At 36.7% G+C, this 72,089-nt stretch overlaps 4 protein-coding genes across 5 annotated transcripts in view; all 4 read right to left on the bottom strand.

Moving 5' to 3' along the window:
• ttc28 (tetratricopeptide repeat domain 28) overlaps window positions 1-13,121 on the bottom strand; it is a 329,726-nt gene extending 316,605 nt beyond the window's left edge. The window contains exons 1-2 of the mRNA XM_067397333.1: window positions 12,936-13,121; window positions 3,940-4,227 (exon numbers count right to left, since the gene is read on the bottom strand). Of these exons, the coding sequence (XP_067253434.1) occupies window positions 3,940-4,227; window positions 12,936-12,965 (318 nt within the window). The 5' untranslated portion in view covers window positions 12,966-13,121. The remainder of the gene's footprint in view (window positions 1-3,939; window positions 4,228-12,935) is intronic.
• Window positions 13,122-13,714: 593 nt separating this feature from the next.
• On the bottom strand, window positions 13,715-19,926 carry pla2g3 (phospholipase A2 group III). Its single transcript, XM_067398953.1, has 7 exons — window positions 19,264-19,926; window positions 18,036-18,168; window positions 17,709-17,843; window positions 15,824-16,158; window positions 15,591-15,720; window positions 14,845-14,970; window positions 13,715-14,627 (listed from the first exon to the last, which is right to left on the bottom strand). Exons 1-7 carry the CDS (start codon window positions 19,802-19,804, stop codon window positions 14,414-14,416), a joined length of 1,614 nt encoding a protein of 537 aa, XP_067255054.1. The 5' UTR covers window positions 19,805-19,926; the 3' UTR covers window positions 13,715-14,413.
• An 8,954-nt stretch (window positions 19,927-28,880) lies between these two features.
• rph3aa (rabphilin 3A homolog (mouse), a) lies at window positions 28,881-44,896 on the bottom strand. The gene is made up of 16 exons (XM_067398952.1): window positions 44,772-44,896; window positions 41,972-42,101; window positions 41,491-41,574; window positions 37,551-37,719; window positions 37,335-37,373; window positions 37,035-37,238; window positions 35,317-35,469; window positions 35,025-35,104; window positions 34,821-34,895; window positions 33,295-33,404; window positions 32,893-33,019; window positions 32,741-32,797; window positions 32,264-32,415; window positions 31,986-32,067; window positions 31,677-31,773; window positions 28,881-29,317 (listed from the first exon to the last, which is right to left on the bottom strand). The coding sequence occupies exons 1-16, from the start codon at window positions 44,894-44,896 to the stop codon at window positions 29,184-29,186; spliced, it is 1,818 nt and encodes a 605-aa protein (XP_067255053.1). The 3' UTR covers window positions 28,881-29,183.
• Window positions 44,897-61,954: 17,058 nt separating this feature from the next.
• ptpn11a (protein tyrosine phosphatase non-receptor type 11a) overlaps window positions 61,955-72,089 on the bottom strand; it is an 11,484-nt gene continuing 1,349 nt past the window's right edge. The window contains exons 3-16 of one of the 2 annotated variants that reach the window (XM_067397337.1): window positions 70,594-70,788; window positions 70,264-70,456; window positions 68,714-68,833; window positions 67,873-67,986; window positions 67,664-67,760; window positions 67,483-67,562; window positions 67,245-67,403; window positions 65,956-66,087; window positions 65,720-65,874; window positions 65,509-65,576; window positions 63,519-63,670; window positions 63,333-63,445; window positions 63,077-63,177; window positions 61,955-62,192 (exon numbers count right to left, since the gene is read on the bottom strand). In XM_067397337.1, coding sequence (XP_067253438.1) covers window positions 63,108-63,177; window positions 63,333-63,445; window positions 63,519-63,670; window positions 65,509-65,576; window positions 65,720-65,874; window positions 65,956-66,087; window positions 67,245-67,403; window positions 67,483-67,562; window positions 67,664-67,760; window positions 67,873-67,986; window positions 68,714-68,833; window positions 70,264-70,456; window positions 70,594-70,788 — 1,648 coding nt within the window. In that variant the 3' untranslated portion in view covers window positions 61,955-62,192; window positions 63,077-63,107. Of the gene's footprint in view, window positions 62,215-63,076; window positions 63,178-63,332; window positions 63,446-63,518; window positions 63,671-65,508; window positions 65,577-65,719; window positions 65,875-65,955; window positions 66,088-67,244; window positions 67,404-67,482; window positions 67,563-67,663; window positions 67,761-67,872; window positions 67,987-68,713; window positions 68,834-70,263; window positions 70,457-70,593; window positions 70,789-72,089 lie in introns of both variants that reach the window. The other variant, XM_067397336.1, reaches the window with a different exon arrangement.

A 72,089-nucleotide genomic window follows, 5' to 3' on the forward strand; every position in this document is an offset into this window, starting at 1 on the left:
TTTTCCTTACAGATATGAGAGATTGAGAGCTGTAAACACAAGTCCAGATAACAGATTACAGAAACAAACACTTGAAATGTCGGAATGTCCTTCATTAGATCAAGTGTCTGTATCTGTGCACAAACACGGCAAGATCTTTTATTACCGTCCTCATTTTTTTCTAAATGACTTAATCAATTGCAGCCGCAATACATTTTACATGTATTCGAACACTGAAAAAAAAGTTTAAATTCTCTTTAAAGGTGCCCTAGAGATGCCTTTTTAAAAGATGTAATATAAGTCTAAGGTGTGCCCTGAATGTTTCAGCTCAAAATACCCCATAGATTTTTAGCTGCCTATTTTGAGCCATTATTACATATGCACCGATTAAGCGTGCGGCCCCTTTAAATCTCCCGCTCCCCGCCCCCGCGAGCTCTCGACAGCCTTAAACAGCAAAGTTCACACAGCTAATATAACCCTCAAAATGGATCTTTACAAAGTGTTCGTCATGCATGCATCGATTCCTCTAAACAACGATTAGTTTAAACAAATGAGATTTATATAAGAAGGAGGAAACAATGGAGTTTGAGACTCACTGTATGTCATTTCCATGTACTGAACTCTTGTTATTCAACTATGCCGACGTAAATTCAATTTTTTAATCTAGGGCACCTTTAATATCTATATTGTTTAACCTAGACAGCAATGGGATTAAATAGAGTGCAAATGATGATTTCTCTTCTCTAGTGTTTCAACAGGGTCTCAAACTGTTCTCAGATTTACAAATATGCCAAATTCTGCTATCAAAAGTCAGAGATCTCAATTTTACCAATAAAACATTTCTATATTACAGAGACAAGGTCTTATAATCCACACTGCACCATTTATGCAACATCAGTCATTGCCTAAATCTTGTGTCTGGTTGAGGAGAGATGTGCCGTTATGTTTTCATCATGTTATCAGACTTTGGTTTTTGCATGGAATATACAACAAACTGACTATAAAATTGCATGCACTAATGTTTGAGCTTTAAATGTTTTTAAAAGAATTCTCTTCTGCTCATCAAGGCTTCAATTATTTGTCCAAAATTACAGTAAAAGCAGTAATATTGTGAAATATTATAGCAATTTAAAATAACTCTCTTTCTATGGAAGCTTGTTTCCACCATGAAATAAAAAATAAAAAAAATCTCAGAATTGCAAGATATAAAATAGCAATTCTGACTTTTTCCTAACATTTCTGACATTTCTTCTTCTTCTTCTGATGAATTGTGAGAAAAAAATTCACAATTGCTTTTTTTACTTTTTTATTTATTGGCGGAAACAAGCTTTCATAGTGTTCTATTTGTATAGATGTTAATATGTAACTTATTCCTGTGATCAAAGCTGAATTTTCAGCATCGTTACTCCAGTCTTCAATGTCACATGATCCTTCAGAAATCATTCTAATATACTGATTTGATACGTAAAGAAACATTTCTGATTATTAATATTAACATTGAAAACAGTTCATATTTTTGTGGAAACCTTGATACATTATTTATTAGGATTTTTTGATGAATAGAAAGTTCAAAAGAACAGCATTTATTTGAAATACAAATATTTTTATAGCCATATTTTTATATTTCAGTCAATTTTTATTTAGATTTTTTAAAGAAACATCTGAGACAAAGTTTATGCTCTAATAAGTCCCTGAACTATGAAACTACAAAAATTATTTATTTTTTCTTCTAGGAAAAGTCATAACTTCATATTTGGTGTGTTTATTTGTGTTTTTATGAGACTTTTTGGCAGAAGCGCTCCACATATGAGTAACAGGGCAAAACTGCAGCGTTTTCAAGCCTGTAAAGTCGACTGTTATTGTCTTCGCAGCACAAGTTTGCTGGAGAATTCGTTCAGGATTTCCACAACAAAACAGAAGCTCGGCCCCACACCCACTACTTCCTCCTATTCTGTTCCAAAAGGAAGCACGGCCTCTCCGACACTGTCTGCTCGTTCCCACAGAACTTCCTCGGGTAGATCTCGGAGCACGGCACTTGTGGCGCTGGTTAGTTCGAACGCTCACCCTTGTCTCTCAGAGGAACCCGCTGCTCATAAAGAAAACAATTTCACACATTTTGGTTCAGTAAAATGGAACCCATGTTTCTGCCCTTTTCTCGGTGCCAAATGAGAAAGTCCCGCCTTTCTGGCTCCGTGCAGCAAATTAAAAGTCATAGAGCAGAAGACAGGCAGCTGTGCATGCCGAGGTTAACGTTCCTCGCTGGGTTTGGGTTTTGCCACATGTGCTTTGGGCCGGGGAGGAGAGGATTTTGTGTGGTCAGAGCGAGACCAAACCGAAGTACCACTCAAGTCTGAGCAAAACGCTTTACTCTCAGAGCTTCCACGGTTTATGAATGAGAAAAGGATATTTTAATATCCTCAGTTTCTATTAAAGCCAACATGTTTGTGTGATTATACAAAATACTTATGACTAGAGCTGTTAAGATTGCACACATATGTGTGGGCCGCCCAGCTTAACAAAGTCATATAATACAAATACGCTGGCCGACAACTTAAGAACACAAAGTTCATCAGAAATGAGCAGACTGAGCTTATCGAACCTGCAACGTTTGTATTAGCAGCACAAAACCCTAACCATTGAGCAACAAACATCCAATACCTGTGTGAGACTGTATGCTTGTAGCTGTAAGAGCGCATATACATTAGCAGAAAAGCCTGTGAAATAGTGTTGTTTGTTAGCAAGTCCATCACAGCGAGCCCTTTAACCGTTGCCAAAGCAGACGAGCTCCTGCCGCAAGGCCACTACTGTGATCATTTTTCAGACGCTGACTTTGCCGTGATGTTCTGCTGTGAGGGCCAGTTAACATCACAGCTGAGAAATGTTAAGCAAAGAGGCGATCTGGCAAAATCTCAAGCTTTCCGCTTGCTGTACCTGCAATGAATGCTGAAGAAACAAACAAACAAACAAACAAAGCATGGACGATGGCGATGATCTCTGCTCCTTTGAGCTGAGGAATAAAACGGTTCAATGCAAAAATTAATTGTACTTAGTCTTGTTTTCCAGTACAAATATCTAAACGTTCTTAAATCAAGATGCATTTACATTAGAAGTCTAAAAAATGTACCGAAATTAAGGGAGTGACTTAAAATCAAAGGGAAAGCAAGATTATTTTTCTGACCCCATTGGCAGATATTTTGTCTTGTTTTAAGCAAAAGTTAAAGTCAAAATGAGAAAGCAAGACTTCATATCTTATTTAAGTTTGCTTCTTGATTTAAAGTCAGCATGAAACGGAAGTTGCAATAGCATTTTCTTCCCTATCATATCGGATATCTGAATGAAACGGCTTCTCAAACAAGAACAAATGTAGGGCGGGGCTTGATTCTGTGCATGGGGAATTGATTGGTTTGCTATTGGTGGATCTCATGTGAGTGACAGGTTGCCCCGCCCTCGTTTTCAGAGAACAGAAGAGATGATGCAAGCGGGAGGGGAAGTTATTTTGATTCAAGATTACGAAGCACATGATTAGAAAAAAATAATAATGTGCACAGATATCATTTATACGGAGCGGAAGTAAATCATACACATGATTTACTATTTCATTCCCTTGATTTAAAATCGTGCACACAACTTATTTCATTCCCTCAGTTTATATATCGTGCATGTGATTGAGCAAATCGAGAGGACGAATTAGTAAAACGTGTGCACGATTTAACCTACTATTTTTTTCATGCATGCACGTTTATAATAAATACTGCAGTATTCCATAAAACAAAAATTTGAATTTCATGGTGACTTAAAGAATGTTTAGACATCTATCTGTACTGGAAAACAGGACAAAAATTCTCAGTAAGAAAATAGAATAACAGTGTATAAAGCACATGAAGAACAACTGCGGAAGCCGAGGGATGTTTTCACCTATAGCCTGGAACAAATGATATGCAGCCCCGCCCACAAACTCACCTTCGGCCATTTAGGGTTAAGGAGGCGGGCTTTGACTGCGTCGTCCAGGGCGGTCTGGTACTGGCCCAATTTGAGGTGGGCAGCCGAGCGGTTGCTGTAAAGGATGCAGTTCTGTGGGTCGGCACGCAGAGCCTCGCCGTACAACTTCACGGCGGTCTGGAAGTCTCCCAGCTGGCAGGCCTCGTTGCTCTGCCGCACCTTCTCCATGAACTCTGCCTTGCTGAGGCCCGGGCCTTCGGCTGCAGCGTGAACGGCCCTGCCCAGCGCTCGCGGTCCAAACAGACCAAACTGACCAGGAGGAACACAAATGAGAGAGACGCATTAGCAGATATATTAGTGGATTTGTTTGTATTATATGCAGCAAGAAGGCTTTAAATGCCAATTTCAAATAAATAAAAAAAAAGTAGCATGTTTGTTTTCTATAATAACTGTTTTAAACATTGATAATAATTAATGTTTCTTCAAATCAGCATATTAGAATGATTTCTGAAGGATCATGTGATTGAAGACTGGAGTAATGATGCTGAAAATTCAGATTTGATCACAGAAATAAATTACAGTTTAACATATATTCACATGGAAAACAGTTATTTGAAACGGTAATAATATTTCACAATTTTTACTGTATTTATTGTATTTTTAAATCAAATAATAGTGGCATTTGTGAGCAAAACAGACTTAAAAAAAATAAAATAAAATACCACCACCAAAACTTTGAATGGTATTGTATCAAATACTCACAAAATACTGAAACTAAACTCCAAAAACGGATTCATAAATTGCCATGATGATGATGATGATGACGACATGACACACATTAACATATGATGCCCACATTTACCTATTCTGTATTCAGCAACTTGACCCACCCATGAACAACATTTAGCCAATCATAACAGGAGTTATTTGCATAAAGTCTTAATTTTTTGCTTAAAGTCCAAAAAAAAGGTTTGAGTAAGGGTGATAAACTGCTTTTGGTGCATCTTGATTGACATTATAAATGGGAAAAATTCAAAACATGACCCATTTATTAAAAATGATTCTGTTGTGTATAACATGTAGCAAAGCAGATTTGTACGGTTTTAGGATTATATTGGCAGGGTCAAACACAAAGAAATCGCAGAAGAAACCCTTCTTCTTAATCTCTTGGAAAGCTCAAAAGAACAACCCTTACAGAATGTCACAACAGCAAACACTATTACACAAATACTATAGATCAGAATATATTTATTCATTATATATTGCTAATAAGCTGATATGGTCGCCGTAATGGTGACGATTACATGTACAAGAGAGACACCTCTGTTAGGTGAGCACAGCAAACCACATTGATAAATGTCTAATTGAAATAACTGAAGAAGAAATTGACAGAAAATGGGTTAAAAATGGCTCATGACATTCATTTATTGAGCTAAAGCTATTTATTATTTCAAAATAATATCATATATTCGGTTATATTGTGTCTGCACATAACGCTAGCGTCAGGCCGCGCTCATTGTTTTGGCTGTGAGGTCGATTCCTCGGGGAGACACACACCAGTGGCTCCTGCTGACTTTGGAGAATGCAGGAATTTTATGACTAGCCACCTAAGAGCTTCACATCTGGAGAATTCCCAAGAGCGACAGGGAAAAACAGGGAGGGGTTGGAGATGGAGAGAGAAAGTAAAACGGCAGGCGAAGAAAGCCACTCCAGCCTGTAATCTCACACACAGGCCACACCCCTCCTCCCTTCTGCAGGAATTCTGGGATAGCACAGCGGGATAATTACTTCCAGAGAGGCCAAAAGGAAGAGCCGGAGCAGTAGAACGACAGCATGAGTGAAGGAGAGGAACGAAAATGGACAGGAAGACACACAGCACATCAGTGGGAAAGAAACCGAGTGCAAAAAGAAGCAGGGAGATGTGAGAGAAGCTGAATTTTGTACCAAGTTACAACATTAAGAAGCAAAACAGCTGAACGACAGAGAAAAAGTCACTACAAAAGGCAGTTATTCAATGTCACTGTTTCTGAACTCCCTGAAACGCCTCCATTGTAGTCTTGAGTTTCTTCCAGGAATGAACATGTTACAATATTCCTCATTTAAATAATAATTTATATGCAGAATAAAGGGTCAGGGCCTGGTTGAGTTAGTTACTAGTGTGTTGAAACTGGTGGTTATGGTAATGGGCGGGGCATTTCCCAAACACACTCAAAGTGCTCGACCAATCACAACACATTGCTCTAGCCGACCAATCAGAGCACATTGTGCTTTTCAGAAGGAGGGGCTTCATAGAGATAGGAACTAAACAGAGCGTTACTGACAGACTGTGAAGAGACGAGCTGCAACTATGGAGAATATGAGGAAAATAATCAACATTCAAGCATTAAAACCTGTTCTAGCAGAGCCCAAAAACAACATCAAGAAGACTTTGAAAAAGGGTATAATAGGTCCTCTTTAAAGGCATCATTTACATGCCTATGTAATAAGTAGGAAAACACATTATGATTCCTTTAAAATACCTTCTTTTAGCCAAATCTAAGGTAATATCAGTATCTATCCTTCAGACAATTTCAATCCCATAATACCCTGCTATTAAGTTAAATGAAAACATGAATCCAAGATGGCAAACACTGTTGACGTTGATTGCAAATTTAATTCAATACTGGAAAGTAATGATAAAATACCCAATATTTAAGCCAATATTGTGTGTGCCACGTATTTAAGTCTACTAGAATATCATGTTGTTAGTTTAGCACCAAACTGGAAACAATAGACTGTTTCATGTTCTGTGGGACACATTATGAAGCGATCTTCACCTGGTGGACACAAACAGATAGAAATAGTCTTACAATAAACCATAACACCTTAGAAACAGCCGTCTGCCGGATGCTAGTTATTTTAGTTTATAAAAGTTTTACATATGGATATTTTTCTTACAAAAACCAATCGCATTGCATTAGAAGGCCTTTATTAACCCAACACTATGACACCACAACCTAGAAAAACCTTTAACATTAAATTTTTTTTTTTACTGTGATTTTTATTTTTGAACATTTAGTTCCCTGGTGTGGTTTGAACATGTCCAATTGTTTTGAAGCTTCAGGAAAGTCTGGCGAAATCTACATCCACCCCATCCAGGGCTAGACACAGATAACAGTGTTAGGCGTATTTATGTTGGCCGCTGTCTATATGGGCAGATAATGACAGCCTTGGTGGAGGTAATTCTGAACAGACAAATCTGGCCGCACCAGCGCAGAGATGGAGCCGGTGGTCATCTTCATCTTCAGCTGAGACAACAGACCTCACAATGTTGATCAGCACGAGAACACGTAACATATGGAACACATGTACAACTCCAACTTCGTTCAACAGGCCAAAAATAACAACTGTAAACTGACCACACACATAATAATGGACATGCTGAATGTAGTCATGCTCCAGTCCTCAGTGATCTCTGGACACGGACTAATTCCATTAGTGTCTTGAGTGATTTGATTGATTATCTTCAAGTCGAAATGGACAGAGAACATCAAGACGATACCGAATCTGAGCTAACGCTGGTCACAACCCAAACCAGAAATGTCAAATAATGACCTTGAAGGTCCATTTCTCATGAATACTTCACTATTGAGTGAACTTTTTTTCAAATAAAAGAGTTAAACTGCAAAAATGCTTTATCTGACATAAAATGAAACCACATGACCTCCCATATTTTTACATCAATGATGCTTATTTTCCCAGATATTAAGTAAGAAGATGTTTAATAAAGTCTATGATTATTTACACTAGTATTCAAAACTTTGGGGTCAGTAAGATTTTTTTAGTGATTCTGAAAGAAGTCTCTTCTGTTCACCAAGGCTGATCAGCAATACAGAAAAAAAAACAATAATATTGTAAAATGTAATTTATTCCTGTGATCAAAGCTGATTTTTCAGCATCGTTACTCCAGTCTTCAGTGTCACATGATCCTTCAGAAATCATTCTAATATGATGATTTGCTGCTCAGGAAACATTTCTGATTATTATCAATGTTGAAAACAGTTCATATTTTTGTGGAAACTAAAACATTTTTTTCAGGATTCTTTGATGAATACAAAGTTCAAAAGAACAGCATTTATTTTGAGGTTCTAAACAGAACATTAAAGGATTCTGCAGGCACTTCATATATAGAACCTTTTAGGGGTTCTATCATGGGATTATTTTATGAATTTAGTTTTAATTAAAAAAAATGTAATAAAATCTTAATTTTATTAATTAAACAGCTCGTAAACATACTTTATCACTAAAGAAAATTTAAATAACCTGTTAAAGGAGACCTATAATGCTCCTTTTACCAGATGTAATATAAGTCTCTAATATACATGTCTGTGAAGTTTCAGCTCAAAATCCCCCACTGATCATTTATTATAGCTTGTCAAATTTGCCCCTATTTGGGTGTGAGCAAAAACACGCCGTTTTTGTGTGTGTCCCTTTAAATGCAAATGAGCTGCTGCTCCCGCCCCCTTTCCAGAAGAGGGCGGAGCTTTAACAGCTCAACAGCAACAAAGCTGGAGAATCTCACGCAGACAAAATGAGGAAAGTGTTCAGCCTTACATTGTTCAAACCGGAGTCGACACTGATGGAGAGACTCAGGAAGAAGTTACAACTTTTAGGACGTTTCTGAATGGTTAGTGGATAAATTGATGTAGTTGCTGTGGAGTTGATTCAACTCATCCACTAGCATGTGCCGTCATGTTCATCTTTTGTGTTGAATTGACCCTCGTTTGTGAAGCAGTCCGGCGTAAAATGACGGCATGAACAACAACACTCGACTACAACAACTCTTCCTCTTCTCTAAAGCAGCCCAACATGGCCCCGCCCCTTTGTTGCATGTTCTCAGGGGCGGGGTTTATGTAAATTTTAGGGTTAGTGATGTCCCCAACCCGGGAAGAAGCTCGTTGTAGTCCTTAAAAAGCGATTTCTGTAACAGAAAATATCTCCTTTGCATTGAACTTTGAGCCTCATAACTTTGCAGATGTTGTTTATGCTCAAACAGCAACATTACACACCAACTAAAGTTAAGAAAGTGAAATCATAATCAACCACCCCTTTAAACATGACAGTCTTTTTTGGCATAAAACGTTCTTTAAAATCAAATCAAGAACCCTAATAGAACCCCATTGAACCTTTCTTCTCCAGAGTGTAGTGTAAGGAGTCACGCACAAGCTGAGCAAATGCTTTAGAAATGACTAAAGCATAAGTGCTTTCTCCAGGTATTACAGACCTCTTTGAAATAATCTCTAGCAAAACAGAACAATAATGCAGCATCATTAACAATAATGTTCTGGCCCTAATGATCAATAATCTAAATCTGCCCACTGACTGTTTATGCACCATTGTAAACACAGGTGTAATGGACATGAGGGACAATGCTAGGCGATGCCATGCTGTGTGTTTGTTATTAAAAGCACAGGGTCAGCCAGAGGACACCGGATTGTCCAAGCATGGTGTAAAAATTGATTTGGGTAAAACACATAAAGGTTGTTTTCCCCTCCTGCCGTTTTCTTCCTATCTGATCACTGCTCACAGCTGAGATGCTTAAACACAAACTACTAGACTAACAACACTAGAGGCTAAAATAACAGCATGCAAACAAGGCCTTTTAACCTGACTAGAGGCAACATGTGTTTTTTTAAATTTTATTTATTCTTTTGATTTTGGAGTATAACATGACCTGTTGTGGTGAGATTGACCCAATAGTTTGACACACCAAACAAAGTTGATCCCTGTGTCTCGCTGCTTCCTCGTCTGTCTGCCCGCTCCTGATCCCACCCTCCGTCTTGAGCAGGTCAGGGGGCTGAGGCACATTCCTGGGAAAATGAAAACAAGCCTCTCCTCTGGCAGGCATCAGGCAGCCGGTGGAGAAGTTGATGCCCGCTCAGAAGGGCCCGCGGGGCGTCGACTCGACTTTACACTATCTGCCTGTCCAACAGCTGTCTCCAGCCTTCTCCTTTGCCCAAAACATTTCCAAACATCTGAACATCTCACGAACATCTGAAGACATTGGTTATACGGTCAAACACAGTAGTGCAGCATATGCTGTGCTGTATACACTGGCTTAACTAGCTTAACCAGACAGATTTCCTTGATCAACAGCAGCTACACCAACATACCAGCTAGAACAGCTTTAAACCTCATAGGTAGGTCTGTTCTGAGATGTCCATATAGTAAATGCAAATGATAAACCGCAACTAACAATACAAGCATGCATAGTAGGACAGCACATTAAATAAGCTTAATGACCGATCCAATTAAACTCTATAGTAGAGCTGTACGATTAATCATTAAAACATAGCGGTCTCGATTCAAACACCCATGCAATCTTATTTTTAAATGACAGCGATTTTGGCTCTGTCTATTAAACCTAAAAGTACAATCACAGCGAACATTCAGATCTGTTGTATGAAATAGCTTTACAAACAGTCTTTTCAACCACACAGTATCTTTATTTCTGTCTTACAATAGCCTAATTCAAATTATCTCAGAAGTACTGGGTAGAAGTTTATAGTTCGGATATAAACACTGGTGTCTATCTTTTGAAAGTAACTTGCCAAATAAAATAAAGATTTTATCAATTACGTTGTTACACTGGTAGGTGGCAATGAAGGGACTTGGGTATTTGTATTTATTGAATCATTCATTCAAGAGATTTGGTCAAAAATGCAGATTTATCCAATAATGAAACAACAAATGAAGTATTTATGAGTGAGTCATTGAATCATTCATTCAATCCGATTTTTTAAAAGAGAATTCATTCAAATATTTTTAAAAAAAGACTGCAGCAATTAACATTTTGTCAAAACTTTTAGTAAATTACATGTTATTTTGTTATGTTGTCTATTCATAATTGTGGGAGAATCACACAATCTCTATTTTAAACAAAAATCATGATTTTTCAGGCACTGTTAAATTTTGAGATTTTGGACTATTTTGCTTATGAAAATAGAAAGAAAATATTAAAAACACACATTTAACTGTTTATTTTATTACAAGTCATCTATTTCCATCTGTAATTTCAATTACAATACATACAATTATTTTTTTTCTCCTGCACTTAGTCAGAAATCTTTTCAGTAGCACATACACCAAACTTTACGGATTTATTCCTAAATATCTTCTGAAGGGTTTTACAAAGCGGACTGTTCATATATCATTCACATGGCTGTTTTATATAACATTTCTTTCATATTTTTTTCTGGCTGTTGATTTTCTCATTTCTGGAGTGATAAAATGAGAAAATGTCAATAAAACGAAAAAAAGAATTTTAATTTTGACTTAATCTACTCTTCAGATTTCTGTTCTGGGAATGTATGCAAATTAGACAATGCGTAACTTAAACATATTATTTTCTATTACAGCTTTTTGAAATGTTATCTAGATGAAATTTTTACCCTATTCACCTGTAGTGTCTTGCCTTGTTTATTTTTGTATGATAAGCTATATTAATATTGCATTGGCTCATGTAACTGAGTCCTGAAGAAAAAACAGTGGTCTTTCACCTCAGTTTGAACCAACTGATGCATATTCTCTAATGCATTATATTTTTGCAATCAAGATGCATATGCATCGCATTTATAATGCAAGGATGGAAATTCATTCTGAAAAAAAGCGATGACATGACTATATGACTGGAGGCATGGGAGAGAAGTGTATCTCGCTGCTGATGGTTGACAATTAATGCTACTATAAATATTTCATTCAAGATGATTTTTTACTCTGCCCAAAACACCAGAAGTCTTTGTGACCATCTGCTGTCCCCAGAATTTCTGAAACACCCCCTTGACTGATTCAGTTGGAAATTTTCTCTGCATTCTCCCAGTCTGGGTTCAAAGAAAACACAGGTGCACCCACCAACATCTGGCGAGTCTGAAAACACCACCAAACATGTCACGGTCTGCTGGGAACGACCACGGTGGAGGTTGCCTGGATGACAACGAGATGTAACTTTCATCAACTGCAATGGTTTGTGAAGTATGTGCAATATGTGCACAATAATTAGTTGCACAACCTTAAAGTAGTAAAACGCTGAGCTAAACATAACATAAAACAAATAACCAGTGAATGCAGCAGCAAAAGCGCAAATAAAGTCAGCAAATAGTAAATCAATAATCCTATAACAGAACTGCATAATTTACTCAAAATCCATTTGATTCACATTACAATGCATGCTGGGAGCTCACAAACCATTGTTTGCACTGTTGAGACGACATTTAAGAATATATTCTTCATCTAGCAGGTGTATTTAGACTCATATAAATTCATGTTCTTTAGTCCCTGAGACTCAATACGGGATAAAAAGTTATGTTTTTTGACAGGGAAGTGGTCACAGATGGGATGTTAGGACTTGATTGATTTGCCATTAATCTGACACTTTTATCCACAACAACTTACAGTAAACTACAGTAAATTCTCAATGATGACAGTTGAACGTGTGCAGGGCTTGAACCTACAACCTTTGGCTTACCAGCCCAGATATGTCACCATTCATCAGACTATGGCTTTTCCCAAAGTGCCTGATGCCTGGAATGATTATTGACTGACTGTAACTTATGATCTCCTGTAGTCTGAGATGAAATGTCAGAACACCGGCATCATGAAAGTGTTAAGTCTTCTTTGCAGTCGTGCCTAAGTTTAACTCAAAAATACACTGACAATTTAGTCCATTAAACCAATGCAAACGCACACTGTAACTCTATTAGCAGCAACAACAATGACATGTTACTCAATCACAATGTAAAGTTACATAATATCCCTCTAGAACTAAAAAGAGTGCTGGAAAGATTCTAAGACACTGATTCGCATGTCAAATTGACTGTTTTTAGCCTAAATGTGGTGGCTTTGCTACTGCACTCTGTGGCACGCCAACAGGAAAGCCTGTCTTAATGAAAATACACCGCAATAATAAATCCAGTTTTGCATCACATTGTTACACAACACAATCAACTCTCACGTTTCACACTAGTTGTGCGTTTATTTACCTTTTCGCGTCTTGTTCCTTGTTTCTCCATCCTGTCCTACTTTAGTATCCAACTGTTTCAAACTTTCATCCCATGATACTTCACACGACCCGAATCCATGAGAAAAAGCCTCGTTTCCACGACTAAACCGTTTTCAGATTCAGATTGTGTGTTGATGCACAAATCGGTTCATGCACAGCGCTTGCAGAAACGCTCATCAGCTCTTCAGAAAACAGTTATTCCAGAGGAAAGTTCGCCATGTTTTTCTTCTCTCTCTCCTCCCGGTAGAGGCGGTTCAGATGGTTTCAGTAGTTCAGGGCTTCAGTTACTATTTATGACATCAGACGGGAGTTGAGTTACCTACTGTGACTAGTCAGGCCAGAATCACTATGTGCACTTCACTGACTTGGGCATCTTTCATAAGTTTTGGTCTGTGTGACAAAATATTTTCAAACTAGAAACATTGACTTACCAATGCAATCTGTTTAGTACAGCGCATCTGTAGTTAAAAATGCCATTATTATAGATTGCGAATTATTATGTATTTTTATGTACACAAATTCCATGTTACCATAGTATCAAATGGCAGTACCTGACTAGCCTACCTTGGTACTGAATGAATAACACATAGCCTACATGTACTATGTACAGTAACAACCAACAAACAATACATACATAAATAAAATGAACATGATCAAAGTCCCTCTTGATTAAAAAAAACTCAGACTCATATAAAGATTTTTTTTATTAAATTTCATTTACATGTTATTTACAAATGTACATACATTGCAACACTCGCTTGTTGCATTAATTAACATATAGTGCAAATATTAGGTAAACATACCGTCAATTCTCAAGAGTGGTGAGACTGGTGACATTTCGGCGCATGCGCAATTGCATGTTGCTACCTGAGGAGAATAAGCGGGAATTTGCGCCTCAGGAGAAAAACATAACGGAAAACAGATTTTGAGGTATGGAAATGATTTTGGGATGTCCAATACTGCTGTATAAAGTTCGCATGGGTTTGAATTCAAACTTATATCTAGTTTATCTCTATTGTGGAGTAAAGATTGACTTGAATGAAATCTATGGCTAGCTCGTCGATCTTAGCATGAGGCCCTAAAAATAGTTATGAAAGAAAATTCTATTGCTTTTGAATTTTTAAGATGCATTAGCTAAAGTGTGTGGCTGAATATCCATTTCAGATTATTACAATGTATAAAGATTCCACAATTTTGCTTTAAATGCACATAATTCCTTGCAGATATCGTAAAATAATAATTAACGTACCACATAACGATGTAACCATAACACTCTGACCTATTATATTAGGCTAAATGTAATAGCCTACTATAACCCTGTTTTTATCAATATAAATATATTCACTGTACTATTTTAGCACAATTTTTTACATCAAAATGTAGATTTTTTTATGAAGAAAAACGTTTCCCCCATTCCCATTGCAAGTTTTGTTCTGGTTTGTTGAGTTAAAATGGGCTTTATGACAGTTTCCGTTCAGGAACTCGAGGTCTCTGCATTTTAGTGTGCATCCTGATGCATTTCTTATATAATCTGACTGGAGAGTCTTTTCTCTTAGAGCGCTTGAGGTTCATCCTCTTGAGTTTGCGTTTGAAGTCCACTAGATGTCGTCCACTTGCCACGTCTTTCCTCCAGTGTTGGATGAGCTGTGCTTCTGGTGGATGGGTTGAGCAACTAAATAAAAGAGACACCACAAAGATTGTTTTTTGTTTAATGGTTTCCACCTCGGAAGAACCACCTCCATTACTATTTGCATTACATTATACTTTGTTTAGTAGACACATTCTCAGTCACAGTACCTTGCACCACATATTTACTTTAATAACAATTACCCTGCATCAACCAACCTTTGTTATCAGCCCAGATGTTTAATCATAATGTTTGTACCAACCTTTTGCCATTGAGACAGTTCTCAGTCTGCGGTAGGGTGAAACAGGATTGTGACACAAAGTCCATCAACAGCAAATGCACAGGGTCAGTTTCATCCAGTTCTTTAGACAAGATCTTTTGGACGAGCCTGTGAAAGAAAGAAACATATATCAGTAGATATTCAAGAAAAATGAGGCTCATATTAGCCCAAAACCAGCCTAAATATTCTGTTGCTTCAAGCCCAAAGTATACTTCACTTTTTACGCATACGTGAGGGTCAGCGTACAGTGCGTGTGATGTGAATTTCGTCATCAGAAGAGTATGTGTGTACTGTACGCGCACTGCTGGATTTTTTAAAATTATGCGCATTAATTTTTTTGTGCATAAACAGAGCAGACCGGAACACATGCAAGCTACAGCGACAATGGAGGCCTACATAGACGAGAGATTGTGCGAAGACTCTACAACTCTAGCATGAAAGAATACAAAGATGTTTACATGGGTTGTAACTCATGGCGAGAGATTGCTCAAAACTGCGCATGCGTCAAACGCCTGTGTACGCTTACAAGCAAAACGAAGTATACTTTGCAAAGCTGCGTGTTCGGCTGTGCACGTACAGTAGCGTACGCATAAAAAAAAACAAGTATACCCGGGGCTTAACACTGATTAGTCAGCTAGTAGTCATGCAACTAATATACTGTATAAAAATGGTGGTGTCACGCATCCCTAGTGGATAGATGGAGTTGGTATTTGGATATGTGCATTCACCTGGCAGTACAGTTACAGTGGTAAAGGGTTCTCAGGTCAGGGTTTCGTAAACCGAATTTCTCTTGTAAAGCAGGGATCTGTAGATGGCATGAATCCAGATCCCTGTAGAGGCCACACATCTCAAACTTGCCTATAAAACCAGAAAAGAGAAAAAATAAATAATGAAGCTTTTCCAAGATTCTTGGAACTTGGTTGATTTACAACAGATCTAATATGAGTAATATTTAGTTCACCTTGATGTTGTCTGTCTGGTTTATTTTGGGGGATTGTTGTCTTTGGTGCGTATGTTGTGACTATGGAAGCTTCAGATTTCCGGGACAGCAGTGTTGTAACAGATGGCCATGGTGATGATGTAGAAATTGGACTCGGCTCTTCAGTGCTGCTCGTGGAATCGTTGGATTGCATGATAAGCGATTCTTCTATGTTTTTGGTGACCTGGTTTTGTCCTAAAGTGATTGCTTGATGGAAGCTCGTTTCCAGAGTCTCCATGTCTTGTTCAGGGAGTGTGTCGGTGTAGTTTGCTGCGTCTTTGACCACGGCGTATTGAGAAAGTTCTGAATTTACACACCTGCCAATGAGAGAGAAAAAAAAACAAGGTTCTGTAACTGTGTACACAACATTATGTGCTCAGAGATTATGAACAAATCACACTAAAGTGCCAAGATTTCCAAGCAAACCATTTCCAAAGTTCAATGGGTTTTTGCTTGTTTTGTGTCTGCCAGTAAATGGTCCTTTGCATTTTGACCTAAATTTAAATTCTGTCATTATTCACTATACCTCATTTAAATTAAAAACCCATATGATGTATTTTTTATTTTTTGATGTGTGTGCACAACACCATTTACACTACTATTCAAAAGTTTGGGGTAAGTATTTTTAAAGAAATTAATACTTTTATTTAAGACTGTCATGATCCTGGATTAAATTCGAGTACTCGATTGAATTTCAGTTCAGATACCTGTGTCAATTAACCAGCAAAATGCTGGAAGTGGCGTATTATACGGACAAGAAGGCATTATTAGACCATTTTCTAAGGCTGCACGATATATTAAAACCATTTAAAAATCATAATATATCATAGTTCTATTGTGAAATCTCAAAGGCTGTGATTGGGAATCAGATTTGTAACACAAGTTATTTATAACCCTATGCCAATCAGATTCAGCAGGCATTTGTTATATTACGTAATGCACATAAGTTGATTCATGATATATTATGTATATTATATATTATGTATCTTTAAAAGTGTTGTTCAATAAAACCATATGATTACTTGCTTTTGATACTTTATTTGAACCAATATTGCCTTACTTTTAATTAGGGCTGGGACGATACATCGATTCTTGATTTGCGATACAATAAATCTGGATCGATCCTGATATTTTCTTTCTCGAATCAATTCTGAGCTTAGTTTTAACAGCAAATGGCGCTCTAGGATAGTTACACTACAAACACCCTTGTAATTCGCTTCAACCTTTTCGAATTTTAAGAATGATTATTTTAGGTTTAAGTGGTGAGTATAAAGGAAGTGGAAGAAAGCAGAGTAAACATGTGTTTCTAAAGCACATAGTGCCTTCTGTTGTTAAAAACTAAGCTCAGAATTAATTTAGAGAGAGAATCGCGATACATTCTGAAAATATCAGAATTGTTCCAGATTCATTGTATCACGAATCGATAATCAATGTATTGTCCCAGCCGTATTACATATGTATTTTCAGCAATTTTAAGGGCTATTCATTTAGGTTTAAAAAAAGATGCACTTAATTAATCGTTAAATTAATCCCTGTCTGTATTCAGCAAGGATGCATTAAATTGTGACAGCAAAGGCATTTAAAAAAAAATGTATCACAGTTTTCACAAAAAATATTGCTTGAGCAGCAAATCAGCAGATTAGAATGATTTATGTAAGATCATGTGGCACTGAAGACTGGAGTAATGATGCTGAAAGTTTAGCTTTGACATTTTAAAATGTATTCGTACCGACCCTGAACAAATCACAATAATGTGCCAAATCATTTTCAGTGTTCAAAGTCTTGTTTTACCTTCATAATTTTTTTCTGAAAAGTGAGAATGTTTTGCAACAGAAAAGAGCTGAGTCCATTGATACCAAATACATACATGCCCCACCACGTTCTCTTCACACACTGCATCCGTTGAGAAAACTCGAAGCAGCGCATCTTTAGCACGTTGAAGTATCCGTAGCCCACAAGGTTGGACATGGTATTATTAACACCCAGGAGACAGCGGCGGAACCTGAATTGATATCACAAGGTCTGATTACAATGTCATAAGATACAGTAATACAAGACGCGTGCTCAGTGAAATAACTCTCAGATTATGTTGGACATGTCTCATGTTACACGACAACACAACACAATAGGCAGGTAAGCTTGTCGGGAAAATGATGCTCACTTTTCCTGCTCTAATGAATAAAGCAAGACATACCTGTTGTCACAATCGCAGTGTGATAAAGTGAAGATATTTGTGTTGAAGACACCATAGTTGTATGAAAAAGAGTCGATGGTGTCTTTACAGTGGTCATGTTCTCTGCAGCAATTATCGGTTTCTTCAAAGATACCTGCAAAGATAATAGAACAGGTAAAGATGTTTCATTTTTTTGCTGTACAAAGGGGTCCAAATATTAGTTTTTTATTTTATCTAATTTAATACAAAACTTTCATTACAAATTGTATTACAAGATGTTTTTCTTTCTTCAGTCAAAAAGAAATGAAGGTTTTTGAGGAAAAAACATTCCAGGATTTTTCTCCATATAGTGGACTTCACTGGGGTTCAACAGGTTGAAGGTCCAAATGTCAGTTTCAGTGCAGCTTCAAAGAGCTCTACATGATCCCAGACGAGGAATAAGAGTCTTATCTAGAGAAACAATCAGTCATTTTCTAAAAAAAAAATACTTTTTAACCACAAATGCTCGTCTTGCAATGCGCCACACATTACGTTATCATGTTGGAAAGGTCACGCGTGACGTAGGCAGAAGTAACAGGTGTCTACAAAGGGAACATGCAAAGACGAAGCCAAACGCCTTTTACAAAAAAAGGTAAAACGACGATTTTGAAGCTGGAGGAGAAAATTAGATGAAGTTTTTCGCCCTACCGCGGTACTCCCAACTGTCCAACATGATTACGTAATGCGTGGCGCATCACAGAGCAGTGCAAGATGAGCATTTGTGGTTAAAAAGTATATATATATATATATTTTTCTTTCTTCTTTTAGAAATTTACCGATTGTTTCTCTAGATTAGACTCTTATTCCTCGTCTGGGATCATGTAGAGCTCTTTGAAGCTGCACTGAAACATTTGAACCCCAGTGAAGTCCACTATATGGAGAATAATCCTGGAATGTTTTCCTCAAAAACCTTCATTTCTTTTCAACTGAAGAAAAAAAGACATGAACATCTGGGATGACATGGGGGTGAGTAAATTATCAGGAAATTTTCATTCTGAAGTCAACTAATACTTTAAAAATGTATTCTTCAAATTATGTCACGACTTAGTTTTTTTTTTTATCCTAAAATGTTGTGTGCTTCAATAAAGTATGAAAATTTCAATGTCATTTCAGACCTTTGGATCCCTTTGTATATTTATTGTAATGTTATTGATATATATTATATATAAGATTATTTTAATAGTAATAATAATCATTTAAATTTACTTACCCAGGTCAGTAAAGCCAGTAGCCTTATTTCCCGAGCCACACCACAGAGTTCCTGGAATCATCCATGAGCGCTTCGATCGGTGAAGTGTCTGTCTGGAACTTTCTCCGCTATCCTGGTACACGGATCCATCAGGTTCAACGCTCTTCAGGTCTCTGGCCCTGCGTACGGATGCTGTAAATTCCTCCGTAATACCAGCAGCCTCACAGGGGCCGTCAGGTTCAATCAGCTGACTGATGTCAAAGCGTGCATCAAGGGTCTCTGAGAAAGAACTGTCTTCCCAACACCTGGACAGGTACCTTTCAATAACAGATTGCTCATCACTTGTTATGCAACTAAAAAGGCTGTTGTTTTTGTTCCAGATGCTGTCAAACAAGAGAAGAGATGTCTGAGTTCTTCGGAGAAATGCATACTGTGTTTGCCCACCTGAAGTGGATCTGGTCCAAATACAGTAAGTGCTCGATTTAAAATTGTCAGCACTAAAACAAGCATGAAGCAGCATGAAAAGGCACAGAACTGCCTTTAAAAGGTGGCTGCTCTGCATTTTTATGGCAAACGGAATAATTGCACCACACTTGTGTGTATTTTTAAGTCAAATTTGTACTTGAATGAATAAATAGCCAGAGGTGCTGCAGGGTAACTGGGTTTTTAACCCCTCAGGTCTGGCAGAGAGCGCGTCTCAACTCCTCCTTATTTATACTCCGATCCGCATGTGGGATATTACTTATATTGTGGCTAGTGGCCACATCAGAACAGACGGGGTGGGATGACACAAGGGGGTGTGTCTATTGTAAATACAGACTAGGAAGCACAGATTTCGGCACACACATGTGTATATATAAGATGTAAATTACATCATAAACCCTCCCGGTTTCCTGAGTTCACTTGAGTATAATTATCTCTCCGGCTGATCACTATCATTTTTTATTAGTGTCAACAATGCCCTCAACAGTAAACATTTAGTATCTTATTAGTCATAATGAAATGATTCTTTACAACGTGACAAAAAGATTCAAATTCCACATGGGAGGAGAAATAAACATCCGATCCAAAACTATTACATTTATGTGTTCAGATTAAATTAGGTCAGCATTTCTATTCTGTGCAATGTTTATAAAAAATCTTTAAGTGCTTATTTATTTAGCATGCCACCTGCAAAAATAATTAAAATCGCTAAATGTTTATTACCAGCCACAAACCATATTTTGAATGCATTTATTTGCTTATTTATTTATGTCCCTAAACAAACAATGACATTATTTAGCTGGATTTTTTTCTTGCATATCGACAACGCATATTTGCAACTTGCATATTGTATTGCATATTAACTGACAAACAGCACAGGATGTATTGTTGTATTGTAAATGTCTTTATTTTTTCCTTCTAGTGATTTAAGGTCAAATATATTTTACGTGTGCAAGGTTTTCGCTGATTACCCACATTGATAAAAGTCATTATAAAGCTCAAAAGTTGTGCCCAATATTCTCATTATCTTGTCTTTGATTTGAATTGCTCATGTCCGTAAGGTTCAGATTACCATTGTATTTTAAATCATATATTGTCTTTCAGTTTCTAACAAAGTTACCAGCCACCTGGCCAATTTATATACCTGCCAAAGTCAATTTTTGGCATTTGGCGCTTGGCGAGTACTCATTTTGAACCCATTTGCACAGTTGCAGCAGGCTGCAGTGTTTACATGAGGATGCAAAGGTCATATGAGTTTGTTGTACGTGTCCACCTGCACTGATTGGCGCAGACCTCGCCTGATTCGCACAAAGTTTCTGCCCTGTCACCATTGGATGCGGTCCTAATCAGTTAACCATTACAGCTGTTTTATTGGTGGTATTTCCACCGGTAAATGTAAGTCTAACATCCGTCAAATGAGGGAAAAACAAGCTTAAGGAAACTAAAGAAAAATTACAAGATTGCTATCAAATGAGAAGCTAAAAAATGTTTTCATTCAACAATTACTTTACTCAAAGGTAGACTGCTCTCAGAGGAATACTTACACTGACTGTTAGCTCAATTTAGAATAATTGCAATTACGCCATTACAGTCAAAACCCCGGTAAGCTGGAATTTTTTAATGCACTTTTTTCTTTCTTTGGTCCAGAGTAATGGATATTCATTCAAAACAGCCTAAAGAAAGACACATGGAAAATAGACTCATTCTGGATATGAGAAATGAGTTAGCATAATATGTTGAGTGGGGTTAAGCCAATGTTCCTTACTTTTAATGTTATTGAAAGTGATGTGTGTTATTTCTGCACCACTAGCACCACCAAGAAAAATTGAAAAAAAATATTGTTTTCCAACAGGTTTCCCAGACACTTCCCTCATCTGCCATTGGTCAGACAGATAATAGATAGCCCCGCCCCAATCTCACACTGTTTGTTTGACTTAGTGTTGCCGTATCAACCAGCCAAGAGGCTCAAACAAACAGAACGATGTTTTGATAGTGTCTAATGTTTACATTTACAGGAAAATCAACCTATTTAATAGAAAATGTCAATGTCATCAACAACCTATCAGCCACTTGTTAGCAAATGCCTTTTACAAGAAATGTAAAAAATAAATAAATAAATAAATTAAAAAAAAATCTGAAATTTGTATTACTGGTGTATTTTTTGTCATAGAATAAAATGTGAAAATATCTTGAAGTTGTTCACCCTAGACCTTATTTCAGACATTTAACCAAAAACTCATTAAAAAAAAACCCATTGACTTCAGAACAATAAAAGCTAAAATGCTCGTTTCTGGGTTTTGGCCAACAAAATACATCATCACTGCTGAGATATTCATAAAAAATGATAACACCCACCCAATTGGACTTCCATAAAAAGAGTTATTTTTGCTATTATTTTTGGTGCCACTATAAAATCAACAGACTTTTCTAAATTAAAGGGTTAGTTCACCCAAAAATGAAAATTCTGTCATTTATTTCTCACCCTCATGTCGTTCCACACCCGTAAGACCTTCGTTCATCTTCGGAACACAAATTAAGATATTTTAGTTGATATCCGATGGCTCAGTGAGGCCTGCATAGGGAGCAATGACATTTTCTCTCTCAAGATCCATAAAGGTACTAAAAACATTTAAATCAGTTCATGTGAGTACAGTGATTCAATATTAATATTATAAAGCCATGAGAATATTTTTGGTGCGCCAAAAAAAAAAAGACGACTTATTTAGTGATGGCCGATTTCAAAACACTGCTTCAGGAAGCTTCGGAGCGTTATGAATCAGTGTATCGAATCATGATTCGGATCGCGTGTCAAACTGCCAACGGCTGAAATCACATGACTTTGGCGCTCCGAACAGCAGATTCGATACACTGATTCATTTGTGCTCCGAATCTTCCTGAAACAGTGTTTTTAAAATCGGCAATCACTAAATAAGTCGTTATTTAGTTTTTTTGGTGCACCACAAATATTCTCATGCATTTAGGTCTAATCATTTTTTTTTTCTAAAAGATTGCTGTATCAACCAGCCAAGAGGCTCAAACAAACAGAACGATGTTTTGATAGTGTCTAATGTTTACATTTACGGGAAAATCAACCTACTTGACAGTAAATGTCAATGTCATCAACAACCTATGTTGTCCCATTCAGCCACTTGTTAGCAAATGCCTTTTACAAGTAAAAAAGTAAAAAAAAAATAATAATAATAATAATTCAGAAAGTTGTATTACTGATGTATTTTATGTCATAGAATAAAATGTGAAAATATCTTGAAATTGTTCACCATAGACCTTATTTCAGACATTTAACCAAAAACCCATTAAAAAAAAACATTGACTTCAGAACAATGAAACCGGGAGTGCTAAAATGCTCGTTTCTGGGTTTTGGCCTACAAAATACATCATCCCTGCAGAGATATTAATTAAAAATTATAACACCCACCCAATTTGGACTTCCATAAAAAGAGTTATTTTTCAATTACTTTTGGTGCCACTATAAAATCAACAAACTTTTCTAAATTAAATAGGTAATGAAGATGCATGCATTTTGGTCTAATAATTTTTTATTTTATTTTTTTTCTAAAAGATTTTTCTGTCATGTATTCGTGCACAACCCTCTACAATACAAGTAAATCACTCGCATATGCAACCAAATTTCATGCTAGGTGGCTAAAATGACTTTAATAAGTAAATTGTATCATTTCAGTTGCCTGTGTTTGAGTTAGAGACACAGTGAGAGGCTTACACATGCCATGTTAAGAGAATTGACATGTTAGCTCTAAATGCAGGGCTCAACAGGACTGCCCAATCGCCAAGCGTTTACAGAACTTTATAGTTACTCACGTAACCCTGGTTCCCTGAGATAACAGGAATGAGCATTGCGTCTGCTTTTAGCTAACGCTTATGGAGAAAACTCCTCCTCTGAATCCTGATTGGTTCATATCTGTGCAGTTGCACGGACAAATGGCATTTCAGCCCACCAGAAAGTCACGCATAATTGCTGCTATTTAGAATCTTTCAACTGAGGAGAGGCTAGCATGACTCACTGGGCAGTGTAGTAGCACGGCTAGGCAATGTTTGTTCCCATTATCTCAGGGAACCAGGGTTACGTGTGTAGCCATAATGTTCCCTTTCGATTCACATTGCGTCTGTTTTTAGCTGACGCTTATGGGGAATTTAATCCAATAGTGCCGTGCTACAAGCACAGAATGGAAGCCGCTCTTTGAGCCGACAGCTAGGGGGCGCTCGATTGAGGGCCCCTAGACCAGCTGCATAAGAAAAGGCTCAGACTGCGGTTACACAGTCCATAAGCGTCTCAGACTGACAACACCTGTGCTTGAAGAGCAGGAATGTCCAGGTTATAAAATCAGATGACAGTGGACGACGAGGACCAACCGGCTGTCACGCAGATATCCGTGATGGAAATTCCGCTGGACCATGCCCAAGAGGAAGCCGTACCTCTAGTGGAGTCAGCCCTCACTCCCAAGGGGCACAACAGACTTGTAACAGCTAACGCATCCACAATCCATCTTGAGCCACTGTAGTCACATGGACTATTTTAACAATGTCTTTGCACCTTTTGAGGTCGAGAATGTAGTAGTAATGACGTTGCCAATGTGTGGTTCATAAACCCTCGGATTTAATCAGAAAAAAAATTCAGAAGATGAACGAAGGTCTTACGGGTTTGGGACGACATGAGGGTGAGTAATTAATGACAGAATTTTCATTTTTGGTAAAATAACCCTTTAAGACTGCCCTCTTGCTGGTTCTAGCATCAGCCAAGCGAGTTGGAGATCTGCAGTCTCTATCTGTGGAACCTTCCTGTCTTGAGTTCGGCCCCAACGATAGTAAAGTGGTCCTTAGGCTGAGAAAAGGTTATGTGGCGAAAGTGCTTCTCAACCATTTAGAATGCAGGTGATAGTGCTGTTAGCTCTTCCACTTGTGGAGAACAAGCAGGTACTCCATCCACTCTGTCCTGTAAGGGCCCTTAGAGTGCAGACTGAGCCAGTTTCGGCAATCAGAGCAGCTGTTTGTCAGCTTTGGAGGCTGTACTAAATGGCTACCGGTCTCAAAGCAAAGACTCTCTAGATGGATTGTGGATGCGATAGCGCTGGCTTACAAGTCTGTTGTGCCCCTTGGGAGTGAGGGCTGACTCCACTAGAGGTAAGGCCTCCTCTTGGGCGTGGTCAATCGCGGATATCTGCATGGCAGCCGGTTGGTCCTCGTCGTCCACCATCAGATTTTATAACCTGGACATCCCTGTTCTTCAAGCAAGGGTGTTGTCAGTCTGAGACGCTTATGGACTGTGTAACAGGCTCTGACCATTCTGTGCTTGTAGCACGGCACTATTGGATTAAATTCCCATAAGCGTCAGCTAAAAACAGACCGTATCGAAAGGGAACGTTATGGTTACACACGTAACCCTGGTTCCCTGAGATAATGGGAACAAACATTGCCTAGCCGTGCTACTACACTGCCCAGTGAGTCATGCTAGCCTCTCCTCAGTCGAAAGATTCTAAATAGCAGCAATTATGCGTGACTTTCACAACATTAAGGTTGAACCACTGTAGTCACATGGACTATTTTAATGTCTTTAAAGGGTTAGTTCACCCAAAAATGAAAATTATGTCATTAATGACTCACCCTCATGCCGTTCCAAACCCGTAAGACCTTCATTCATCTTCGGAACACAGTTTAAAATATTTTAGATTTAGTCCGAGAGCCTTCTGTCCCTACATTGAAAATATATGTGCAGTAGACTGTCCATGTCCAAAAACGTAATAAAAACATCATCAAAGTAGGCCATGTGACATCAGTGGGTTAGTTAGAAGTTTTTGAAGCATCGAAAATACATTTTGGTCCAAAAATAACAAAAACTACAACTTTTCTACGAAGTTTCGTTTACAGTCTGAGGGAGACGCACGCTGTATTCAAGCTATTTTTTAAAATGGTGCGTGCATGTCGCGGATGTCCTAATCGCCAAAAACAATGGCGTAAAAGTGCATTACCAATGCCGACAGATGAAAGGATTCAATGGAATCAATTCAATGGGAAGGATTCCGGAAAAGACAATGCTGAATAAAGTCGTAGTTTTTGTTATTTTTGGACCAAAATGTATTTTTGATGCTTCAAAAACTTCTAACTAACCCACTGATGTCACATGCACTACTTTGATGATGTTTTTATTATGTTTCTGGACATGGACAGTCTACCGTACATACATTTTCAATGGAGGGACAGAAAGCTCTCGGACTAAATCTAAAATATCTTAGATATTTAAAAGGTCTTACGGGTTTGGAACGACATGAGGGTGAGTCATTAATGACATAATTTTCATGTGAACTAACCCTTTAATACCTTTATGGACCTCAAAAGGTGCAATGATTTCGCTTGCCTATGTGTGGTTTAGATACCCTCGGATTTCATCAAAAATATCTTACGGGTTTGGGACAACATAAGGGTGAGTCATTAATGACGAAATTTCATTTTTGGGTGAACTAACCCTTTAAGTGAGAGGGACCGAAGGACCTATTGCTTGTAGTTTGATTATTCATTCTTATTTTATTACACACTGTTCACTTGCAATGTTCCCTCTAAGCTGCGCGCGTGCGCGGCCGTGCAGAAAGAATAATTGCCGCGCAGAGGACAGACTTGGACATAAAATCATGTGTGGGGAAATCCATTTGATTTTAGTTTAAATTAAAAATAATTGCAGTGCTCTAGTCAACTGCTATAGAGCTATTGTCATTATAGAGTTAGAACCGGTGAATGCGGTTTACAGGTTTAAATAAAAAGAGAACGATTGAGTGCATGTGAGCGGGCACGGGCCTGAGCCAGATCAGTCGTGGCAAGATACTGTCATGATTGCGGACCTAAATACCTCAATACGAGAGGCAACGCGAACAGAAAAGAAATGTGAAATAAAACGTCATGTTTTAATGAAAAGTGGTGGAAATAACGGATGATGGGCACAGAATGCTAACAAAACTCTGAGACATTTACAGTTATACTCCCACCACAGGTGTAGCCTGCAAACTCAAATTACGTCAGTGATATACCTCAGTTTAAATAGATTTTTGTGCGTGGTGCACTGCAAAAAATGCTGTTCTTACTTAGAGTTTTTGTCTTGTTTCTAGTCAAAATATCTTAAAATATCTTAAATCAAGAAGCATTTTCTTGACAAGTAAAAATTATTTTCTTGTTTTCAGGAAAAATAAGTTAAAATTAAGTGTGTTTATCCTTAAAACAAGCAAAATAATCTGCCAGTGGGGTAAGCAAAAGAATCTTAATCCAAACTGAAAACAAGATTATATAGTTTATTTTTGGTTTGAAATAAGATTATTTTACTTACCCCATTGGCAGATTATTTTGCTTGTTTTAAGGAAAAACACATTTAATTTTAACTTATTTTTACTTAATTTTGAAAATAATTTTTACTTTACTAATTACTTTAAGATATTTTGATTAGAAACAAGACAAAAACTCTAAGTAAGAACAGCATTTTTTGCAGTGGTGTGGGTTTCAGGGATGTTTAGATAACTGTAAAAGAGTTAACATGTTCACTTTTATATTAATATTAAGATATCAGATCTCTTTAAATGCTTCATTTTGTTGTCATATTATATTAAAACAAATTGAAGCATTTAAACTGATGAAATACTGTATATCAGTTTAAATCCTTCAAGATTATATTATATTATAACGTAAGCCTAATAAAGAATTGATCTCACAAGAGGATTGTTTAGGGCTCTTTGCCACTAAAAATCTTGAAACCTCCTGGTACAGAAAATCTGTGAAATTCATAAGCAATAAACATGTAATTTTGATGGTTTAACACGGTCTGTTGCTAATAATTTACTGTACAAAAAAACATTATGGTTGTCCCAAACCATCATTGTAACTGCTCATATTATATTATAATAAAGAATTGAACGGTCCTGCAGGAGATTTTTAAATTATTTTTTAATAGAATTTCTTGGTAAAGACTGGTACAGTTAATACAACAATGTGAAAAAATATCAAGTAACCTAAAATGTGCTTAATTTAGTGACTGAACTGCTTATTTTATAAATATGATTTAATATATCACTAAGTTACATCAAGGGTCAAACAAAATAGAAATAGCACATTAAAGTTAAAAGTTACAGTTGCGTGATGAAACCATTTTTGTGTGTGTGTTTATTGCACAGGTCTGATATAAAGTATGTTGGCCAAAATGTGCACTCAACAGAAAAAAAGTTTGCTTAGCGAGAAAAAAAATTAGAGGGAACATTGTTCACTTGTCTTTAAGAGTGTTTGAAATGTATTTTAGATTTTAATTTTATTTCATATTTACATATAAATTTTTCATCTGCATTGTTCTTGCATTCCACGTAAAAAGTCTAGCGAGTAAAATAAATAATTTACCAGCCAATGGCAACTCGAGCTTCAGTGTATCCGTAAAGGGTTGGTGCAGCTTGACTGGAACATTGGGTTAATCTATTACATAATGATGTAAGTAAACATGACGGCAGTAGATGAAAGACCCAGGGACGTTTAAGTCCTCGTCACTGTTCAAAGGTCAAAGATTCGGAGATGATTTGAAAGAATATGACCTTGACAAATAGCCTACAATCATCAGACACAACATGGCACAACCAGACTTCACATACCACCTTGTACCAAAGACTCGTAGAGTTCACCTGATAACCTTTGTTTGATTCCAGGCAGCTGTAGAAAAATACATACGCAGTTCACGTCACCGATCCATAGGCAATAACTGAGAACTTTATTGGGCACTGTGAACTACCACCACCTGTTATCATACCTGTAAACATGTTACAGAAATGAATTCAACTTAACTATGACAATAACGTATAATCGGAGAACATATGTCCATGAATTCCATGCACATAACAAGACATTTTCCATACGTATGCAATATTGAAATTAGACAACCTTTCATTTACTGTATACAACTCTAATATTACTTTTCTAAACTTCATATTCACAATTTGTCTTACGCACAGTGTTCCTCGTCTGTGACACACTGAATTAAACATAAACATAAATCAATAAAAGACATGTAAGCACAGTGTATATTTCTAATGGCAAACAATAGCGTGTACAATAGCTAAATAGCTTTTCACATGCTATTTTACTGGAAGAGTAACGTCCTTTTTTGCCCAGTGTCCTTGAGTATATTTGGTTCCAGGGTTCGATGACTAAGATATTTGTGTCACAATTGTATTCATGAGGTTTTGTTCTTTAAGGCATTTACTGAAAGAAAAATATACGCAAGTAACTGGGTTTTCTAGTTTGTTTTCTCAGTTGGACCACTAAAGCTCATCACAGGGTTTCAGGAGAAGCAAAGGCAAATGCTTTTTTTTTTCTGATTGAAAAGAAAACATTATGCAGTTCAAGTTTGGAAGCGAGATTACTTTGTTTGGAAGATCGAACTGTATGGTGTCAGGAGATACAACACCTCAGTCATCCGCCTCAATGTTGTTTTGATTCAACAGAACATGCCAGCGTTCGATCTTCTTGTCCTTGTTCTTCAGACATTCATACCAGTGCTTCAGACATTCGCCTTTAGCGGTGATACCAAGCTGGCATCCACCTGCGCGGAAAAGACATGAGAAGTTTAAAGGGACACCTGGATTTTTTTTGTATATGTTGGTGGAGCTTGGGCTTAATATGCATCACAAAAGAAATGCCATTCTTAAAATGTATACACTGTGTGCAGAATTATTATGCAAGTTGATTTTCTGATCATATTTTTTTTCCAAGCACATTTTACCAATTCCAAACCACATCAATCTTAATAACTACTATTAATATTGTTTTTAATCATTTATAAGTGATATATAATTGTTCATGAAGGCAGGAAATGAAAAATGCCTTATATTCAGGTGTGCAGAATTATTACACTCTAAAAAAATGCTGGATTAAAAACAACCCAAGTTGGGTTGAAAATGGACAAACCCAGCAATTGGGTTGTTTTAACCCAGCAGTAGGGTTAAATGCTTGCCCAACCTGCTGGGTAGTTTTATTTAACTCAACTATTGTTTAAAAATGACTGTATTGCTTAATTAAAATTAACCCAAAGTATGTTGGAAATGAACATTTATTAATGTTCAATGAATATTTATTAAACAATAAACATTTATTAAATTGCTTATTAATACATTTATATTAATAAACTATTAAATTTATATTAATAAAATATTAAAGCTTATTAATAAACATTCACCTTTTGTCTATTATTGTTGCCTCTAATTGCATCTTGTTTTTAATTTCCCAACTATTTTGGGTTCATTTTAAGCTAGCCATATAGCAATTTTTAAACAATAGTTGAGTTAAATAAAACTACCCAGCAGGTTGGGCAAACATTTAAACCAACCGCTGGGTTAAAACAACCCAATCGCTGGGTTTGTCCATTTTCAACCCAACTTGGGTTGTTTTAACCCAGCATTTTTAGTGTAGGCAAGTTTTCTTTTACAGGCAAAATAGATTCTGGAAGATAAATTCTTCAAACAGTGGTACAAGAGGATGTGGTGCTGGTCCTTCAGGAGTCACTCTCAAGCTGTCTGTCTATAAGGCCTATAAAAACCCAGTCTTCATGTACTTTATAACACTTCAGCTTGTGATTCTTATTAAGAGCGGATCATTTTTTAGGATTCTTCACCTAACCTAAGTCTCTGAGATTCTGACACCTCACACTTCTGAAGACTCCAGGTAGGTTGCAGTTCTGGAAAATGGTGGTGCTGGAGACTAAAGGGTTCCTGATGGTTTCACACTTAATTCTTCACCTTAATTCTTAATTATTTTGCAGTTAACGTGTCTTTTCTTCTCCAGCTGTTTTTGTATGACCCCGCTGACCCAATGAGCATTTCACTGTCCAATGGTCATGCTTTAACTTTGCAATTTCTAGTATTACATTAGTATTGCGTCCTTCTCGTGAGTATTTAATAATTTTTGACTTTTATGTCTGAGTTAAATCTCTTTTTTGGCTCATTTTATCTGTAAAAGAAAACCTGCCTAATAATTCTGCACACCTGAATATAAGGTATTTTTCATTTCCAGCCTTCATGAACAATTATATATCACTTATAAATGATTAAAAACAATATTAATAGTAGTTATGAAGATTGATGTGCATTGGAATTGGTAAAATGTGCTTGGAAAAAAAATATGATTAGAAAATCAACTTGCCTAATAATTCTGCACACAGTGTATTTACAGTCAGCCATGATTTATTTATTCAGATAGCAGAAGTGTCTAGGGGCCAAAATCAAGCTCCTCCCTACATTTTTTCTTGTTGGAGAAGCAGTTTCACACGGATAACATCACAATAGGGAAGAAAAGACTATCACAACTACTGTTTCATGCTGACTTTAATATATATATATATATATATATATATATATAGCAAATTTATTAGACCACCTGTCATAATAAAGAGAAAACAAAAATATTTTAGAAATCTGTAATATGTAAAATACAAATTTTATTGGCAAATAACAAACTGAAACAACTAAATAGTCTTTTTCACACATAATAACCAAAAAATATATGTATTTTTATTTTGTATGGCCTCCTTTGGCCTTGATAACAGCTGGCATTGCTGAATTTTCCACAGTCTTTGTTGTTATTGAGTTTCTAGTTGCTCCCAAAGACTTGCGTTTGATGAAACTTTTGTGTGATCTATCTTTTAAATCTATTAAATCCCAACAATAATTATATTTTAGCATTAGAAACACTACTGTGACTACAGAGCTGACACATACTGCTGTGGATTAACCTATTCAGAAACATTAAAAAAAAAAATGATTTTGGTAATCACCAATACTGTTAGTTTAGGGCAGCTGTGGCACAAACCTTACATTGGGTGTTCATCTAATAAATTGAAGCACTATATATATATATATTAAAGACCTGACCAGGCAGCAATTTGAAAAATATAAAATATGTCTCACCAATGAAATCATTAGATTTTCCCATGTCATAATCCCAGACAGAGATATCCAAAGTCTTCTTCGCCAGTTCACCGTGCTTGATGTCATAGCTAAACTCCTGCAATTCCAAAACATCATCTGAATACTTTTTTGAACAACAAAAATAGCCATGACAGGTCCATTTCACAGGATATATGCCAAAAAAAACTTCCTTTCATTATAGTGTCAGAGCATATTAAAGCACTGTCATGGTGCCAAGTCAGTGTCGAGCGTGTCAAGAAGCTCACTGCAGGTCATTTCGCCAGAGACAGATAAAAAGAGAAAGAGTACCTCATTAAACTCAGGGTTAAGGGTCTTCTTCTTGATCTGAGTTTTATACTTTGCTTTCTTTCCCATGTCGGGCTTCAAATTACTGCAAAACAGCATGAAAATTCAGAGAAACAAAAACACAGCACATTTGTGATCATTAAATAAGCCTAATGAGTGTCGAAATCAATTCCACTAAGCAAATGAGTCTTCTTACAGAGAACATTTACATTACATTTTGAGAAGTACTTTTTGGTGATCATCTGTTTTTTTTTTTTTTTTTATTAGATTGTTATGCTTACATCTTTACAAAGGGGTCAGAATAACCATTCGAGTCCATTGCTGCCAGATGAGCACATCGAACTACACCCACAATCAGACGACTTTGTTGGCTGTTGTAGGTGAGAGAAACCAGGATACGTCCCCTCTCCTCTGCCTCTTCATCGTCCTTCAACTAAAAAATGCACACAAAAGATGAGTGAACATATGTGGACAGATGAACCGTTTGGTGACTTATAATGCACACTGTTTTGCAGGTGCAGTTCAACAAGGAGAAACAGAGGATGTCTTGCTTGACAGGAACAATGGTGATATTACCAGCCACAATCATGCTTTCTTGGAAATTGTATTGTATACTACATGTCAAAAGTTTGCAGCCTTGGTGAGCATAAGAGACTTCTTTCAAAAACCTTTTAAAAAAATCTTTAATTATTCCATTCTTTTGAACGGTAGTGTATTTTATTTTCATGTGTAATTCTCAAAACATATGATGCCATTACCTCTTCCTCATAGAGCGCCATGCCACGAGAAGCACCTCCGCCAGCGGAACGTTTCACCTGCTTACGAGGTGTGAAACACAGTCAATTCACTACAATGCCATCATTACAGTAAACTTTCCCCAAAACTGTTTACCATCCCCTCTTCAGCTTACCGGAATCACCCTCTCAAGACACACATTGAAGGTTTTCTTCTGGTTCAGCTTTAGTTTTTTCAAGACCACCCGTGTCTCGCCGATAAACTCATTATGGCCGAACTTGTCCTCATCACTGACAGAGAGCCTGCCAGGGAACAATGAGGATGCTGAACCTTTCCACTCTGGGAAATGTCACAGCTTTAATTAAGTCCACTGCAAACTATTCTAACAGAATACACCAGTGAGGCTTTGCAAGAATCTTCAAATGTATTGCAAGAAAATGCAACGATCAGCTCATTCCATCATGCAAATTACTTCATCCATTGAGGGAGGAGAATTGTAAACAATTAGCATTATGTTGGCCATTCACATTTACCTCTGAAAGCTTCAGTGCACTACTTACAGTAGAGCTAGTTTTACCTGAGAGTCTTTTTCTGCATGTCTTCATTAGTGATGCCATGGTAAATAAGGGTCTCGTTCCACACAGGGTTCAAGGTGGTACGAAGAGTCTTTGTTCTTAGCTTGTTTGACTAAGAGATTGACAAAACACCTTTGTGTATTCCGAGTTATCAATTTCAACAGCAATTTGTACATCTTTATGTTGCAGCTAAATTAGAGTAGGTATGTTTACATGCACTAATCTTCACCAATCGGAATTAAAAACATTCATATTCATTTACATTTGCATTACACGTATTCCAAACAAAACTTCATCTGATTCTGCTTCATCTCATCTGGCCCAGTTGCCATGTTAAAAACCGGAGAAAGCCACCGTGACTATTTCACTGGTGCCATCGCCAGCATAAATTGGAATTTTTGCCTTAAAGGATTAGTTCAGAATTCAAATTTTCTGATAATTTACTCATCCCCATGCCATCCAAGATGTTCATGTCTTTCTTTCTACAATTGAAAAGAAATGAAGGTTTTTGAGGAAAACATTCCAGGATTTTCCTCCATATAGTGGACTTCACTGGGGTTCAACGGGTTGAAGGTCCAAATGTCAGTTTCAGTGCAGCTTCAAAGAGCTCTACATGATCCCAGACCAGGAATAAGAGTCTTATCTAGTAAAATGATCGGTCATTTTCTAAAAAATAAATAAAAATTATATACTTTTAAACAACAAATGCTCTGCTCCAACTTAAAAATCGTCCAACATTGGGTTTTTTTTCTTTTTTACCTTTTTTTGTAAAGGCTGTTTGACTTAGTCTTTGCACGTTCACTTTGTAAACACTGGATCGTCGCTTCCACTTATGTCACGCGTGACCTTTCCAATGTGATTACGTAATGCGCATCGCAAAGCTAGTGCAAACTGAACATTTGTGGTTAATTTTTTTTTTTTTTTTTTTTTTTAAATGGCTGATCATTTCGCTAGATAAGACTCTTTAAAGCTTTACTGAAACTGACATTTGGACCTTCAAATCCTGGAATGTTTTTCTCAAAAACTGTAATTTCTTTTCGACTGAAGAAAGAAAGACATGAACATCTTGGATGACATGGGGGTGAATAAATTATCAGGAAATTTTCATTCTGAAGTGAACTAATCCTTTAATGGCATATCTTGCAAATATTTAGTAAATATTCAAATACTCTCCTCCACCGACCAGTCTGTAATTCGAAAAACGAAAATAAACATAAAAGCATCCGTAAGATGTAAAACTTGTGTAAATATACACATCACAGAACTGCGCATGTGCGCGAGGTACTTCTAAATTCGATTGAAAAGATAGTCGGATTCAAATGTTTATGCGCTTAATTTTTTCCTACTGATCTGATTCCAGGTCTACACCACCCCTTCCAATCCAATTGAAATTTAATTCAGATTGGGTCGATTGAAATGTTTACGTGACAGCATTTCAATCCGACTGAGCCGTCAATCCAATTGCTAACGGATATTTTGGTTCCATGTAAACATAGCTAGTGATATTTAAAATTAGCAGGATCAGTACCTTACTGGCTCCTGGAAGCAAGTGTAATTTCACATAAGGATCAGCCAGACCGTTGGAGTCCATTGCCTTCAGACCCTTCACCAAAGATGGAATAATTGCATGGTTAGCAGTTTTATGCATGGTGACATGATCCTTCTGAAACATGTTTTCAGTGCAGAAATAGATTGCATCGAAACTGCTTGTTCTAGGGTAGAAAGACAATACCTTTGCTTTGATTATATTGCAGTGCAGTTCGTTTTTCTCCTCCTCGTAGAGCAGACTGAACTCCAGCATGCCCAGAGTGGCTGGAAAGTGGACAACATAGTGTCAGAGAAATGAACAAAAAAAAGTAAAAAAGGCTGACACCAAAGAATAACAGTCTTACATCAGAGGCAAACACTCATCTGCTGATTTTATGCAATCTGTGATGCAAGACTTCCACGGTAAACCATTTTGTTCTGTATGGTTCCCATGGGGTACAAACATGTCCATATGTCAGTGCAAATTAGCATCTTACTGGCATCGTCAGAGTCATAGCTGTTGGCATCCTCTTCATCCTCTACGGTGGGGGGTGGTGGCTGGCGTGAAGCAGGAACGCTGTTGGCAGCTGGCAAACGTGCGTCGGGCTGCATAGCAGGTGGTGCCCTGGCCTCCGCTCGACTCACAGGATCTAGAATTTATATTAAGAGACATGCACATACTGTGCAGATTCTGTTGAACCAAAATCCATGCAATTGCTACAGTGTTCCACTTAAACATTCAAGGAAGGAAACAGTCACCAGGTTAAATACATCTAGATAAATACCTCCAGATGCATCAACCAACTCAAAAGAAGCCATTTAGCTGTTTTTATCCAAAGCAATATTATAGGTTCAGTCCCTCCGGAATAATGTGAGGTTAAGCACCTTAATCAATGGCGACAAATCAAAACCTAGTGGGATTCAAACCTACAACATGGGCCACATTTATAAAGAAAAATCCTAAATGTGAATGTACCACACTTTCCAAAATGTTCCTACAAATGACTGATACAATGCCCATACAAACAAAAATGTTCCTAAATGCATCCCACTTTATAAATCCGAGAGACGTGCACTTATTGTGCAGATTCTGTTTAAGAAAAATCTATGCAATTGCTACAGTGTTGCAGTACTAAAAACAATTAAGGAAGGGAACAGTAATCACCAAGTTAACAGCCAGATCGATAACTCCAGATGCATCAACCAACCCTAAGAAGCCATTTAGCTGTTTTTATCCAAAGCAATATTATAGTTTCAGTCCCTCCATAGCAATGTGAGGTTAAGCACCTTGATCAACGGCGACAAATCAAAACCTAGATGGTTTCAAACCTACACATTTTTGGTTACCAACCCAGGGGTAACATTTATAAAGATGTGCATTGAAAGATCCTAAATGTGAACGTACAACAATTTCCAACAAATAAATGATAAAAAACCCATGCGCACAAAAATTCCTAAATGCATCCCACTTTATAAATCTGATTGTGCAGATTCTGTTCCAAGAAAAATCTGTGCAAATGCTACAGTGTTACACTAAAAACAATCAAAGAATGAAAGCGTAATCACAGAGTTAAGCATCCAGATCGATAACTCTGAATGCACCAACCAATTGTAAGAAGCCATTTAGCTGACGCTTTTATCCAAAGCAATCTGCAGCACGCTTATTATAGGTTCAGTCCCTTCGGAGCAATCTGAGGTTAAGCATCTTGATCAAGGGCACAGTGGAGTCAAAGTTACCAGCCCAGGGGCCTCGTTTATAAAGACGCATTTAGAATGATCCTAAATTTAAACATACAACAATTTCTGAAATGTTGTTGATAAAATGTCCATGTGCACAAAAAATGTTCCTAAATCCCACTTTATAAATCAGAATTCATCTTAAATTCAAGCACCTACAGAACACCCAACAATATGCATAGTATAACTTATGTTTAAACATACACATATATATGTAAAAATGTCATGTATGAGCAGAAAATGTTCGTACGCATGCTCTTCAGTTAGGGCAAACATTGCATTTTCACATCCTTTTTATTATCCCGATTTGCTCCTCACTTTTGTTGTAGGATGAAATAAATGGAATTTAGAATCAAATCCGATCATATGTGTGTTTTATAAATGAGACTCTTAACCACAGCACAATCAAAGGATAATCTAAGTTTTATCATTTATGCTACATCTTGTGGATAATACACGAGTTGGATATTACTCTCACCTTTTTGTATGGAAGTCGTGGAAAAGGTCGACACCGGAGGTTTGGAGCTCAGAACCGGTCCTTCTCTCGTCACCACAGGTGGGTAAGTTTGTCCTTCAATGGGGACGTTGGACTGAATTGTGTTCCTGCTGAAAGTCTGTCTACCTCGGTCTTCTTCTAGGGCTCTTTGGGAACGCTCCTCCCGTTTGGGGGGCAACGTTTCTGCTGAGCATGGGAGAAAACGAGAAAATGATACTGCATGATCATAAGCCTCATTTCCTCCTAGTGATATTACGTGTTATTGAAATTCAGGACACTCACCAGATATCTGCTGCTCTCTGCCGGTGACCTGCATGCTCTCTGAAATGCAATGCAAATTTCCAGATTGAAAAAATATATCGGTTCCTTTGAACCGTGAATTATGAAAACATTACAATAAATTACTCATGCCTAGTGCGAATGCATTCAAAAAACTGCACTGTATTCAGAATTTGTAATTGGGAATTTGCAAAGCAATATTAAAATTGTAGAGTTAACCTCCATTTTTCGGCCTTGAAGGTACTGAAGACTCTTGAGCGGTTGATGGATTGGTAGAAGTTGGTGCACTGGTGGTACTGAGCGCTTTCTGATTAGAGATCGGTAAAGGAGCAGGTAAAACTTGCTGTGGCGAACCTTTGAAAAACCAGGCTCCAGACCGCTTCAGCATCTTGGAGAAAGAATAAATAGTCATTTGGCAACTTCAAAGTAATTTTAGTGCACTGATTTATTCTAATTGGCCACTACTAACACACATTTGTGCTCAGTTTAGCAAACTCTTGCTTGTGTGAGTGAATTTTAAGAGTCTGCTAAAGTAATTTTGGCTTAAAACAGACTACAGCCAAAGGGGAAAATGTAAATTTCATTTAAAAATCAGCCTCGTTTCTCCATCTTTGCTGTTCCACTTTCCAAGCTCCAAGTAATCTGATACGATGTGAAGTTACAAAAAAGCAAAGCAATTTTCAAACCTAATTGAATCTTAAGAGATAAAACATACATAACAACATTAGCTAGGATTCATAGACTCGGAAAAACACGGTGGATTGTTAACGTAGCCAAGTTATTGCAAAAACAATGCTGAATTACATAAGTTTGTATGTTTTCTTTTACAGCACCTGTGAATCTCATCTCAGCCAATTACCATCCAAATAAGCATCAGCTGGGAGCTGGAATGGCCGTATTATGAAAATGCAGGAACTCTGCTCTGTTACTATGAAATAAAATGTCAGTGGCTCAATGAATTAACTGTAAAAGGGATTCGGGCTCCACGATCTGGTTGCATTAAAGAGAGTCACATCTCCTGCTGCTACTGACCCCGTCTGACAACGAGACTAACCGTGACTTACATCATCAAAAAGGATGAATCATCTTATCACAGTCAAAGTGTCTTTGAAAGTCAAGAGGTGCTAAACTTCCCTATCCATTTATAACTCAGTAACAAACAGAATAATTATTCTGTGCAGCCACTGAAATATTATTAATAGAGCATGTCTTTAGGAGTTGATTTAAAAATGGTGTAGAACGAGATTTGTTCAATCAAATCAGACATGCACATCGCTGCATAAGCATTGCACCAAAAGCACAGCCATTAAAACAAAAGACCTTATCAAAGTCCCCCTGTGGTGTTTAAGACAAACCATGTGCAAATCCATAAGTCAACACCATTGCTGAGCATTTTCTATTTAAAACTGCAGTGATCTACTAGTGTTTACTTTAGTAAGTTGACCAAAGTGGATCTCTGAGCTTGGGCGAGTAAGTGGAGTCTGGGCTAATTAGCATATTCATAGATCCACGTATAATAAATGAAGCAAGGGTGTAGAGTTACATTCCATTCGGTTTTGGTGATAATTTTTGTTTATAAAGCATATCCAGTTGTATTTTTTTTCCAGAATGAGCGATCGCTAGATAAGACTCTTATTCCTCGTCTATAATCGTTTAAAGCTGCACTGAAACTGTCATTTTGACGTTCAACCGTTTGGAGGCCATTGAAGTCCACTATAAGGAGAATAATCCTGGAATGTTTTCATCAAAAACCTTAATTTCTTGACATGAACATCTTGGATGACATGGGGGGTGGACTAATCCTTTAAGGCATGAAGTTTTTTTTTTTTTTTTTTTCACAGGAAATTTTTTTTAAATGTGTCATTTTGGTGATCAAAGATGAGTTTTAAGGGATAAAATTATTCACTACAGGGGGACTTTAAATAGAAAGCACACCCTTTTCTAAGTATAAACCTCTGCAAAACATTCACAATATAAAGAATAATTCACCCAAACAGGAGAATTTTGTCATCACTCATGTTGTTCAAAACCAACATGTCATTTTGTTTCCATAACATTTAAAGAAAAGTTTTTTCTTCATGCAGCTCTTTTCCATAAAACGATGATTTATAGCAATCCCTGTGATTAAATGTAGACTTGTGCTTTTCCGATTTTGCATTTTCAAATCAGTGCACCACTTTTGGTTATGACCAACCAGGGTTATTATTGTTAAATAATAATAAATAAAAAAAAAACATAAAATAACTTTTAAATTTTTTTTTTATTTCAGCTAGTTGCCAAAGCAACATCTAGTTTTCATTTAAAGTTGAAGTACTAAAATAACTCAAATGTAATAAAGTAAAAAATAATACAAATTAATACATACTATCTAGACTAAAATGACAAAACACAAAAACTTTAATAAAAATGTAATCTTGTTCAAAATATTAACAAAAACTATAAAAAATAGTTTATCAATAGCAGAGTTTCCATTACAGATTTGTGCAAAACTTTTGCGTTATTTTCTAAATGTTGATAAAAAAAATTCTTTAAAAAAATTGCGAAATGCCGGGCATTTCCATTAACTGATGTTATATGTGACTAAAATGTAATTTTAGTCTTTCCAAAAATCATGGCAACGAATGTTAGTAGGTTTAAGTATTACAGCCATTGCACTTTATTTTTAATTGAAGGAGACACAGGCTTGTTATCCAAGCGTTAATGGCAAGGAAAGCCCCTTATACTTGGGATTGGCCACGTATGAAGTGTTTCTGGGTGTTTCTCCCTCCTATCTGCTTCGAGGTCTTGATACATTGTGGCATTTCTTTGTTGTTTAGAATCCAGTATTCCCATAATTCTTTTGTCTTTTATGAGTTTAATAAAGGACTGTCTCGTCTATCCAAACATACCGCGCCATCTTTAAAGAATGATCGACTTTCACGTACGCTAGGTGACCTGTAAATGCGAAAAAACTGTTTTTATTGCAGTTTTACAAAAATTCCTTTTTCTAATTGCCTAAAAAACTGCCTTATGCGTGCATAAAAACTTTTTTGTAATAAATGGGACTTTTATGCAAAATTGACGTGTTTCCAATGGGCATATTTTCAATTTGCACAATTTGAAGGGTAATGGCAATGCAGTTAGTGATATTAAAATAGCACTGCAACACAAAGGCCAATAGTGTGGTGTCAACATCAAACTGGCCATAACATGTCAGGCGATTTGAGAGCTAAATAAATAAACAAGTTAAATTTAGGTCTGTTCTTAACAAGGCTGTAACCATGTTTTGAACATTTGGGGGGACCAAAATTTTGTTTTGTTTTTTTGTTAATGGGGGGGGGGGATTTTTACTTAAAAAAATAAATAAGAACGGTAAAAGAAGTTCTAGGTCTGATTATAGCCTGTAGTTATGAAGTAGTCCATTTAAACTCTTTGCAAATAATAATTTATTTATAAATATGATTAAATTTACTCTTGTTTGTATGTATAATATGTCAAAAAATGCAAAAACAGTCTTGTCACATTCAGTCATGTATTTAAATGATAGCATATTTTCTATTCAAAATGGAGAAATTCCATAAAAAGTTGAGTATTTTGAATCACTGTATGTTATTGTGGGTCATTAAACATATCCATCATAAAATAGTCGTCAAATATTCAATGTTTAGCTACTTATATCTTACCACGCAGGCACACAAGCACTATTTCACAGTAAAAACTAAAAGCTTCGCAAATTCACACTTGTCTTCAATGAACAGTAAGCCCCGCCTTCTTTGATCTGATTGGCCATCATTTTGACATTGACGAGCGCTGTTAGACAGCAGAGGCAGACCAGCCTAAAAATGTAACTTTTTAAACTGTCTGTCATCCTAACAGTGGTGTGTAATGGCGAGCAGCATGAAGAAATATCAAATATTGGAGGGGACAATTTAGTCATTTCCGATTATTGAAGGGGACTTGTCCCTCTCAGTGCCTACGGCCCTTCCTAATAGAGATCGATTATCATATGACTTCACAAGGCTAGTACACAAGTCTACTTTAATAATACTTTTATGCCACTTTTTGCCTTTTTTGAAGCTTGACATTCATGGTCACAATGAACTGTTATTGTCGGCTCAAAAATTCCCCCTTTGTGTGAAAAAAAAAAGCGAATAATGACAATTTCAGGTTTGCATCTCACCTCTTTTTGCTCACAGCAGATTTTGCACAGCCATTTCGGACTGGAACGACTGATGCTTTGAACGCCGCACTTAGTGCACATGTTCTGTGGGGGTGAAACACAAACAAGCCTCAGGAGGCTGCGCAGGTGTAAACGCACTCAGATGGCATTAACCTCCTCTGGAGTTCCATCACTACTGAAAAACAGGCCACACACTAAATATCCCCTGCGGGATCAATAAAGAGTCTATTGATCTTTGTGTCATGTGCCAAAAAAACAGGCCTGTGCATTGCGACTGTGTCTTTATTTTCGATCATGTAGACTGATTGGCATCCCTCTTAAATGTGCACGTGGCTCTGTAATGGGCAGGGCATAATAAAGATAAGTGCATATCGCTCATTCATTTCTGCTTGGTTATTTTTGGACCATCATTATTGGAAGACGTGCATTAGATAATTGAATGAGGTCGAAGGCTCTGAACTGGGACACAGTTTATGTCTACCTTTTTGCACTCAGCACACACGACCGCGCTGACGCCCGTGAGGCCGAACTGCTGGCCGCAGAGTAAACAACGGGAGTAGCCGTCACCGCAGGCCGTCCGCTTCATGCTGTCCAGGCGATTTACTAGACGCCTGCGGGACGAAACACGACAAAGTATAACGTCAGCACACTCTCCTCCAAGTGGTTAAATACAAATGCATTGATGTAAAGAACTGTGAGTGAAGGCGTTTTGCAAGCAAAGTGCTGAGACAGAGAAAGAAGGTAGTACACTTCTTGTTAAGTTAGCACTATTAATTTCTTCCACTACATTCCTCGGCTGACTCTTGGCTTGTAAAAAAGCTTAAACACACTCGTCTTCTCAATCACTTGGACAGATGTGCTTGGGCTCGATTGCTCTGCAGAATGAGCGGAAACTCTGAACCAATGTCCCTCTGTCACGGGGGCTCAGGTGTTCGTCAATATTGCTTTTGTCCAGTCCAGTTCTGTGTGAGCTAATGTAATAGCATTCATAGAAGGGAGCTGACCCTGGGGTTTTTATGGTGGAGTGAATGGTCAGAAAAATCCTTTTTGAAACGTCATTATTTTTGCAAATGCGTTTGTGTGGTTAGCATTGCAGAAATTACACATTGCTCAAGAAAAGTCAAGTAAAGTCATTTATTTATACAGCGCTTTATACAATACATATCGTTTCAAAGCAGCTTCACGGTGTTAATGATATATAATTCATCAATTATGAAACAAATTCAATTTCAGCTGTAAAGCAGCTCTACAGAAGACGCTGTCATTATTCAGAGCAAGTCAGTTTAATGTTGATTTAGTTCAGTTCAATAACAGTCAATGTTCCAAAGTTAGTGTCATTATTCAGCTCAATTCTACAGAAGAGGATTAGGGCCAAGCAATAATAAAAAAATAAAACCATCTTGAGATTAAACTCATTAAATTATAAGAAAAAAGTTGAGATAAAATGTTGAGAATAAACTCTTTAAATTACGAGAAAAAACTCATTAAATTAAAAAAGAAAAAGTTGAGATAAAATGTTGAGAATAAACTCGTTAAATTACAAGAAAAAACTCGTTAAATTTCGAGAAAAAAAAATCGAGATAAAATGTTGAGAATAAACTCTTTAAATTACGAGAAAAAACTCATTAAATTAAAAAAGAAAAAGTTGAGATAAAATGTTGAGAATAAACTCATTAAATTTCAAGAAAAAAGTCGAGAAAATGTTGAGAATAAACTTTAAATTACGAGAAAAAATTAATTAAATTTAAAGAAAAAGTTGAGATAAAATGTTGAGAATAAACTCATTAAATTTAAAGAAAAAGTTGAGATAAAATGTTGAGAATAAACTCATTAAATTTCAAGAAAAAAGTCGAGAAAATGTTGAGAATAAACTTTAAATTACGAGAAAAAATTAATTAAATTTAAAGAAAAAGTTGAGATAAAATGTTGAGAATAAACTCTTTAAATTACGAGAATAAACTCATTAAATTTAAAGAAAAACGTTGAGATAAATGTTGAGAATAAACTCATTAAATTTCGAGAAAAAAAAATCGAGATAAAATGTTGAGAATAAACTTTAAATTACGAGAAAAAACTCATTAAATTTCAAGAAAAAGTCGAGATAGAATGTTGAGAATAAACTTGTTAAATTACAAGAAAAAATTCGTTAAATACATTTTAACGAATTTTTATTTTTTAACGAACATTTTATTTTTACATTTTAACGAACATTTTATGTTGAGAATATTTTCTCGAAATTTAACAACATTTTTCTCATTATTTAATGAATTTGTTTCATAATCTAACGACCTTTTTCTCGTAATTTAATGAGTTTATTCTCAACATTTTATTTAAACTTTTTTCTCGAAATTTAACGAGTTTTTTCTCAAAATTTAACAACTTTCATCTCAAGATGGTTTTATTTTTTTATTATTGCTTGACCCTAATCCTCTTTTGTACAAATACAGTTTAAATTTGATTCTCATCTGCATTAAATCTATAATATTAATGAATATTAATTGACCAGATGTTTCTCCTAAAATGCCATGTGATGAATTAAAAAAAAAAAACATATGACAATTTTTGATATAAAATAAAACTACAGAGCTAAAAATTAATCATGCTGATACCATAAAACAAAATCTAACAAGCAAGATGCTTCAGCAAAGTCTATTTGTCTTTCTGAAACAGACATTTGGGATAATTGTTTTGTTGATTTTTCATATCTCAAGAAACTTAATAGAGTTCTCCATTATTATTTACTTTACCTAAAATATCAAAGTTGTCTCAGTTGTTACTCTATTTTTTTGAGATGTAAACACATTAACCTGTGTTTTGTTGACTTATTGAAGTGTTCATGTGTGATATGTAACAGGAAAGCATAATTTAAGAGCATCTAGACAAACTGTATCGCAAACTCCGGCTCTTTCTTGAACCAAGAAATTATAAAATTGTGTTCTTGTCTGTGCCGATAGCCTTGTGGGCAGCACACCGACATATAGTGCTGTTGCGCTTCGGGTGACCCGGAGCTTTCCCAATCCTGTCCCCCTCTCTCTCTCCCACATTTAATGCTTCCTTGCTGAATAAAAGTATTCACATCTTTAAAAAAAAAAAACTAAAAAACTTTTTGGGTCTCTTACTGACCCAAACTTTTAAATGGCAGTGTACTTGCAATAAAAAAAAGATTTTTTTCTGGGTCTATCTTACAAAATAAGTCTCACTGGTGTCTAGGAGAGACAACTGAGTTAAAGAGATCTCAATTGGGAAAAGAACAAAAGGACGACTTCAAGTCAATATCTCACCCAATCCTCTCTTGCTCCATGGCCTCCATCATCTTGGCTCTCGCCAGCACATTGTTGATAATTTCCTTCTCCTCGTCCGTCAGCTCCTCGGCTCCGACGTTGGACTCCATCTGCCTGCCGTACATCTCACAGCCAGTCCTAAAACACGCAAGCACAATAGTCAAACACATCTGCAGTGCCGAATGCTCAAATGCACAACCAAATACACCCATCTGTCCTTATTATTACCCAATCACGATCGACAACAGAAGGGATTTTAGTCCTGTGCATACGGAGACGCATCAGTCAGGAAATCATTTTTTAAAGGTAGAGCAATTACAACAGCTGTTTTTGTGCTTTATCTCCAGTGAAAGTGAAATCTACTCGATGCCTTTTGACATTACAGCATGTCATATCATTAATGAGTCAATGCACCGCTCTTTCCGGAGTGTTGGGCAAATTCTATTTCGTCCCCACAGAGACGCTTGAACCGCTGATTGAAAATGTCGAGGTGACAGAGGACATGACTGATTGCCATCTGGGGGTGAAATGAAGAGGAGGAGGACACGGAGACTGAATAAAGGGGAAATAGAAGGAGAGTGATGATCAGAAATTACATCACACTCTCACCAGCACGGTCACTATTCATCTCATCAGCCGTTTCCATAGAAAGCGCGTCCATCACGTACAAGCATGCATTCCTGGCGTCTCCAAGGGCCTGCTGGTTCTTCAAAGGCTGCACTAAAACCATCATCCAAAATCAAATGTGTTTGCATTAGCTGTGCTGAAAACCCTGCTGAGATTAATACGAAATGCTGACGCTGACAAAAATGTCAGCCTTGCGCTTAAATGTAAACGCCTGCAACTGTAAACGAAGCTATATACAAATAACATCCAATGCAGACGGAGACACATTTATGGAACGATAAACAAAGAAAAGAAAGCGGAAGACATTTTGCTCACCAGCTTAACCAGATTTATTACAAGCAACACATTTTCTCTTGGCACTGAGCACATTTTTTGGGCCTCTGAATAAAAGCAATTTGTAAGAAATCATCTATGATTATGTGTGCAAGCTTGGATTTGGTTATAATTTCTCGCACTCACGCACCAAAGTATTTTCCATTTATTCGATGTGGATGTTTCACAGCTTTTTGCCAGTCTATTATTAACATGCAAAAGCAACATCTGCAAAACCATTTGTCACAGACTATAATAGATTAGGAGCCAGTCTATGTCTTTCTGGTAGGGTCAGATGTTGGGACAGTGCATCATTGTGCCCTAAATGACATTTTCTATGCTGGGATGTTCAGGACATTGACTGCATTATTGCATTAATGGCTAAATCAAATTCAATATCACTGAGCCATGAAATCTAGACAGTCTCATAAAAAACAAGCACAGCTGCCAAAAGAGAACAGTTATATGTTAAACATATACATATATATATATATATATATATATATATATATATATACACACACATATATATATATATATATATATATATATATATATATATATATATATATATATATACACACATATATATTATATATATATATATATATATATATATATATATATATATATATATATATATATATTATATATATATATATATATATGTTAAACATCTAATAATAACTGGAGATATATTTAAAAAATATCCTGGCTCTTCCGAGTTTTACAATGATAGTGAATGGGGGGTGAGATTTTGGAACCCAAAAAATCCATCCATCATAAAAATAATCCATACTATATCCCCCAAATCTATGGGGTATTTTGAGCTGAAACTTCACAGACACATTCAGGGGACACCTTAGACTTATATTACATCTTGTAAAAATGTAAAAAAACGTTCGATGGCAACTTTTAAATATATCTCAGATTGTGTTGGTCTGAAAAAAGATAGTCATATACACCTAGGATGGCTTGAGAGTGGGTAAATCATGGGATAATTTTAATTTTTGGGTGAACTAACCCTTTAAGGAACCCAGAAACCAAAACAGATCTGAAGAACCTATAATGAAACAGCAAGAACATTTATAATCTTCAAAGAACATTAATGAAAGCAACTTGCTGCAAAGAACCAGTTATTTGTAACAGAGATGGAGGCCAGCAGACCTTCATTGGCAGTCTGATTTCACATATTAAAACCTAAATGCCACATCATTGTGCCCTGGAACCAGATTAGACATTTGGCACATATAACCGAGTCGGTTTGATCAGCGATGTCAGCACGCCTGGATTTGGCAAACGCCACTTCTTTTCCACACCTGCCTGCGGTTGCCAACATCCCTGCGCACATCCACAATCTATATCCTCAGCTGTTCCAGCGTGGCTGATATTATTGCCTATAATACACTCTAGTGAGCTCTTGTGCTGTGATTTATATACGCCCTGGGGCTTGCAGACCCCCCAACCACACGGCCGCCTCTAGCAAAAACACCTGCTCCATTCGTCCACATACACTTTTTCCAAACCAGTCCCGAAATTCCAGAATACAGTAGGCCTATTTAAACATAAGTAATCTTACTTCAAACCAGCAGAATGCCTCAAGCAGGTTAACGAGATGTGGGATAATGATGCTTGGATTAATTGGGGCCGTTATTCATCGAGTGGGTGGTGAACGGAAAGATGTGCTGGGACGCCTGTAATCATATCAAAGAAGAATAAATGGACCAAAAGAAGTTTTACACATGATGATTTAGATGCTTAATCATGTAAATTGTGCTGTTGTTTGCATCTTTTTGTAATTTGGATAGATTGTGTTGCATATTGCATGTGGCAACAATAGTCATGGAAAGACATTATTTGCTCACCCTCACCAATTTAAGAAAAGAACTAATAACAAATGACGAAAACAACAAAATTACTAAAACTTTAACTAAAATGAAAACAGAAAATGTAAAAATAAAATCCAAAATATTAGCATATTAAAGGGTTAGTTCACCCAAAAATGAAAATTATGACCCAGCCTCATGTCGTTCCAAACCCGTAAGACCTTCGTTCATCTTCGGAATACAGTTTAAGATATTTTTGATTTAGTCCGAGAGCTTTCTGTCCCTCCATTGAAAATATATGTGCAGTAGACTGTCCAAGTCCAAAAACGTAATAAAAACATCATCAAAGTAGGCCATGTGACATCAGTGGGTTAGTTAGAATTTGTTGAAGCATCGAAAATACATTTTGGTCCAAAAATAACAAAAACTATGACTTTATTCAGCATTGTATTCTCTTCCGGGTCTGTTGTGAATTCACGTTCACGACTCCGCTTCTTCTTCTTAACTGTTTTACGGCGGTTGGCATCCAGCTTATTGGTGCACTACCGCCCCCTTCTGCTCCGGAGTGTGGTTCACGACTCCGCAGTGACGCTGCTGACGTGTTTTCCGGTGCGCCCAAGCTTCGTTTACAGTCTGAGGGACACGCACGCTGTATTCAAGCTATTCTACATTGTTTGTATTTTGGTATTACTATATTTTTTTAAAATGGTGCGTAAGTGTGCATGTCGCGGATGTCCTAATCGCCAAAAACAACCACGGCGACGTAAAAGTGCATTACCAACGCCCACAGATGAAAGGATTCAATGGAATCAGTTCAATGGAATCAATTCAAAGGAAAGGATTCCAGAAGAGAAGACAATGCTGAATAAAGTCGTAGTTTTTGTTATTTTTGGACCAAAATGTATTTTCGATGCTTCAACAAATTTGAACTAACCCTCTCATGTCACATGCACTACTTTGATGATATTTTTATTACCTTTCTGGACATGGACAGTATACCGTACATACATTTTCAATGGAGGGACAGAAAGCTCTCGGACTAAATCAAAAATATCTTAAACTGTGTTTCGAAGATGAACGAAGGTCTTACGGGTTTATTACGAGTCATTAATGACATAATTTTCATTTTTGGGTGAACTAACCCTTTAAAGATACTAAAATAACACTGCTACAGGAACTTTAGCTATCTTTTTAAAACATCAAAAGCTGGCATGCTTCAGTGTTGTAGTGCGCACTTGGCATTAAGCTCCATGTGCATTAAGCCATGTTGCTAATGTGGGAGATGAGGATTCAAATCCAGCTTGACTTTCCACCACGTTGTCGACATCATTTCTCATTTGTCATCTTTTTACTTTCAATAAAATGGCCAAAAAAGTTATTTACAAAATGTACATCGATTTTTCTGCATACATAACCAATAAATCAGGTGTTGGGAAGCTTTCATAACAGGAAAGAAAAGGCGCGCTTAGCAAGCAGCTCCGGAACACAGCGATGCCAGGTTTGCCTTGCTGCGCTGCCAAGAGGAAAAACCCATGTCACTTAGAATTCATCAGCAGCTGCCGAGGAGGAGAAGCGTCACTAGCCCACGGAAATGCTCCACAAATTGACGTGAAGTAAAAAGAAACTGAGGCGTTTTAGCTCCACAATACAATTTGGTACTCTCAGGGATTTTACAGTGTGCTCCCTGTGCACTTGTGAGTGAGTGTCTGTGCATTGCAAAAGGCCCAACGACCTGGAAAAATTTGGATTTGAACAAAGCCCCCCAAAAAACGCATTCTCTTTTTGCAGGAAATAGAGATGATAAGATCTTACTTAATCAATTTAATGAATTGCTTAATGAATCAATCTTACTTAAGAAAAACAGAAAAGAAAGGCTATATACGTGACACTGAAGACTTGATTTATAAAAAGCATTTAATGCTCGCTTTGCAACAAGATGAGTTGCATGTGACATTTCTGATAATTCACCAGCATGATGCAGTCATGGAAAGCACATGTATAAAATTTTAAAAAGCCTTGATACACTGTATCTGACCTACTTAACTTATTCCTGTAACATACACTCTTCTCACAGAATGCACACTAACACAACATCAGCATCAGCACGCACAAGATCATCCACCTACTCTAGACGTTGAGAGCTTCACTGGTGAGAAGCGGCTTACCAGATTACTGAGAACCCCAACAAGTTTACCCTTTACCGCCATTTTGATGAGTCTTCCTTTGAGTTAACGGATGCAGAATAGTGATAAATCCACAGCTGTGTGGATGCAGAGCTGACAGTGGACTGTCAAAGAGGGTTACCCTTATTTTTACACGCCTCTGAGCGGCGAATGTATTCAATGGGGGAGATATTTTCTACGCAGCCCTCAGCAAAGTGAGAGGAGTACCTCAAGGCTCTGTTTTGGGACCTCTCTGATTATAGAGTAAAAGGTGAATGTTAAAGTCAGCATTAAATAATATACGTTTCTGGTCTTATTGTGAATGATTTAGTGGTGCACAATCGCCTCTGATGGCTTCCCTGACATACAGAAACCACATTTCACCATCCAAACAATTCCTGATGGATAAAATAATGCATGTTCCCCATCTTAATGTGAATTATTCATTATTTGCACATTATTTCAAAGTTTTCCTCAAAACTGTAATAACTTGCTCTGCTTTGGCTGACGTCACCAGAAACCACTTTTCACAGTCCAATCATTTCCTGATTGATAAAACCAACTCTTATGCTGTATTTTTTTTCTGTTAGACTTATGTCACAATATGGAAGGAAAACATTGCAAATGCCACTTCATGCTGACAAGTTTTTAAGTATCTACACTACAAATCAATGCACAGGGACGTTATACCCAGATGCGAGACGTCCTTGGCCATCTGTCTGCGGTAGGTAAGCACACAGCTGGTTCTTCAGTATTTCATTAATGCTATAGCTTACCATGCCTCTAATATAGTGTAGGGGGCATCCAAAGAGGATTTACCAAAGGTTTCATTTCATCACTTTTCACTGAAAGAAAAGAACAGCTAGATGTGAAAAATTACATTTCATTATGAAAATCTATTAGCAATAAATGCTTTCTTTTCCACAAAACATGGGAATTATTAACCCTATAAATCATACTGTATCATATGTGTTACGCAAACGTGTCTAAATTATCAACACGATCAAAATGTTGCTAAAAAATACCCTGTTTTACACAATCTCCATGCCTTCTGTCATCTATTTGATAGTTTAGACTTTTTAGCAAGTAAAAGGCATTTTAGTATCATTGTAAAAATGTTACCTTTCAGGTCATAGATCACGTGTCACTTTTGCTGTGAAATCTTTACTGATTTTAAAAGTAAATGTAAGAATAACTTTTAAATTTTTGGTAATATTTCAAGATGAACATTTACTGGACTGAAGTAAAGTATATTTACTTGATTATCCAAACATAATTATTTAGAAAAAATGTGTCAAGTATAATACATCAGGCCATATAATGATCTTTAATTCATCATTGTATTGCTTTGCATTATATGTTATAAATGCGTTTAAATCTTATTTAAGACATGTTTTCTTATTTAAGACAAATAAATGGAAGATATAGAGTAAGAACTGATATTTATATGTATTTTAAGTAATCTGCTATAGAAGATCTCATTGATTTACATTAAAAGCTATCAGAATTTCATCTTACATTTTGGCCATATAAATAGCATCTGCGCCAAGTCGCATAGTTTTGCTCAGTTTGGGCTTCAGAGTAAAAGGTGTTTTTATTCTGCTCAAGTATTAACTCTATACTACGGAAGAGGATTAGGGCCAAGCAATAACAAAAAATAAAACCATCTCGAGATTAAAGTTGTTAAATTTCGAGAAAAAAGTCGTTAAATTTCAAGAAAAAAGTCGAGATAAAATGTTGAGAATAAATTCATTAAATTGCGAGAAAAAAGTCGTTAAATTACGAGAACAAATTCGTTAAATTATGAGAAAAATGTCGTTAAATTTCGAGAAAAAAGTCGAGATAAAATGTTGAGAATAAACTCATTAAATTACGAGAAAAAAAGTTGTTAAATTACGAGAACAAATTTGTTAAATTATGAGAAAAATGTAATTAAATTTCAAGAAAAAAGTAATTAAATTACGAGAACAAATTCGTTAAATTATGAGAAAAATGTCGTTAAAATTTGAAGAAAAAGTCGAGATAAAATGTTGAGAATAAAGTCATTAAATTACGAGAAAAAAGTTGTTAAATTACGAGAACAAATTCGTTAAATTATGAGAAAAATGTCGTTAAATTTCGAAGAAAAAGTCGAGATAAAATGTTGAGAATAAAGTCATTAAATTACAAGAAAAAAGCCGTTAAATTAGGAGAACAAATTCGTAATTTAACACATTTTTTCTCAAGAGTTTATTCTCAACATTTTATCTCGACTTTTTTCTCGAAATTTTACGAGTCTTTTCTTGAAATTTAACAACTTTAATCTCGAGATTATTGCTTGGCCCTAATCCTCTTCCGTATCATACTATATAAAAGCCTGATGTATCAAATATAATAACAAAAAACATGCAAACATTTTTTTTTTTTTTTTAGATTTTTGTCTAAAGTCTCAAAAAATTGTTCCATTTTCTGACTATTATTTTACATGTCAGGCTTTACAGGGTTAATACTTACAGCAGTGATCAATTTAGCTGTAGAGTATCTAACATTGCCTACATTTAATTCTCAGCACTAACTTGAGTAAGTACAAGACTTAATGGCAGTGTCTAAAGTGCTAACAGTCATGTTCTGGATGCTTTGTATTTCCAGTTCTGAGAGCTGAGAGCAAAGGCAGCCACTAATCATACACATAGCCAGTCAGGCGTTAAGGGATTAGAGAAAGATCTGAGCTGAAAGAATGCTGGAGTTTAGACTATGACTATAAGAAACCTGGATGGGACGCAATCATGACCTATTCTTCAGCCTGTGGTGGCTCGAGGCCGTGCGCACTGCATGCAACATAATTCACATTTACTGAGACTGACTTTGTTTTTCAATGATCAGACTCTAAAATGTTGCAATGCTTTGATATGCAAAGGAAAAAGGTATTTTTAAGATGAAACTTTCTCCTGTTTAAGAACAAAGAACTGTTTTCCATTGTAGATGTGTCTGTCAAGCAAAATGTATTGCCTTTGAATGCCGTCAGATCCCAGTCTCGCACACAAAAGCACGGCCCAGAGAGAAAAGACTCAACTTCCCATTACATAACACACACTCATCATGAGCCTTTTGAGGATGTTGTTCAAAAGCCCTATGAGCTGTTCACAACTATTTGATGTGCTGTCTCATTTGATGCTAAGCAACTCAAAGCCGATTTGAATCTAAAAACTACACAACCTGCCGTGAATGATGTGAAATTTAGCTTAACACCCAGAAAGCTTTTGCATTACAACATTTAAAGGGGACATATCACGAAAATCTGACTTTTTCCATGTTTAAGTGCTATAATCGGGTCATCTACCAACCCAGTAACCTTTAGTTCATCAAGCCTTTCTCTGCAAGCATCTAAAAAAATTATTTTACTCCCCTAGTGACGTAGAAGGGGATCTTATTATAATATTACCGCCCCTTAATCTGCACTTTCCACCCATGGCGCCACCCACCATTTTGTTTTTGCAAGCGACAACAGTGTACCAGTTCTAACACCATGGCGGAAGTTCGAGCAAAGCATGCTAACTGTTCTTTTGGTTTGTCGGTTAACTGACAATCCTCATTTCGTCTGCGTGAGATTCTCCAGCTTTGTTGTTGTTGAGCTGTTAAAGCTCCGCCCTCTTCTGGAAAGGAAGCACATTTGCATTTAAAGGGACACACACAAAAACGGTGTGTTTTTGCTCACACCCAAATAGGGGCAAATTTAACAAGCTACAATAAATGATCTGTGGGGGATTTTGAGCTGAAACTTCACAGACACATTCTGGAGACACCAGAGACTTATATTACATCTTGTGAAAAGGGGCATCATAGGTCCCATTTTGCCCACCAGCAAACCAAACTCCACCAAACTCATGCACAAAGTCGGGATCAATTCCAAACACATCACGTAGCATTAATTGCACAACATGCATGAACGTCTCTGCCATCTGTGTTGAAGCATCTGTGCATACAGTACTCTACAGTGATGTCTAATAATAGAGCTCGCTGCCACGATCGGTCCAAGATTTTTACAAACATTTGTTTTAATGCAAATTATCCATCAACGCTTTTATAGACATGCATATCAATCATCAAGCTCCTCCTGAACGAATGCATTTGGAAAATGCAATTAAATGCAAGGTCTCTGTGCACATATAGCAAAACACATTCAGGACTATCTGAATATTTGTGTTGAATTAAAAGAACCCTGTAAGTTGATGCAAGCTGTCAGTGGTGTGAAGTCACTCACCGCCCCTGATGGTGAGATGCTCTCCTCGGCTCAGCAGCAGTACAGATGAAGATGTGTCTCTCTCTCCTCCACACTGGTGCAGGAATGATGCTTTAATACTGTCTTTAGGGAGAAGAAAAGCCAAACCCCCACCCCCTCCTGTCTAACCGAGCTGCGCTGCGATCCAATGAGAAAGAAAGAGCAGAAATCATTTACGCGGCACATACCTGATGATGATGATGGTAGTCAACAATTTTTTAAATCCACCTCCTCAACCTGCCTGCCTTCCTATAGGCCTATAACTCATTTTGTATTACTACTATTATTTGTACACATATATAGCAACATTCCATTTTCTATACATCTCATCCAGTTCTTTTTTCTCACAAGAACGCCTTTCTTTTTTTTAATCACTGTCTTTTACCTCGGCTCATTAGTTTTAAAAGGTCACATTCGCCTCTGTGCGAGTGAAATGACCAATTATGCTATAATTTGTTATAATTAGAAATAGTGAGCAAATTTACAGTCGTCAGTGAACGAATGACATCATGTGATTCTACTGCCCCCTTGTGATTATATTTGTAGTGAATTATCCTTACAAAACATTTACCATGGTAACCACACTCTGTCAAAACACTAGAGTTACTACAGAAAAACTCTGAGTAAAATAATGACAAAAAGGCAGCTTATTGGACACGTGATAAAATCATAACACATTAGATTTGCTGTTGTTAAACTATTAAAAATTATTTCTGGTAATTGAAATAATACTGAAATAAAATAAAATAATAATAAACTTGAATGAAATTTTATTTTATTTAAGATTAAGTTTAAAATTCCTAACAATGAAATTTAAGTCATGCTAAATGGAAATATATTCGACACAAAAACTAGTAAAAAATGACTAAAGCACAAAACAAGATTATTAAAATATAAATTATATATGAAAAACCTGAACGTTATAAAACTTAAATTAGAAATTTGCCTGAAATAAAATAACTTTAAGTAGTACAATTACTAAAATGAAATAAATATAAATTAAAGCTAAATAGGAACAAAAATATAAAAAATCCACTTAAATTATTAAAATTTTAACTAAAATTTAAATGAAAACAGAAGCCATAAGAATAAAAGCAAATAAAAAAAAATACTACTAAAATTTAAATATCAATTAAAGCTTAATGGAAATATTTAAAACAAATAAAAATGAGAAAAGCATTTCAAATTATTAAAAAAAAAATGTATTTTTATATATATATATATATATATATATATATATATATATATAAATATATATATATATATATATATATATGTAAATATATATATATTTATATATACATACACATACATATATATATACACATACACACAAACACACATAAACACATACATATATATACATACATACATACATATATACACATACATATATATATATATATATATATATATACATATATATATACACACACACACACACACACACACAAACACACATACACACATAAATATATATATATATATACATACAAATATATACATACATACATACATAATAATTATAAATTAAACATAAGATAAAAACGAAATATTAATAAAGAAATAAATATTAATAAATACTATATAATATCAGAGCACCACATATACTGAAAGTGTGATCATTTGTGACTGCTGTTGCTTAAAAACATGGTGGTTCCCACCGTGGTTCGATTTCCCCTCAACATGTCCGTCGGTCTGTAATATTTTGGGGATAGGATTCATTCAGACGCTGGTCTCAGGTCAGTGATCCTGTTGTACAGGGGTCAAATGAAATGAAAGTGGAAGATGAAAGTGAGCAGAATGAGAAAATGCTTCACATGAACCAAGAGCATCTCGAGAGGCACAAGAGACGGTAACGCCGGCCTCATGTCACTCAACAGCAGGAGAATGAAGACACACATTGAAATAATGACACTGTCAGAGTGATCTGACTCTTTACAACTGCTTTTCTTATTAACTAACGTTAACAAAGATGAATAAACACTGTAAAAATCCGTATTGTTTATTGTTAGCTAATGCTTTAACGAACTAATGCAACCTTATTGTAAAGTGTTACCAGAATATGTCTAGCAGACACTCTCTGGCGTCCCTCATCTGGTCCTGAATCTCCAAATGCTCTTTAAGCAGAGCCGCTCTTCATTATCAAACACAGGACTGCATCTCTAGACGGACGGCAGGTTAACCTTTTCCAGTTTTATCAGGACGGCAGTCAATAACGTCTCGCGGCTCCTCGGGGGTCCGTGTCCTCGTCTGCTCCGGCCCGATATCTCATGTGTTCGGTTCTAAAGGTTCTGTCCAAACAAGGCCATAATTAAACCTCAAACATGACAAGCAGCTGATTATTCTCAAGTAAAATCATTTCTAAAGATGACTAAAAACATCAAATGCTGCTTTTCTTTTCTATTATTAATTTAGTGAAATAATACATAAAAGTAACTGTATGTAAATATGCATCTTGTGATTTAAACTAAAAACCTTGGATGCAATTAAACGCACCAGCATGTGCACAACACTGCATTACTTATTAACATTCATGTTGTTTTAATTACAACCCAGATTTTGCTCTCAAAGCTCATGAGATTTAATGCAGTTCTTATGTTAATAAAAATAGACACAAATGATTGTCATACAGTAAGAGGTTACAGCTATGGCAGCTCAAATCATTTGGTGTTGAGAAATATATCTTTTGATTGCAGAATTGGCAAATTTGAGCGAAGTTTGAGATCTTTTATGAAACTGTGAGATTGATCTTTTTATCAGGAGAAACTTCAGGCTTCAACAACAACAAAAAAGTCTCAGTTGTACATTTATATTTATGCATTTAGCAGATGCTTTTATCCGAAGTGACTTACAAAAGAAGAACTAAAGCAATTTGTCAAAGAGCAAACAATATAAAGTTGTTCCAAACCTGTATGAATTACCTTCTTCTGCTGAACACAAAAGAAGATATTTTGAAGAATGTCGGTAACCAAACAGTTGATGGACTCAATTGACTTCCATAGTATGGGGGGGGGGGGGGAAATACTATGGAAATCAATGTTTGGTTACCGAAAATATCTTCTTTTGTGTTCAGCAGAAGAAAGAAATTCATACAGGTTTGGAAAATAATTTTCATTTTTGGGTGAATGAGAAACTGTATTCATCTGCTTTCCTGTACATAGAGGGGGCAGAGTGGGGTAAGATGAGCCAGGGGGTAAGATGAGCCAGTGGGTAAGTTGGCCCACCCCCTGTATCTTGGCAACTGTACACATTTATTGTCATGTGACCATATATTTTGAAACCACCCAACATTTCTGCCAGACTGTGGAATGGAAAAGCACATGGGAGGAGTGGAAGGCGCCCATTCACTTTAAAAACTTAGGCTTGTCAAAGTAAAATTTTAGCATAACAGATGTAATGGCTGCAGTATAAAAGCAAATGCTGCATATCGGTGACTTAGCAACACTTCAGACAGCGCGTGATGCCGTGATCTCATCCTGATATATGAGTATTCACTAAACATTATCTGTTATGTCTTAAGTGAACGTTTGGTCAGCTGTTGGGGAAAAACATCTGATGTGTGACATGTTAGATCTGTAATATATAGGCTGTTTCATTAATGTCAATCACAAAATTGTGTAATCATGGAAAAGTATGGGTTTTGACTTGGTTTGTGCCAAATTTGGTGTTATTACCAGGGATTTTAAGGTATGGCTGATAGTTGATTTTGTTTTGGAACCTCCAGAGAACTTTAAATCGACTTTAAATTGACTGACTTCAAACAGGTGTAGCTCAGTCATATTTCTGTCAGATTCCAACAAATCATACATCATTTTTGAATGTTTTTTAATAGAAAATGTGAGAATAACAATAACTCATTTTTGAAAATTTGCTCATTGCCACTCATTTTGCCAGCACAGGTCACATATGATTATTTGTAAGAGGAAATTTGATTATTAAATTAGTTTTTAAAAGAGATAAATCATCTTTAAAATTTCACATGGGTTCGATTCTGATTCAGTTAAATGGTCAGTTTACACCTAAATGGTGCAACTTACCCCCAACCTGGGGTAAATTGAGCCACAGGAACACTTTCATTGTACTTCTGGCTAATTTTCTTTTGAGGACCACAAAAGAAAAAAAAAGGCTCATCTTACCCCACTCTCCCCCTATGCATCATTAATAAGGCGTATATTGAATTTAGTCCTTTACTATCATTGTCTTGCTACATTAATACTTAATACAAACCTGGTAAAAAATAAAAATAAAATAAAAAACTGCCGGGCAGGATAGGAAAGCCTTGTTTTGCCCTCCAGGTGGGCGGAACAGGTGATGTCACGTGGAAACTATGAATTATTAGACAACTATATTAGGAAGCAAGCTAGATTGCATATGAGAAACATCTCGTGTAATTTCTCCCTCTTATATTTCCAACGTTGAGTTTTTACTTTATTGCGAGCAGATTCACCTCGAGTCCATGTGACTTCCCAGTAAAATCCAGATCCGAGTTTCATTCATAGCCCTGCAGTGAAACAGCTGCACAATCTCCACAGCGCTCAGCCAGCTGCGCAACATAAAAATAGAGTCCAGCACAACAAAACCTATTAGCTTCAGTCCATTGCTTACTATGTTTAATGTGCAATTTGTCAGAAAGTGGCAATGCCACATTACGATGGTAATATTGTTTTACAGTATTACCTGTTTGCCGTGCTTCTCCAAAAACAGCAATGACAGATGAACTGGAAGTCTCAGAAGAAGAAAAAACCATCTAATGTGCACACAAAATATCATCTGTGCATCCATCCATCCATTCATCCACGCATCCATCCATCCATCCATCCATCCATCCATCCATCCATGCATCCATTCATCCATCCATCCATCCATGCATCCATCCATGCATCCATCCATCCATCCATGCATCCATTCATCCATCCATTCATCCATCCATCCATCCATGCATCCATCCATCCATCCATTCATCCACGCATCCATCCATCCATCCATTCATCCATCCATCCATCCATGCATCCATTCATCCATCCATCCATCCATGCATCCATCCATCCATCCATCCATCCATCCATCCATGCATCCATTCATCCATCCATTCATCCATCCATCCATCCATGCATCCATCCATCCATCCATTCATCCATCCATCCATGCATCCATCCATTCATGCATCCATCCATCCATGCATCCATTCATCCATCCATCCATGCATCCATCCATCCATGCATCCATGCATGCATGCATCATCCATCCATCCATCCATGCATCCATCCATCCATCCATCCATCCATCCATCCATGCATCCATCCATCCATCCATCCATCCATCCATCCATCCATCCATCCATTCATCCATCCATGCATCCATGCATCCATTCATCCATCCATCCATGCATGCATGCATCCATCCATCCATCCATCCATGCATCCATCCATGCATCCATCCATCCATGCATCCATGCATCCATTCATCCATCCATCCATCCATCCATCCATCCATCCATGCATCCATCCATTCATCCATCCATCCATCCATCCATCCATGCATGCATGCATCCATCCATGCATCCATCCATGCATCCATCCATCCATCCATGCATCCATCCATGCATCCATCCATGCATCCATTCATCCATCCATCCATCCATGCATCCATCCATGCATCCATCCATCCATCCATCCATCCATCCATCCATCCATGCATCCATTCATCCATCCATCCATGCATCCATCCATCCATCCATCCATCCATCCGATTAGTTCAAAAGAGGACTCAACCATGAAGATGTGAGCTTCTTGTTTATTGTTATCAAGGAGTTCATGTTGGTTAATTGCATTGATAGCCGAACAACACGATCAACCCTATTAGCTTCTGTAAGGCTCACCGTCTGGCACGAGAAGAGATGCTGCTGGGTTAAACATACAGTATATCTTAAATGGCAATTACATATGTTTAGTAAGTACATTCTCCTCTACAAGATATTCATGTACAATATACAAGTTTAAAAAATATAGTTTGCATTGAGTTCCACAACCGTTTCGTTCTCTTCACGATGACAAAAATTCACATTAATTGCTTTGGACTGTAATGCTTTCCATGGAGCGAAGAGGACTGGGACTTTTTTTGTTTGTTTCGAAAGAAAGAAAAGAAAGATATTGGTCAACGACACACACACACACACACTGAGGTGTGTGTAATCTTTACATCATTGAGAAAAGCGTGACTGAAACAGAAGACCGGACAAACAAACAGCAGTATTTTTAAGATACAAACACGCTCACACACTTACAATGAACACACTACAGGACGCCAGATACATGTCCAACTCAAAGAGCACCGACTTTTGTATTTTAAATGTGTAAGGAATCAACATTCAAGGTGAAAGAAAGTGAGAAAGCCAAGGCCAAATAATATGAATGTAACGGAGAACAAGACACTGAAGGCCGTGAACGAAGACGACGTGTGAACCGATGTTGCTGAGGAAAGATGCATTTCTAAAGCACTTGTGAAAATGTTAAATAAACAAAATGACAAAATACTGCTGACGTTAAACACAACAAGCAACTTTAGATGGACGAGAGTTTGGTTTAGTGAAGTAAGCAAAGATTAAAATGTTAAAACTACACAAAATGCTGGGTTGAAAATAACCCAAGTTGGGTTAAATATGGACCAACCCAGGGATTGGGTTGATTTGACCTAGAGGTTGGGTTGTTTTACTAAATGTTTGACCCAACCTGCTGGGTAGTTTTATTTAACTCAACTATTGTTTAAAATTACTATTACTCACCTAAAAAGCCAAAACCCAAAATATTTTGGAAATTAACATTTATTTAAGTTTAATGAATAATTACTAAATAATAAACATCAAATTGCTTACTAATAAATGTTCACCTTTTGATGATTATTGTTGTCTCTAGTAATTACATGTCAGATTTTTAATTTCCAACCTATTTTGGGTTCATTTTGAGCCAGACATATATTTTTAAACAATAGTTGAGTTAAATAAAACTACCCAGCAGGTTGGGTCAAACATTTAACCCAATCGCTGGGTCAAAACAACCCACTTGCTGGGTTTGCCCATATTTAACCCAACTTGGGTTGTTTTTAACCCAGCATTTTTTTTAAAAGTGTAGGAAAGACAAAAATTAGAAGAGAAAATGAAGGCATGTGACCTGGCAAAAACAATTAATCCAAAAAAAATCAAGTTTGTCCATCATAGAGGGCCCAAATAACACTTTAAAACCCCCACTGCTCTTTATAAGCTAGAAATCATCAGGGTTACAAATGTGCAGTCACTTTTAAAATAGTGATTTGGAAATTAAGTTCATACGGTGATTTGACGTAAATAAGCAAAACAAAACAAAAAAAAACAAAATATCATTAAAAAAATTAACAAGAAACAGGTTTCGCAGCTGCTGGGTGGCCTACTGCAGCAGAACAATAATTCAGTAACACAAACAAGCCAGTGACACGGACGTTTTGTCCCACAGAAAAAGTCCTCAGAATCAGGACGTCGCTCTCCAGGGGGACAAAAAAGGCAACCCATCTGCGTTGAAATTCTCCTGCTGTTTGGAGCAAAGTCTTAAGGACACTGGGCTTAAACTGAAGGCAGAGGAAATGAAAATGGACGATTAGAACGATTCAAATCCTCCAATCTGAATTTAGCACTAGCACTAAGATGGCACAGAATGCTGCGATTAGGTATTGGGCCTTTTTCACTGCATTTAAAATGAATGAACTGTATTGTGAAGTTTTCCTTTGCTGAGAATCGCTTCTCTTCTGTTCCCAATTATTTTAGCAAAGGCGTATGTGATGATAGTGTCATTTTTCTGTTAGAATATCACACTTAATGCTTTCCAGAAAGAGACAGAAAGAGAAAAAAAATGAATGAGGCAAGACGTAAGAGATGAACGTAATAGCGAAAGCTTTTCCCACAAGCGCTAAATGTAGCCTGAATTGATTTCAGAAAACTCCACACCCAAAAAAACATGATTTTGCAGGGGCTGTTTTGGGTTTATTCAGTATAAGGCTTCATGATCGTCACAGTGGTTTCTTAGTGTGGGGTTAAAAGGCTACGTAGCTGGAAGGAGAAATGAAATTCACTCCATCCGCATGTCTCTGAGCTCGTGTGGACCGGTCTCTGGATTTTTTTTTTCTTCTTTTTTTTTTCCTTTGTTTTTTTGTCTTTTTTGTCGTCTCTCCGTTTAGTCATGATCACTTCTCAGGTTTTCAGGAGCATCTGGCAACAACAAAAGCATTTCCTGTCAGGGAATAAAAATAGACAGATCACACACAGTCATGCATTCGGCCACAACAAACACTAAAGGATTATTCAAAGACTGAGCACAAGATTTTAAAAAAGGCAACTCTTTGGGAATCGACATTGCAGATAGACACAGAGCTGTTAATATAGCTGGTCTTTAGCCATATTCGGACAGGAATCATTTTAGAGTGCTTTGTTTGTGCAAAAAAATATAATTTACCACTTTATTTACAAAATAATATTATCCAAAGCAACAAAACTTCTGGTCTTCTTTAGTCAACACAACACGCATGCGTAGTGGTGCTCCCCCTACTGGATAGCAAGTCAATATTTTCTTAAAGGTGCTGTAGAACGTGTTTTCAAAAGATCTAGTCTAAGGTGTCCCATGAATGTGTCTGTGAAGTTTCAGCTCAAAAGACCCATAGATTTTTTTTTTTTGGGGGGCATTATTAAATATGCGCCGATTCAACGCGCTGCCCCTTTAATTGCTCACGCTCTTTACACAATTCACTTCACTTCACTTCATAAAGTTTAGGTTGAGTCACATGGAGTACTTTAATGATGTCTTTACTACTGTAAAGGACAGAAAGCTCTCAGATTTCATCAAAAAGATCTTAATTTGTGTTTTCTTAAAATGAACGAAGGTCTTATGGGTTTGCAACAACATTTTCATTTTTAAGTGAACTATTCCTTTAAATCTATAGTACCCAAGGAGGTCGAGGTCCACCTTCCTGCAGAGCTCCAACCTTGATCAAATTCACCTGTCTGTAGCTTTCTAGTAACTCTTAAGACCTTGATTAGCTTGCTCATGTGTGTTTGACGTACTGTGATGTGTTGTGGTGAAGAATGAGCCGTCATACCTGTGATTTGGACAGTGCTGGAGTCTGAATCTCATCTGTGACTCTTCTGCTGTTGCATCAGACCCACGTTCTCATAGACTCGAGAGCTGTCGTCCCTCAAACTGTAAAACATACAGACATCAAATGTGACAAATTCCACACAATTGTTTTCAACATTGATAATAATAATCATAGTGTTTCTTAAGCAGCAAATCAGCATATTAGAATGATTTGTCTATATCATGAGGTTTTGCGTGAAACGTATGCGTGTTCTCACTCGGCACAGGTTGGCGTTGGTGTGCACGGTGGCAGAGGGCTCTGATCTCCTCCAGTCAGGTCAGAGAGAGAATATTTGATGTTGGTGTACTCGCGTCCTTTAATTTTACTTTTCTGAAAGAGAGACAAAAAGAATCAGCCTATTTCTAACACCACTAATCAAGCTTAATATCTGTGTCACACACACCTGCTCCTCCTCAATGCGGCGCTGTAGAGTCTCAATATAGTGCTGCACGGCCATGTATATGAACCGATATTGGGCCTCTGTCTGTACCATTCCTGAACGCTGAGATCGCACCATCTGGATAGTCTTGGGCACGTCAATATCACAGTCCACTCCTGTGCAACACAGATTTCTGGTTAGAGCTAACTTTAAAAAAAAAAAAGTAATTACTGTGGCCCAATTTAGGCTGTAGGGCGTAGTAATTAACATAAAGAGAATCAATAGTAGTGATCGACCGTTAAGTATTGAGTACATGTTTTTATGCAGTCTTCACAGCTGGAAGTTTGCAAGGTTTGTGTGTATGTGTTTATTAGACATTCATAGACTTGTTTAAAGGTGCCCTAGAACCAGTTTTTACAAAATGTAATATGTCTAAGGTGACCCCTGAATGTGAAGTTTCAGCTCAAAATACCCCATAGATTTTTTTTTTTTTATTAATTTTTTTAACTGCCTATTTTGGGGCATCATTAAATATGCGCCGATTCAGGCTGCGGCCCCTTTAAATCGCGCGCTCCCTGCCACCCCCAAGCTCTCGACTATAATACAGCGCATAAACAAAGTTCACACAGCTAATATAACCCTCAAATGGATCTTTAGAAGATGTTCGTCATGCATACGTCGGATCATGTGAGTATAGTATTTATTTGGATGTTTACATTTGATTCTGAATGAGTTTGAGGCTGTGCTAACATTACACTGTTGGAGAGATTTATAAAGAATTAAGTTGTGTTTATGAATTATAAAGACTGCAAGTGTTTAAAAATGAAAATAGCGACGGCTCTTGTCTCCGTGAATACAGTAAGAAACGATGGTAACTTTAACCACATTTAACAGTACATTAGCAACATGCTAACGAAACATTTAGAAAGACAATTTACAAATATCACTAAAAATATCATGATATCATGGATCATGTCAGTTATTATTGCTCCATCTGCCATTTTTCACTGTTGTCCTTGCTTGCTTACCTAGTCTGATGATTCAGCTGTGCACATCCAGACGTTCTGCCCTTGTCTAATGCCTTGAACATGAGCTGGCATATGCAAATATTGGGGTCATACATATTGATGATCCCGACTGTTACGTAACAGATGGTGTTATGTTGAGATTCGCCTGTTCTTCGGAGGTCTTTTAAACAAATGACATTTACACAAAAAGGAGGAAACAATGGAGTTTGAGACTCACTGTTTGTCATTTCCATGTATTGAACTCTTGTTATTTAACTATGCCGATGTAAATTCAATTTCTGATTCTAGGGCACCTTTAAATGATAAAAAAACGTATTTGTTGAATGCTGATGGTAGATTAAATATTATACCTTTCTATTACTATTAGTAGAAAAGCAAATGTTATAATACTTTTTATATACCTTTACTTTGTTATATACCTTTGTTCACGATATATGCACGATATATCGGCCATTATATTGATTATATATTTAAAAAATTATATAAATTATATAAAAAATTATGTAAAAAATTGAATTTAAATTTATCAGCCAATATATCGTTTATCCGCTTTCAAATATAAAGAATTATCGGTTATTGGTATCGGCCTAAATTTTCATACCGGTTCATTCCTACTTTGTTCTGTCTAATAAGTAAATTTAATAAATTAAGCAAATGTAGAATGAGCTCCAATGCACAGGCAAAAATCAAATGTCAAAATTAACGTCCCGTGCGCTGTCAAAATATAAGTCCTACTTCCAATACACCAGCCAAATAGAAAAACTTACATGCTGATGCCGGCAGTAAAAATAATGACAAATATCGACCAAGAAAAAAGAAAAAATTATACATACATATACATATATATATAAATATGTATGCATCTATATACTGTCGGCATCAGCATGTAAGTTTATATATATATATATACACACACACACACACACACACACACATATATATATATATATATGCTATTATAATCAATCCAGATGTTAGGACTTTACCCTTTTCTCTGATGATGTCTATTAAAATATCAATAACGATGAACGTTCCTGTTCGTCCAATACCAGCACTGTAGGAGAAACAGAAATGCAAGTTTATAACCAACAAACAGACTCGCTTGATGATGAAAATATTTAGACTGATGTCTAACTAAAAGCCACAAATATGTTGATTGAAATCAGCTCCAGTCTGTTTGAAGTGTGTTCTCATAACCTGCAGTGCACCACGATGGGTCCAGCCCCGGTTATGCCCTCCTGCTTCAATTTGACCTCTTCCAGGAAGTCCAGAACACCACCAGGGTCTCCGGGCACACCATGGTCTGGCCATGCACGGAAATGGTACTGCCACACTGTGCGCTCAGTATTACCCTAACATATCAGACAGAACACTAGTGTTAGAGACAAACTCTTGTGTCCATGTGTCATGTAAAAATTTAATTTTTACTTTACCTGTCCAACTTTTGACAGCTTCAGCTCTCGCAGGATGTAATCGTGTGCTGACGTTTCCTTAACGTTCCGCACACGCATGGCACCATACTCCTTCAACGCGGACACGTCAGGCCAATACTTCACACACTTACTCTGTGAAGGAAGACACAATGCATCTCAGAACAGTTCAGCTTTGACTGAACATTTAATTAGAAATACAACCGAAATCGTAAAATGGCTTGGTGCAATTATCAAATCGCAAAGGCTGTGATTTATTAAAGAAATATGTGTGCTGCGGGTTTCCGAGTGAAGCAACATCCATCAACCATTTTCCAAATGAGAAATGTGTATTAAATCTGTAAAAGTATTATTACAAGAGTAATATTTTGTATTATGTTTTGATAATATTTTTATTTAGTAATAATAATAATCATAATAAAAATTAGAGCTGCACGATTTTTTTAGTTTCAAATGGAGGTCACGATTCTCCCATGATTCTAAACAGACAACTAAGCAAAATAACGTGATTTACTAAAAGTTCTGACAAAAAAAATGTATTTGAATGAATTATATTAAAAAAATAAAATCAGTTTGAGTTAATGATTCAATGACTCACTCATAAATACTTCACTTGTTTCATTACTGGATGAATCTGTGTTTGAACAAATCTCTTGAATGAATGATTCAATGACAATTTTGAACAGTCACTTGTCGCCGCCTAGTGGCGTAACAATGTAATGATTCAATTAGAATGTTATTTGAAATTAGTGTTTCTGTCCAAACTACAAACATTTATCCCAGTATTTCTGTGATAATTCGAATATTTGTAACACAAATAACGATACTGTGTAGTGGAAAAGACTGTTTGTAAAGCTTTTTCATACCTACACATGACAACAGCTCTCTCTGGCTCAGTGACAGCGCGAACACAGATCTGAATGTTCCAGTGTGATTTTGTCAAAGGTTTAATAGACAAAGGCGAATTGTCAGATAGGAATAGAATTGCAACAAAGAGATTGCAATCTTTAACGCTTAATCATGCAGCTCTAAAAACAGGAACAGTAAACCTGGAGCTCTTTTTAAAATGTATTTTAAATAGCAATAGCAATCTTTTTATCATGAATTAAGTTATTTTTTTTTCACCCACATTATTCATGACCTAATTTCAAGTTTCAAAAGTACATTTCATGACGCAATAATCATTTTTGTACCATTTAAATACATATTTAAATATTTATTTCAGTTAGCTAAAAATCATGAACCACAACAAAAATGTATGCGATGGGTAAAACCCTTGGGAAACAGCTCACCTTTCCTCGTTCAACTTCCTTCGTGGTCATGACGATGACTCGAGAGTTCTCCTGAAACACCATCCTCCAGAAGTCACTGATGGTGTTTTGCAGGCAGCCCTGCGTGGCGATGTAGCTCCTCTTCAACTTTGAATTGTTGCATTTACTCTCATTATCAGGCTGGCGAAGCACAAAAACCACGTTATTACACAAGTAAATATTGAATCATCCTGACAGGACTTGAAGGCACTTTTATTACCATGATGATGTTGGCGTTGATGTAGTCAGAGCCTGGTTCATTTGCATCACCGTCGGTCAGCACGACTCGCGTGTGGTCGACTGAGGAAGAGGCACAGAGATAAGAATATTAATATTGGCCCATCAGCATGTGGCACATGTGAGATTTTTAAGTTATTTGCATGATGATGATGTTCACTTACAGGGGAGAATGTTCTTATATCTGTTCTTGTTTTTGTTTTCTGGCCGTTGGCCCTCCTTGCGACTGTAGAGTAGTTTACACTCCTGCTGCTGAAGCGTCTGTGGACACAGAATGAAAAATGATTCCCATAACTCGAATCTTTATTATAAAAGTGTGAGAAACTGCTTTGATTTATCAGTTGTGATAAAACTGATAAATTATGGCTCTCACCTCAAACTCCTCCCAGAATCCCTGCTTGACCTTATCTGTGGCCTCTGCCAGCTTGCTGAGCTCTCGTACCCGGCTCTCGATCTCTGCTGCATTGATGCGGGTCGTGTTCAGAGGCTGCAGAAAACACAACATATATAGCTTTCCTGTAGCTCAGTGGTTAGAGCATGGCACTAGCAATGCCAAGGTCATGGGTTCAATCCCAGGGATTGCACATACTCAGATACAAATGTATAGTATAATGCAATGTAAGTCGCTTTGGATAAAAGCGTCAGCCAAATGCGTAAATACAAATACAATAAATACACAACACTGCATTATCTGGCATTAGGAATGTGAAATATACCAGTACTGCTGGCTGCTGCAGTAAAAAATACAGTAAAAACAGTAATATTGTGTAATATTATTACAAATTAAAAGAACGGTTTTCACTATGAATATATTTTAAAGTGTAATTTATTCCAGTGATCAAAGCTGAATTTTCAGCATCATTACTCCAGTCTTCAGTGTCACATGATCCTTCAGAAATCATTTTAATATGATGATTTGCTGCTCAAGAAACATTTCTGACAGTTGTGTACTTTTTTTCCAGGATTCCTTGATGAATAGAAAGTTCAAAAGAACCGTATTTATTTGAAATAAAATCTTTTGTAACTTTATTAATGTCTTTGCTGTCAGTTTTGACCAATTCAATGCATCCTCTCTATGAATAAAATTTCATTTAAAAACAAAATCTTGCTGACCCCAACCTTTTGAACAGTAGTGTATGTCTGAAGTGGAACATCACAAGCAATTTGTTGTACAATTCTCAATGGATCTTTACTTAAAATGGTCAATCACACACCTGTTTGAGCTGCAGGACTGTCCCCAGCGTTTCCACCATTGGGTTTTTCTTGTAGTGCTCCACCAGGTCTGTGAGCGAGTCAAATTTCTCCCCACCACCAACATCATACTTTAGATCATGCTGAAAAATATAATAGCCAACTTATATAACACATAAGATTTAAGATGAAGCGTGTAATTTCTGCACTGCTAGTTGCGGCACAAAAAATACTGTCTATTCAAACAGGTTTCCAATTTTAGACCATCAATTAAACATTAACACATACTGAATGCAGGAACACATTTTAGCCTAAATATATATTAGGGATGCACCAAAATTAACATTTTTGGCCAAAGCAGCTATTTTTGGTTTCGAGCCGAAATGGATTTGGAGGGCCGAAATCAGTGACTGAAACAGATATTTAATTTGTGCTTCTCCGTTGGCACGTTTTGACTGTGTTTAGCTTCTATTTTGTGCACACAACATGGACAAGCTACAGCAGTTAAACATGTCAGCTGTGTGGACAGTACACTGGATTGACAATATTCATTTCTCGATTATAATCAGTAAAAAAAATGTTCCAAAAACTTTTATTCTGTGCCGTTTTCTGTTCAAAACTAATTTGTAGCGCACTTGTCATTCAATAATCACAAAAAGCTTTGTTACTTATAATATGAAGCAAAGTCTCAAGTTTTAAATGTTATTTTTATATGGGATTCAAACAATAAATTACATTTTGGCACTCTTTATTATGGCGTGAAGCTCGTCTCTTTACTACCAGCTACATCACAAAATAAACGTGTGAACACCAGAAGAATGTTGAAAGATAATTACAACTTACCGAAATGAATCCTTTCTCATGTAATCCCTTAATCAGTGTTTCAACCGGGGAAAGACGTCAATAAAACAGCTTGTCGGCTCTACAATGTCACTAAACATTACATTTACCTCAAGAAAGCCATTCAACATCCATAAACTCATTAGTTAGCTAGAAAAAATAACTCTAAATAAGAGCACTGTATTACATAATGATTATAATTTAATTCACCTGTTAGTGATGTCTTCATTATTTAATAAATTAGTTTATTGTCATTTAAATGTTTATATTACACCAACAGACTGGCGTAGAAACAATTCTTGTTATTAAAAAGTTGATATACAAACTTATGTGCAATTTAAATGTTTGTACAAATCAGTTTTAGCTATTTGAGTGCTGATTATTAAATAAGTTTGATTAATTCATTGATTATTAATTTATTTATTTTCGGTTTTGGTTTCATTTTTCGTCCAAGTGCATCTGGAATTTTCGGTTTCGGTTCATCACTAATATATATTTTTATCAGCAATGCTTTAATGGGATGAATGTAGAAACAACGTCTTGAAAAGCATTTAACAACATTAAAGCTGCATCTTCAAATTCAATAAACAAGAAAAAATAATTGTTTAAATCTACACTATTTGAGCTCAATAAATGACTAGCTGGTTGTTGAACAACTAGTCGACCATCTCTTATTTAAAAAACAAAACAAAAAAAACACATTTCACCTGAAAGTCATGCATCTGAATTTTACCTGGCAGCGTATCATGACATGGGTGACTTTGGGTTTGCCGTCGCTGGTGTCCGTCTTGTCATCTCCGGTCCGTACGGAGAGCACAAAATCTCCCGGGTGACTCTGACTTTCTCTCACCAGGAAACTTCCGTTCTTGCCCTTCTCTGTCAACAACTTCTCTGCCTCACGACCAGATAGGTGACCATGAAACCACCTTGCAAAAAAACAAAAAAGGACAACATCAAAGGAGGGTGTTCAGGTTCAGACACCAATAAAAAGCCTATAAAACACAACTATCGGCCCACGTTGTCATGGAAGGACAGACGGATAATGAGCTATGCATGTGCTAACCTCTCAGAAGTGGGATCGGCACAGTTAAGCGGGTATTTCAGCTCAATGACGTCTCCGTTTTTCTCTTTCAGCTGTCCGTGATGTTCCATGTAATACTGCACCAGCTCAGCCAGCGTGGCAAACTTCTCTCCACCGTACAGGTCATAATAGTCTCCCGTGTTTTGGATCTTAATGTGGGTGACGGCGCCATTTCGCCTAGTGAAGAGAAGAGCTTCAAATTCATTGATTTATACTAGTACACTGTAAAAATGTTTCAAATTTTGACAGAAAAATGCTACAGTACAATGTTAATTTGTTAACTGTAAGTTACCTTGCCATATACGGTGAGAAGTTGTGAATGGTTTAAAGCGGTCCTTGATTATGATTTCACTTTTTAACTTTAGTTAGTGTGTAATGTTGTTGTTTGAGCATAAACAACATCTGAAAGTTACGACGCTCAAAGTTCAATGCAAAGGGAGATATTTTCTTTTACAGAAATCACTTTTTAAGGACTACAACAAATGGCTGGTAGGGACTACAACAAGCTTCTTATTGGATTGGTGACATCACTAACCCTAAAATTTACATAAACCCGCCCCTGATAACACATAACAAAGAGGGTGTGGCCATGTTGGGCTGCTTTAGAGAAGAGGAAGAGTGTTGCTGACATGCCGTCATTTTACGCCGGACTTTTTCACAAACGAGGGTCAATTCAACGATTAAATATTAACATGACGGCACATGCTAACTACATAAATTTATCCACTAACCATTCAGAAACGTCCTAAAAGTTGTAACTTCTTCCTGAGTCTCTCCATCAGTGTCGACTCCGGTTTGAACAATGTAAGGCTGAACACTTTCCTCATTTTGGCTGCGTGAGATTCTCCAGCTTTGTTGTTGTTGAGCTGTTAAAGCTCCGCCCTCTTCTGGAAAGGGGGCGGGAGCAGCAGCTCATTTGCATTTAAAGGGACACACACAAAAACGGCGTGTTTTTGCTCACACCCAAATAGGGGCAAATTTGACAAGCTATAATAAATGATCTGTGGGGAATTTTGAGCTGAAACTTCACAGACACATTCTGTGTCAATCTTGTCAGGCATATTTACAACAAAAATCTATTTATGCCATATTATAGACTAATTACTTTATCCCCAAATGCTTGTAATTTTACAGTTTTAGAATTTGCTCATTTAAAATGCAATAAATTTAATATTCTTTAATATATTTGAATACGTACAAGTCAGAATAAATATGTTTCAATTTTTACATAAATATAATTGTTAGACTAAATGACACATTTCGACATTTTATTCTCCCAAAACTTATTTGAAACCTTAAAAGTACATGTTTTACTTGCAATTAACAAGCTTTCTATGTATATAAAATCACTTTTGTAGATTTCTATTGATTCAGACATCTAAATGTCTTTGACTCACAGGCAACAATAAGCCATCCTGGTGTGGTCAGTATTGTTTACGGTGAATTTGTGCCGTTTTTTACTTTAAATTTAACAGGAT

This window comes from Chanodichthys erythropterus, chromosome 10, assembly GCF_024489055.1.
Source record: "Chanodichthys erythropterus isolate Z2021 chromosome 10, ASM2448905v1, whole genome shotgun sequence".
In the NCBI taxonomy this organism is placed as follows: domain Eukaryota; kingdom Metazoa; phylum Chordata; class Actinopteri; order Cypriniformes; family Xenocyprididae; genus Chanodichthys; species Chanodichthys erythropterus.

Bases quoted from the DNA above. Each gene is read 5' to 3' on its own strand.
- rph3aa (XM_067398952.1), bottom strand. From the start codon at position 44,896: ATGTACGGCAGGCAGATGGAGTCCAACGTCGGAGCCGAGGAGCTGACG. The intron at 35,105-35,316 runs GTAAGATGCTAA...TCCACTTTCCAG, and splicing joins CTATGACTCTGACGATGCCA to CCACTCTGGGCATGCTGGAG. The intron at 29,318-31,676 runs GTGAGACATATT...TTTTCCGCGCAG, and splicing joins AAAATCTAATGATTTCATTG to GTGGATGCCAGCTTGGTATC.
- pla2g3 (XM_067398953.1), bottom strand. From the start codon at position 19,804: ATGCAGAGCAGCCACCTTTTAAAGGCAGTTCTGTGCCTTTTCATGCTG. The intron at 14,971-15,590 runs GTGAATGCACAT...TTTCTTTCACAG, and splicing joins CACTGTAACTGTACTGCCAG to GCTCGTCCAAAAGATCTTGT. The intron at 14,628-14,844 runs GTTGGTACAAAC...TCTTTTATTTAG, and splicing joins AACTGTCTCAATGGCAAAAG to TTGCTCAACCCATCCACCAG.